The following is a 72,089-nucleotide window of genomic DNA, read 5'->3' on the forward strand; positions in this document are numbered from 1 at the left end:
TGTGCGCGTCCAGTACTGGAACAGCTGGAGGTTGTGCATGTCAGTGTTGAGGTGCATAGGCAGATCTATGTGCGCGTCCAGTACTGGAACAGCTGGAAGTTGTGCATGTCAGTGTTGAGGTGCATAGGCAGATCTATGTGCGCGTCCAGTACTGGAACAGCTGGAAGTTGTGCATGTCAGTGTTGAGGTGCATAGGCAGAGCTATGTGTGCATCCAGTACTGGAACAGCTGGAAGTTGTGCATGTCAGTGTTGAGGTGAATAGGCAGATCTATGTGCGCGTCCAGTACTGGAACAGCTGGAGGTTGTGTATGTCAGTGGTGAGGTGCATAGGCAGAGCTATGTGTGCATCCAGTACTGGAACAGCTGGAAGTTGTGCATGTCAGTGTTGAGGTGCATAGGCAGATCTATGTGCGCGTCCAGTACTGGAACAGCTGGAGGTTGTGTATGTCAGTGGTGAGGTGAATAGGCAGATCTATGTGCGAGTCCAGTACTGGAACAGCTGGAGGTTGTGTATGTCAGTGGTGAGGTGCATAGGCAGAGCTATGTGTGCGTCCAGTACTCAAACAGCTGGAGGTTGTGTGTGTCAGTGGTGAGGTGAATAGGCAGATCTATGTGTGCGTCCAGTACTGGAACAGCTGGAGGTTGTGTATGTCAGTGGTGAGGTGCATAGGCAGAGCTATGTGTGCATCCAGTACTGGAACAGCTGGAAGTTGTGCATGTCAGTGTTGAGGTGCATAGGCAGATCTATGTGCGCGTCCAGTACTGGAACAGCTGGAGGTTGTGTATGTCAGTGGTGAGGTGAATAGGCAGATCTATGTGCGAGTCCAGTACTGGAACAGCAGGAGGTTGTGCATGTCAGTGTTGAGGTGCATAGGCAGATCTATGTGCGCGTCCAGTACTGGAACAGCTGGAGGTTGTGTATGTCAGTGGTGAGGTGAATAGGCAGATCTATGTGTGCGTCCAGTACTGGAACAGCTGGAGGTTGTGTATGTCAGTGGTGAGGTGCATAGGCAGAGCTATGTGTGCATCCAGTACTGGAACAGCTGGAAGTTGTGCATGTCAGTGTTGAGGTGCATAGGCAGATCTATGTGCGCGTCCAGTACTGGAACAGCTGGAGGTTGTGTATGTCAGTGGTGAGGTGAATAGGCAGATCTATGTGCGAGTCCAGTACTGGAACAGCTGGAGGTTGTGTATGTCAGTGGTGAGGTGCATAGGCAGAGCTATGTGTGCATCCAGTACTGGAACAGCTGGAAGTTGTGCATGTCAGTGTTGAGGTGCATAGGCAGATCTATGTGTGCGTCCAGTACTGGAACAGCTGGAAGTTGTGCATGTCAGTGTTGAGGTGCATAGGCAGATCTATGTGTGCATCCAGTACTGGAACAGCTGGAAGTTGTGCATGTCAGTGTTGAGGTGCATAGGCAGAGCTATGTGTGCGTCCAGTACTGGAACAGCTGGAGGTTGTGTATGTCAGTGGTGAGGTGCATAGGCAGAGCTATGTGTGCGTCCAGTACTGGAACAGCTGGAGGTTGTGTATGTCAGTGGTGAGGTGCACTGGCAGAGCCCTGTATGACTCCCCATGCAGCAAAAGATTGGGGAATAAAATAGGCACAAACTAACACAGCATGCTTGTAAGGAAACAGAGAAAGGCCAGGAGTAAAAGCACCTGCAAAAAAAACAAAAAAGACTCTTTGCGCCATTTAGGACAAGAAGAAATCATGCACTACGAAAGAAAACAGAAGATATTATACACTTTGGGAGAAAACATAGTAGACCAGAAGAAAACAGAAAACAGAAGCTGCACTTATCAATGAAAAGAAAAGATAATATATCATACACCATGAAAAAAACTAGGTCTGGCCAAAATTGTAATTACCCTAGAGTAATGTGAGTAATTTCAGGAATTACGCATTACTCTTGTAATGCAAAATTGCTGAAATTACGCGATTTTGTTCAGATTGAGTAAGAATAATTTGGGGCAAACATCCTGCTGCGGGAGCACAGGAAGAAGAATCCAAGAGAGAGTGAGCGGCTGCTGGCTACTGCTGGGCGTGTCCTGTAGCATGTAGTGCTATTGTCACTTTGGACACAAGGGTTGGTTTTGCATTAAGATAATAGCGTTAAATGCTGTTTTAAACTCTTCAAGTAATAATGCATAATTTAGGGAGATGTTGAGCTGAGATTGAGGTCTGTAATTCAGAAGGGGCTCCAGGGCCGGACTGACCATAGCCGGCACCGGGCATTTCCCAGGTGGGACTCCAGGGTGGGGGCTGGTTTTGGGCCCCTGGGGGGGCATTTTTGTTACAGGGCCGTTTTTGCAGGATAGCTGCAATATCGGCCCCTCTAACAAAATCGTCCAAAACCGGCCCTGGCAACCAGCTCAGCCACAGCCCCAAGCCCCCAGGAGGGGCTAGCCGAGCACTTTGCCAGGCCCGGTTTTGGTTCCCAGTCCGGCCCTGAGGGGCACCATAGTCCCTTCCTGAGGGTGTAAGGTTGTATGTCCCTGGTGCCATCCTTACACCCTTCCTTCTATCATTTCACTCTTTTTTCTACCCTTCCTTCGATCTGTCCACAGCCTTGTATCATTTTTATGTCCATGTAGCCTTCCACTCTTCTTTTCCACACTCCACCCTTCCTTTCGTTCAGCCTCCTACTATGTTTCTCGTCGACTCTTCCACCCATCTTTTCATCCCCCAACTCTGCCTTTCATACTTCCACCCTTCATTTCATCCCCCAACTCTGCCTTTCATACTTCCACCATACCATTCATCTCCTGCCTTTCATCCCACTACTCAGCCTTTCATCCCACTACTCAGCCTTTCATTCCAACACTCTTCCTTCAATCCTCCCAAACTTCCTATCATTCTCCCACTCTGCAATTCATCCTACTACCCTGCCTTCATCCTAACACTCAGCCTTTTGTCCACCAACTCTTCCTTTTGTCCACCAACTCTTCCTTTCATCCTCCTGCCTTACCTTCCATCTAGAAAGGTTCAACTCTGGGCAGCCACAAAGCTACTTAACTTTGCTTCAAAAATCAAATCTACTCTTCGGACGCACGTCCAGCTCATCAGATGCACTGTTTGTGTCTCATGTGATCTTCTCCAATCCGGGTCTTTCGGTGCCTCGAGGACTTTTGTTGTTGTTTGAGGAGCCAAACCCTCGAAGGTGCGCCTGTGTCCAATCACAAATTCACCCTCTTACAAGAAAGAAAGCAGAGTGAAAGATTTTCAAACAAAAATATATCACGGTGCAGGATCTGTCACAAACTAAATTTACCACACTTAAAAGCTGCTTATTATCTTGGTTATGGCACCTCAGAAGCGATCCCAGGGCACCCTCTCCAGGACAGACACACCTTGTGACCTGTGCAGAAAAAGGTGTCATCCTTGAGACTGAGAGCTGATTGGCGGATGCTCAGCCTCTTCTGGGTATATAAAGGACTGGTCTGGGGTCAACAAAGCATCTCCCAGAAGGAAGAAACATTGACCTCTGGCGACCTGAGCACTGCTCCAGAACCCGAGGATGGACAGCAGAGGATGGACTCTGGTCGCAGTGTGCCTGGTGAGCACCTGCTGGAGCTTACCTGTACAGGTGAGACCCCTTTAGCAATGGTAAAAAGAGCTGAGTGCAGGTACAGGTGAGAGCTGCAGTAACAGTGTTCAATATATATGATTCTGTGCAGTTGTAGACTCTCAGGTGTGCATCACTGTGAGTACACCTGTGCAGGTGAGAGCCACAGTAACAGTGCTATATATGGTTCTGTGTAAGTGCTGATGTAACAGTGGTTTTTTTTGTTGATAAATATTTATTTATTTATTTTCTAAATGGTAGAGCCAGTCTCTCAGATCAGGAGAAATTATACATTTACACCATGAGTGTTCACAATACAATGGTTTCATGAAGCAAAAAATAGGGGGGTGTAAAGATAGTAACCGACCTTAGGTTGGGGAAGGCATTGCACCCCACATCTTTACAGAAAGAGATTCAACTTTGCAAGTGTTACAATACATTCTACAATTATTTTGGTTGCCTAACAAATTAAAAGAAGAAGAACTAGAGGCACAATTTGTTAATTCATTTATCCCTTTGTATTTTTTTTGTTTTGTTTTTGCCTGTTTAGTCAGGTTCCTGTTTATTGTGCGCACTGTGTTTCGTCTTTAGCAGTGGTTGAGTTGGGGTTCCAGTTGCAGGGAGCAGTGCATGAATTATAGTTCGTCTATGAGATGTGGAGTGGGGTCTACAACATACCATAAGTTGCTATATCTGTTGTTTGGTTCTGAAGTGTGGCGTACTCCTGCACGTTCCCTCGACAATTCTGTTTCAACAACTGTTAGATAAGCTTGCCAATCAGGAGGGTTAGGTAATAATGTGTGACCTGGTATATTGTCACGTGATATCTCAAGCTCAGAAACCAGAGCTTTGCGTAAATCAGTAAGCCACACTCGAATGGATGGGGCCATGGGGGACTTCCAAGACATAGCTAGCCTACGTTTGGCTAATCCTTAGGAGAGGTCCAAGAATTTGCTTAAGGTTTGGCCTTTGGATGATCATTTGGTGATACCTGGGAGAAATGTTCTAGCATCTAAAGCTATCCCTTTACCCGCTGCCTCTGTAAGTGTACCCGCTATCATCTTCCAGTATCCTATGAATCCTGGACAGTCCCATACCATGTGCATGACGGTGGCTCCTTCACTGGAGCAACTGGGACACAGATCTGTGGATGTCAGATACATCTGTGCTAGTCTGTGGGGGGGGGTGACATACCTGTGATGTAGGTAATTAAATTGAGTGTACTTTAGATTTGCATTTGTTGAGATTATTTTTGGTACTCCCAGGTATTGTTCCCATTGTTTGTCCGTCAATGTTACTGAAAGTGCTGTGTCCGAGTAGATATGGAGCAAGGTTAACAGGATTGCAGTGCCTTGTCTTATAAAAATGTATAACATTGTGATGTCCCGGCGACCAGAGCCATGGGTGAGTAATGTTTGGAGCAATTTAGATGTCTCTGGTTCCTCATATTTTCTGTCCCACGTCTTATGTAGTTGTTGTGTGAGGGATGCTTATCATAGAAAGGAACCAGGAGGTACCCCATAATCATCTACCATTTCCTCAAATGTACTAAAAACTGTGTCAGTGAGTAGGTACCCCCATGTGGTTATACCTGGTCCTTCCCAGTCCACCCTCTCTGGTCGGCACGTCATTCTCATTTGACCAGGTAGTACCCAAAGAGGTACGTCTGGGGAAAATGGTGGTAAATTCTGTCTCTTCTGCACGTAGTGAGACCAACAATTGCAAGCTATGTTCATTAAAGTATTCTGTGTTTCTCTTTGTGGCATGAGGGTCTCTGAGCCCATCAACCAGTCTGATACTGTGTGTTTGTGTAATCCTGTTGCCCAGTGCCCTAGGTCTGTCAGATTGTAGCCCGCCAACCACCGCATTGGCCATTGCAACAGGGCTGCCACAAAATCTTGGCACCTGATCCTCCTTCAGTCAAGAGTGTGTAAAGCTTTGCGGGCCCTATTTTTGCCCCATTCCTGTAATGTCAACGTTGAGGAAATATCTCGAAAAACGTTTAGTGGCAGAATGAAGGTGAGAGCAGCAAACAAATATAACAATCTGGGCAGAGGTAGAATTGTGGATATTGCTATGCGCCCCAAGGGAGAGAGCGAAAGTTTCCTCCAGAACGTTAGAGAGGACCGAGTGTTAATAAGTACTCTGCCTATGTTGCCGTCCAGCAGATCCACTGGCTCATGATATATTTGAACTCCGAGGTATTTAAAAGTGTTACAGGACCAGGGGAGTGGAGTTTGAGGTAGCTGCCTTTGTTGCTCCAGATTTAGAGGTGTCATAGGAAATAGTATTGATTTGTCCAAGTTAACCCTTGGACCTGATATCTGCCCAAACCTTTACAGCAGCTGCATCGATGAATGCAGCTGCTGTAAAGCTGCAATGATGAAGCATGCCACCTAGGGGCAACCCTGATGGGTGAAGGGTCTCTAGAAAAAAAGTTATTTTTCTAGACAAGGGATTACAACACATTCTTGCTGTATCCTATCTAATTAGCTAAGGGCAGGTTTTCTACGATATTCTCGATTTTAGTCTAATTACGTAACTGTCAGGAGGATAAACCTAGCCTTTGCCTTTACCTCTACCTCCCTCTCTACTTTGGTAACATGGCTGTAGGCGAGACAGACAATCCTTTTTTGCTCTTGCCAGTTTCATGCCTCCTCTGGTGTCGTGCTGAAAGTAGTGGTGCCCTCGTATTGTATATGGAGTGCGGCAGGGAACTGCAAGGCATACTTCATGGGGTGCTCTCGTAAGGTTTTCTTTATTTCCAGAAAGGTGGAACTACGGCCCTGCACCTCTAATGTATAGTCTGGATAAATGTGTACCGTAGTGCTGTCTACTATCCACAGAACTCAAGCCCTTGTAGCTTGGAGTATGTGGTCACTGTCACAGTACTTAAATAGGCTGGCTACCACCAGGTGGGGTGGAGTCCCTGGACGAGGAGGGCCCCCGGGTACCCTGTGAGAAGAAGGTGGATTATTTACCTCATAGGATGGTTTGAAGAAACCGTTCTTCCTTGTTAGTTTCACGCTTTGGCCCTCTGATTTCTCTGGCAAGCCCACTATGCAAACATAATTTCATCACAATTTCCCTTCTTGGTGGTTGACCCAAGCACGCGTCTTGTAATCCTAGGAGGCATTTGTGGGTATTTAGGACTGTGGGTCTTAGAGTAGCTAAGGTGGATTCAGAGTTTTTGAATCTATCTTTCACTTTTTTATGATCTTCTCGTAGGTAGCTCAGGGAGTCTATTTTGGGTTGTAGTGTTGATTTAATATCCAGAGCTGCTCTGAGCAGTTCTTCAAATCGACGGGAGTGCTCTGCCAGCACCCCTGGCATTAATTTATTTGCTTAAGTAGCCTCCGCCAAGTTTTCGGTTTCTCCCTTGTACGTTATTGTTGGGTGCTGATTTTTTTTGTGGTCTCGTCTTGCCAATTTTGGCAGAACAAGGAGGTATGAATCACTGGGGAGCAGTCTAGGCATCCACTGTGATTGTAGTCTAGTTGTTGGGTGTTCTATGGACAGTCCCGTAGATGCAGTATGAGTCTTGTTGGGCAGCTGTTTACAGTGGGGTCCCTCAATCTGGTGGGGTTAATCGGATCAGTTCTGTGCAATCCTTGTATAGTGTAGTTTTGATATGCCATCAACACACAGTTGGGCACTTCGCCAGGCGTGTGTTATCTTATCTGGTAACACGTGGGCACAGGTAGAGAGCGCTAGCGTAACATATTTTAGAGGATGGGTGCGTGAAGGTCTCGGTGTTAGTAGTGTCCCTTCTTCACATGTACAATGTGGTAGGAGAAGTCAGGTTTCTTTTGCTCTCCTATACATTTACCAGGCTCCCTGTTTTCTGTGTAGTGAGGACTGCGCCCATGTCAGCACTCTTCGGGCGCGCCTTTGTTGCCGTCGTTAGGAGGGAAGACGCTGACAGGATAGTCCCTGGTAGTCTTGGCATCTCCGGATAGATGTTCCTGATGTTACAGTGTTATATATAGTTATGTGTAGGTGTAGACTCTCAGGAGTGCATCTCTGTAAGTACACCTGTACAGGTGAGAGCTGCAGTAACTTTGTTAAATATATGGTTCTGTATTGCTGCAGACTCTAAGGTGTGTACGCTTGTGCAGATGAGAGCCACAGTAACAGTGTTAGATATGGTTCTGTGTAGGTGTAGACTGTCAGGTGTGCATCACTGTAAGTACACCAGTGCAGGCTGAGCTGCAATAACAGTGCTATATAAGTTTCTGTGTTGGCGTAGACTCTCAAGTGTGCATCACTGTAAGTACACCTGAGCAGGTGAGAGCCGCAATAACAGTGTTATATATGGTTCTCTTCAGTTGTAGCCTCTCAAGTGAGCATCACTGTAAGTACACCTGTGCAGGTGAGAGCCACAGTAACAGTGTTATATATGGTTCTCTGCAGTTGTAGACTGTCAGGTGTGCATCACTGTAAGTACACCTGTGCAGGTGAGAGCCGCAGTAACAGTGTTATATATGGTTCTGTGTAGGTGTAGACTGTCAGGTGCACATCACTGTAGGCACGACTGTGCAGGGAAGAGCTGCAGTAACAGTGCTATATATGGTTCTGTGCAGTTGTAGACTCTCAGGTGTGCAGCACTGTTAGTGCACTTGTGCAGGTGAGAGCTGCAGTAACAGTGTTATATATGGTTCTCTGCAGTTGTAGACTCTCAGATGTGCATCACTGTAAGTACACCTGTGCAGGTGAGAGCCGCAGTAACAGTGTTATATATGGTTCTCTGCAGTTGTAGACTCTCAGGTGTGCATCACTGTAAGTGCACTTGTGCAGGTGAGAGCTGCAGTAACAGTGTTATATATGGTTCTCTGCAGTTGTAGACTCTCGGGTGTGCATAGCTGTAAGTACACCTGTGCAGGTGAGAGCCGCAGTAACAGTGTTATATATGGTTCTCTGCAGTTGTAGACTCTCAGGTGTGCATCGCTGTAAGTGCACCTGTGCAGGTGAGAGCCGCGGTAACAGTGTTATATATGGTTCTCTGCAGTTGTAGACTCTCGGGTGTGCATCACTGTAAGTGCACTTGTGCAGGTGAGAGCTGCAGTAACAGTGTTATATATGGTTCTCTGCAGTTGTAGACTCTCGGGTGTGCATAGCTGTAAGTGCACCTGTGCAGGTGAGAGCTGCAGTAACAGTGTTATATATGGTTCTCTGCAGTTGTAGACTCTCAGGTGTGCATCGCTGTAAGTGCACCTGTGCAGGTGAGAGCCGCGGTAACAGTGTTATATATGGTTCTCTGCAGTTGTAGACTCTCGGGTGTGCATCGCTGTAAGTACACCTGTGCAGGTGAGAGCCGCAGTAACAGTGTTATATATGGTTCTCTGCAGTTGTAGACTCTCAGATGTGCATCACTGTAAGTACACCTGTGCAGGTGAGAGCCGCAGTAACAGTGTTATATATGGTTCTCTGCAGTTGTAGACTCTCAGGTGTGCATCACTGTAAGTGCACTTGTGCAGGTGAGAGCTGCAGTAACAGTGTTATATATGGTTCTCTGCAGTTGTAGACTCTCAGGTGTGCATCACTGTAAGTGTACCTGTGCAGGTGAGAGCTGCAGTATTAGTGTTATTTATGGTTCTCTGCAGTTGTAGACTCTCAGGTGTGCATCACTGTAAGCACACCTGTGTAGGTGAAAGCTGCAGTAATAGTGTTAGATAGACCTATGTACACATAAAGCCTCTATGATGTACCTTACCTGACTATGGTGACACCTGCAGAGCCAAGAACCACAGTAACCATAATATGTAGGTCTCCAGTGCACCTGTACAGGCGAGTATATGAGTGACAATATCTCATAGCCCGGTGTAATGTAAATGTAACACCTTTCAGGTGTGCTCCACTGTCAGTACACCTGTACAGGAGAGTATCTGATTGACAATATTACACAGCCCTGCACGTAACTAATGCAGCTCAGTTGTGCTTCGCAGAGAGCACACCTCCGCAGTAGAGTATCTCAGTGACAGTATTACACAGCACTATGCACATGTAATGCTTCTCAGGTGTGCCTCAAAGAGAGCACACCTGTACAGGAGAGTATATGAGTGACAGTATCTCATAGCCCGGTGTAAATTTAACACCTTTCAGGTGTGCTCCACTGTAAGTCCACCTGCACAGGACAGAATCTGAGTGACTATATTACACAACCCTGTGCGCAACTAATGCTTCTAAGGTGTGCTTCACAGAGAGCGCACCTGTACAGGAGAGTATGTAAGTGATAGTATTACATAACTCTATGTACATGTAATGCTTCTCAGGTGTGCTTCACAGAGAGCACACCTGTTCAGGAGAGTATATGAGTGGCATTATTACACAGCCTTGTGTACATGTAATGCCTCTTAGGTGAGCTTCTCAGAGAGCGCACCTGTACAGGAGAGTATATAAGTGATAGTATTACATACCCCTGTGTACATGTAATGCTTCTCAGGTGTGCTTCACAGAGAGCACACCTGTTCAGGAGAGTATATGAGTGGCATTATTACACAGCCTTGTGTACATGTAATGCCTCTGAGGTGTGCTTCTCAGAGAGCGCACCTGTACAGGAGAGTATATAAGTGATAGTATTACATAACTCTATGTACATGTAATGCTTCTCAGGTGTGCTTCACAGAGAGCACACCTGTTCAGGAGAGTATATGAGTGGCATTATTACACAGCTTTGTGTACATGTAATGCCTCTTAGGTGAGCTTCTCAGAGAGCGCAACTGCACATGAGCGTAAATCAGCAATAGCATTACATATGCGAGGACTTCACACCTCCTGCACCCCCAGTGCTGCTACACCATTGTTATCTGCACAATGTGTCTAGACCCCAAGAGTAATCTTAGAAGCACATCATAGGAACAGGAGAGTTTTCCATGTGCATTTGTGAGGTATCGGTCCAGCAGGCCAGGGGCACCATAAGGATCGAGCTGCGATAGAGGTCAGCTCACCTGGACAGGTGATAAGTGTCCATCAAATTTGAAGTGACTTTGAAAGTATGATTTCCACCGCGACTTAGTTTGCAAATCCTATAAGGAGTAGGACTTTGGGAGGGTGTTTGTAGTGAACCTCCCAGGACATCTTCCAGCACCAAGGTCCTCATCCTGGGCCTGCATCCCACCGAGATGTTGACGTCTCTGATTGGACCATGTAATTCCTGCATCAAACTGAGCTCATTGTAAGCAGTGGTCCTGTGTGGTAGGGTTTTTTGTGGTGTTTACATGGTGGATGGCTATTGAATAATGTGCTCAGCTTTCTGCATTTGGGATGCGGGTAAAGGCCTAAATCACATGTGTCAGAAGATGTAAAAATGTTTAGACTTTCAAACAGATTTTGGGAGTGTGCCTGCAGGATTTCTGCCACATTTTACTGTCAATCAATCTACCTTTCCAAAACTCCCCGCAGGTATGGGACTAGCACGCGAGTTGGAATTACTATTTGGGCACAGAGAAGAGTTTGCACCCACATCAGGATTAGTGCGGGCATCAGATGGTTCTACTTGAGGTACCTCAAGGTCCACTCCATAGACTCTTCTGTTACATTATAGTGAACTCTGTACATCTTCGGAGCCATCTGTGCTGCTGAAGGCCATTTGTTCTTGTGACACTTTCCCCGAAACGTTTCTTCATCAGTTGTCAGTTTCCAAATAGGTGTATGAACCACAGACTTCACCCTTGACACCTGTGCAACCCTGAGTGTGTGAAACAAGGGGCCAAACCAGGCCAGGAGCCACAGTGTTTTTCCACAGTATGGATGCTTGAAAATCGACCCGCAGCAATACTGAGTGCAAGATATGAGCTGCACAGTATCAACAAGGGAAGTCAACAAGGGGGCATTGGAACAGTAAAGCTCCACTCCCCAAGATACTCTTACCTTGATGATACTGTGCAAGGGGATGTCCTGCAGCCCACCCTGCGGGTGGAGATGTGTTGTTTCGATGCTGTGACATACAGCCCAACCTATATTTTATGTAATCTTTTAAAACACAGCTTTAGTGTTCCCTAAGGTTCTAAAATCCTCATACTTACATCAGGTGATTCAAATGCAACTTTTCTCTTTTGCAGGATGTCTATGGACTGGAGAAAAATCGTAAGTACTTTTTAAATCGGGATATGTTTGAGCTTGAGCATAGCTCCTGTACATAATGAAGCGCTATACTCCGGGCACGGTTGGCGGCTGCATCGTGCACTATCTAATGAATCCATTTAAATCTCTTTTTGTGGATTTACAAACGGATACAGAGTATGATGTGTGCCTTGTGCACGTACATAATGCTGCTATGAGTCACAAGGTGTGCGGATGAAAGGAGGAGCATTCACACCACTGTCCGCATGAGCAAAAGAGAAGTTGCCAAGATAGAAAAGTGAGAATGAGAGAAACGCCCACAGAGAAGCAAAACCCTGAGCACCATCGGCTGGTGACAGAAATGGAGCGGTTTATTGATCGACCCGCTCCATTGTGTATTTACAGCCGGTATTTGGGAAAGGATTTAGAAAGTCAGGCATTGTAAGAGCTTCCATAAGACACATGGGCCTGCACATCTTTCCTTGTTTGACACATATATCCTGGCACCTACAGGGCTCTGCGCATGTCACCCCCTCCCACACAATATCATGATTGAGAGCTGCCAGAAATGCACATTTTGTGCAAAGAAAACACAGATGCACATTTGATTCCAGTGAATATTTCATCTTTCATAATTGATTTCTGAATCGCCTCTTCCTGTGCACCAGCAGCTGATGTGAAGCTGGGAATGTGCCTTCTCTTTCAGACACCGGGGATCCAGAGGAGCCCCTGAGACCAGGCATCTTCGAGATCATCACCAAAGAGAACAAAGGTAAGAGAAAACCTCCGGCTTCTGGGCGCTAGCCTTTGTTACACAAGATTCAACTGTGACCCTGATTCGAGGCGCCTTTGAGATCAAGATAGAACCAAGAAAGGCGCAAACCTCAGGGTGTCTGGGCGCTAGACTCTGTTAAACAATAGTCAGCCGTGACCCTGTCTCAGACATTTTCGAGATCGACACCAAACAGAACCAAAGTAAGAGAAAACTTCAGGCCTCTTGGCGCTACACTCTGTTACAAGATAGTCAACAGTGAGCCTGAGCCAAGGTGTCTTCACAATCATCACCAGAGACAACCAAGGTCCTGGGCGCGGCCCTCTCTGCAGGGTCACTCCAGATCTGTGCCTTCCTCTGCCGTCCTTTTCTGAACTCGTTTTTGTTGGCTTTTAGGACTCGTTCCCTGCTGACCAGTGGTAAAGTGTTTCTGCTTCTCCCTAACACACGGTACCATTGGCCTGCCCCTAACTGGCACGTTTAATTTACTTGTAAGTCCCTAGTATCTGGTGCTGGGTGTACCCAGGGCGTGTACATTAAACTCTGCTTCGGGGCAGCAGCACTCCTTGTGGTACCCACTAAAGTAGAGCTTTAAACATGTCTCAGGCCTGACACTGCAGCCTGTAGTGCAGATTGAAGCAGCCATTTACACCTGGACTCAATCCAGAATCACTGGCTCGTATTTGACAAATGCAGAATATCTGGGGACAGATGCCACCCTTTTAAAAACATACAGAGGAGCGGAGTAACACACTGAAAAAGAAATGCATTCTGGGAAATAAAGTCCTCCCCAAACACATTTCAAATCCACATCATAGAAACATCTGGCAACAACATACAGATATGTATCATGTCATCACCAAAGAACTACTACTATTAATCAAAGCACATGATTGGCCCACACTGGTATATATTCTGAAGGATTGTGTTAATACAAACATATCAATGAAAATCAAACTACCCTTTGTGTGCTACAAATTGTGTAAATCGATCCTGCTCGTTTGTCTGGTTCAATTAGTAAATATTCAAATACTTCTATACATTGGTTCATACTTGTATGTAAGACAGATAATGACATGTAGAATCCTAGTTTAGATGTAAAGACTTAATACAAATGTGTGGACGAAGAATTACACTAAATCTAGGGTGACGTCACTGCTGGTGTTTGCTGAAAGAAGACATAAAGCGCTTAGAAGACCTTTAGCCATTGCAGTTGTTAATCTGATTTTTCTGTCTCAATATGTTCTCATTTATTATGGCAAGCCAGTAAAATGCTTTTAGTGATGCCATAATTAACTCCTGATATGACATGATGACAACACTATAGGAATGTAAGACACAGGAAACCATTCCCAGTAAACATTAAAAGCTGCAATCACTCACTGTGGATCAAGCAAGGATTTATGGGGAGCAACAAATCACCCCTGAGGGTTTCAAGGATGCCTGTGTGCTCAGGCCTTGTTAGTCCCTGGGGTCATTTATTTATTAGGTGATGATGTCATAGTTTGATGTTTTACCTGAAATCTTCCTCCACCACAATGATTCTTGCATTTTATTATGTGTTTCTTGAAATCACACTTTAGGCCTAAAATCAGCTTCCTTCTCTTCCGTGTGCTCTTGTTCCTTCCAGTTATAATGCAGACACTGACCACTGTCACTGTCTTTTACTATTGTAGGCAGCTCACAGCTGGTCCACGAGGGAGACATCGCCCTACAACCAGGCCGCAGTGCCAGGATATGTCCAAACAACAGCTGCCTCTGGGCTAAATCCAGTGACGGGACCGTCTCTGTGCCTTACACCCTTAGTCCCACTTACAGTGAGTTCACGTTTACACCAGTGCTCGAGATTGTCCTCCATAGATACCTTTCCAGGTTGATTCAACTTATGTCATCCTGCCTCTTTTTTCCGTCAGGTGCCAAAGATGTGGATGCCATCAAAGATGCAATGAGTGAGTTTGCAACAGTTACCTGCATCCGCTTTGTGACCCGCGCGTTGGAACCTGATTACATCCAGATCGTGCCTGAGGATGGGTAAGAGCATAGGTCACCTTATGGACTGACCCCACATTCAGCATCACACCTGGTACGGCTCCATCAGAGACACTCATTACCTCCAAGTCTTACCAGTGTATGGGTAAGAGACCAGGGCACACTAAGGACGGATCCTACATTCAGCATCACACGAGATAGTGCTCCATCAGATACACTCATTACCTTCAGACCCTGCCTGTGGATAGATAAGAGCACATGGCACCCCAAGCACTGATCCTACATTCAGTATCACACCAGACACAGCTTCATCAGATAGACTCATTACCTCCAGATCCTGCCTGTGGATGGGTAAGAGCATAGGACACCCTAAGGACTGACCCCACATTCAGCATCACACCAGGTACGGCTCCATCAGAGACACTTATTACCTCCAAGTCTTACCAGTGGATTGGTAAGAGAACAGGGCACACTAAGGACTGATCCTGCATTCAGCATCACACCAGGTACAGCTCCATCAGAGACACTTATTACCTCCAAGTCTTACCAGTGGATTGGTAAGAGAACAGGGCACACTAAGGACTGATCCTACATTCAGCATCACACGAGATAGTGCTCCATCAGATACACTCATTACCTTCAGACCCTGCCTGTGGATGGGTAAGAACAAGGGGCATCCTGAGGGCTGATCCTACATTAAGCATCACACCAGATAGGGCTCCATCAGAAAGACTAATTAATTCTAGGCACTTCCTGCAGATCGGTAAGAGCACAGGGAACCCTAAGGACTGATCCTACATTCAGCATTACACCGATAGGACTCCATCAGACAGACTCATTACCTTCAGATCCTGCCTGTGGATGCGTACGAGCACAGGGAACCCTAAGGACTGATCCTACATTCAGCATCACACGGGATAGGGATCCATAGGATAGACTCATTACCTCCAGACCCTGCCTGTGGATGATAAGAGCACAGGACACCTGTTAAGTTGTAGAGACCGCCATGCCATGTTTTATTTAAGTCCTTTATTGAAGTATCTAGTTGTACAGAGACCCCATCTGCAGAGAGGGCTGTTGTCAGCATCCAACCGTTTCCTTTGCCTCTCACTGACAATCTAATCTCAAGAGCTGATGCCTTGGATACCAGCTTGCGTTTCACCATTTGGTTACATAACCCTGCATACTAAAGTTTCTGTAACCTGTGATACCACATCACCTCCCTCATTTACCCAAAAGAAAAGATATTGTAAAATAATTACAATTCACCCCCCTTAACTAAACCAAAAAAAATGCAAAGTGAAAAACACTAATAAGGATATAAATTCATAACTAGAATAAAATTAAACATAGTAACATAACCAAGTATAATTAAACACAGTCACGTAACCAAGCTGGTCTCTTCCTTACTTGTTGGGGTCGACTCTTGAGCTCCTCGAACAACTCCTTGCTTGAAGAAGCTAATTCTCTTCCTAGAACAGAGCTGCATTTGGCAACCTTATTAAGATTCCAGATTTTGTTATCATCAGTCTTACCTGCATTTCTAAACACTCCCTCCGCCTCTGCCTCAAGATAGCTCCCAACTCCTTGGAGCTGGCATACATCATTACTATGATGTCATCCTGGTATCAAAACTTCCTAATTCTGAGGCCTTCTCCAAACCAGATTTCATGTCCTTATACTCCCTCTCACAACCATCACTTCAAACATATGTTCTTTACTCTTCTTTACAGAGACCCGAGAAGAACTGCTCTTTCAGCGAATTTTGGCACAAACTTGTTATAGAATTCTGCCATACCCAAGAACTTCACAAGTTCTCCCTTGCGCTTAGGCAAGGACACATTCTTAATGGTGTTCACCAATCTTTTCTTTGGCCGAGTCCCTGATCCAGTGATTAGATGTCCTAACTACTCTATCTCAGGTACATTAAACTTACATATTTTCCATTTCAATGTCAACCCTGCCTCCTATAATCTTCTAAGCACCTCATAAACCTTCCATTGTGCTCCCCTATGTTTGACCATAATAGCAAAATATCATCTTGATAAACCTTCATCCCTGCCACACCCCTCAATACCTTTTCCATTGCCCTCGAAAGACAGAAGCTGCCGATATGAGTCCAAAGGTCAACTGCAAAAACGTAAAAGTACCATAGGGAGTGGCAAACGAGGTAAAATCGTGTGAAGGGTCAGTCAGCATAATTTGATGATACGCCGAACTAAGGTCTAAAGAAGAAAAATGTTTAGCCCTATTCAACAAACAGAGTTTCACTGATATTGGGGAGTGGAAAGTGGTTAACAATCACAGCCTTGTTAAGTTAGTTCAAATTAACCTAGCATCACCATTGGTCTTGCGTGCTTTAACCACAGGTGCAAGCCATTCAGAAGCTTCTAATTTCTTAATTATCCTGCCAGCAATCAATATGTCCAACTCCTCTTTCATTCTATCCTTGACTGCCAAAGGCATACTCCTAACTTTAGCCACTTATGGAAGTGCATTGGCTCTAAGCTTAATCTCATATACATAGCTCTTCAGACACCCCAGCTCTTCTCTGAAAACATTCGAAAACTCATTCAGCAAGTTATCATATCCATCCAAAACACTGCAAACTACTGGAATGTCTTTTACAAAAACAGAAGGATTCGCATTGGGGTCCAGATACACATAGCGATCACGTTGATGAATCCAACTTATTAAGGAGTCACCTTTCACAAACACATATATCTTCCCAGGTATTATATGATCTTTGAATTCTATAGACCCCCAAAAATTCCCAGCCAACTTTATTGGTTCCCCAGCATACCCACGGGTTTAATGTCTGGCTTTGAGAGCTTCACTTTGTTTTGCAGCCTATTCCATTAAACGTAAGTGGCATCAACGTGATTTTGGCTCCGGAGTCAAACAACATTTTGACCGCTTCTATTATATTATTAGGATATTTGTAGAGCGCGCAGCTACTTGGCCGAGTGTCCCGGCGCTGGGTGAGTGTGACAGGCTGATTAAATAAAAGAAACGTCGAGCTATTGCTGGAAAAACCAAGTTCTAAGGGCTTCTCCATTGACTTGTACCACTTCAAAAGACTCTTCCAAACCGTCAGCCTTGTTTTGCAACACAACCACCTCTTCTACAAATTCAACTTCACAATTCACCTACCTTGCTTTTTTGATAGTGGATTTACAACATTTAGTAACATGGCCTTTCCTTCTGCAATTCTTACAAGTTGCTTTCCATCCCGGGCACTTTTTACTAGTAGCCATGTGGCCTAACTCACCACACCAATAGCATTTGCCTAAACATTTGTGACCTGTCTTGCCTCCTGTGTCACTTTTACCTTGAAATTATTTATTCTCATTGTCTTTCTCTGCCACCACCTTAACTGAAGCTGCTTCATTCTTGCTTGCATGCACTACAGTCTTTCTGCCACATGGCCTCTTTAGACTTTTTCAAAGAGAAACACAGTATAAACTGATCCCTTTATTGTTCCTCAAAGGAATTCCCAAAACTGCAAGTTGAAGCTAACCTGCGTAACTCTGTTATGTACTGCTCTGCGCTCTCGCTTTGGCGTTGCATCCTCTTCCCAAAATGATAGCATTCAAGCACTGTACTCAATTTAGGAAGGTAATGCAGGTCAAGCTTCTTCATGGAAATCTCATACTCATTTAAATCCGAAACCTTATCCCCCAAGTGAAAGTAAGGCTGTGCCCAGTTCCTCCCTCTCATCTTGTCAGGATGACTTATCAGGTCACACCTAAAATCCCATTGTGTGTTCAGACCTGGCTGGAATAAACAAAGCCCGGCTGTCGTCCACCCCAAACATGTGATCAAAGACAGGCTGCAGGCCCCAAATGTTTAAGGCAAGAACATTTCCACTTTCTAAAAGTGTCATTTTCAGGATTGTAAAATCCGACTTCACCATAAATTAGCATTTTAAATTAGGATTCCAGAGACACCAAACTTGACCCTGTCATATCTTCCCATTTGGAAATGATGTTTATAGAATGGATGCAATAAGGTAATCCCAATGTTATCCTATGGGAGATATAGGCCTTGCAGTAGTGAAAAACAAATGTAAGAATGTTTCACTACCAGGACACGTAAAACCTAAAAGCACATGTCCTGCTTTAAAATACATTGCACCCTGCCCTCTGGGCTGTCCAGGGCCTATCCGAGTGGTGACTTATAGGTATTAAAAGGAAGATGTGGGCCTGGTAAGAGGTTTAACTTGCCTGGTCGCTATGGCATTTTATACCTGCACACACAGGCTCTGCAATGGCAGGCATCAGACATGTTTATAGGGCTACTTAAGTGGGTGGCGCAATCATTCCTGCAGGCCCACTAGTAGCATTTCATTTACAGGCCATGAGCACATTTAGTGAACATTACTGGAGATTTATAAGTAAATTAAGTAAGCCAACTGTCGATAGGCCAATGTTACCACAACTTAGGTAAATACCACAAACACGTTAGCACTGGTTAGCAGTGGTAAAGTGCGCAGAATGCTTTGGGCAGCAAAAACTAAGTCAGTAAAAACAAGAGGTTGGAAGGCAAACAGTGTCTAACACTAAGTTACTCCTGTTGTACTTGTGACTGCTTAAGAGCAGCAAGTATGAGTAGCTGAAGCTTGCTCCAGGAGGTTGTTGAGGGTTTGAATCTCCCAGTACGATAAACGTTATTGCACATGATTAACTAAAAGTCGAGTAAAGGCTATTTGTTATTTTGATTGTGCATTGTATTTACACAAAGGAAAGCAAGTGAGTTAACATAGAGAACACCTAAAAAACAGAAGATGGCCAAAATACAACCTCAAGCAGTATCCAAGCATGCTTCTAGTACATCAGTGTAGTTGTAGCCCACTCATAGTGTTATCCTACAGGGGGATGTTATGTTGTTCTCTGCTACAACTAGGAACTCTTTTATTATGGTGGTGTCTATAATTCGCCGGTTCATTGGAAGAAAATGCTACAACATATGAACATGGCTGTGATATGTCTGGTGTTTGACTGGACAGGTTTCTCTAGGCAATGTCCATCACAACACGGGGCAGGAGTGGGTCATGTGTCCTTTTGCTGGACAGAAATGTTGAAACTAATAGGAAAGAACCACATACAGATCCATGAGGTCTCCATGCCAAGATTCCAGAGGCAGAAATAAGTCTACAAAGGATAAAGACATCCTAAAGGGACCCATCGTTTTAGGACACCACATGCAATGTATGTGCTTGTTTAGCAGCACAACACACATGTAACATGCAACACACAACTGGAAACGGACTGAGTTGGAGAACAGATCCTAGTTATGGGGGACTGAACAGATTTACCCATCGACAGCTGGTAGATCTGCCCACCCAGGCAGAAAATACTCCCAGATATGGAGTCCACTGGGACAAACACTGTCACATGAAAGGCCAGAAATTAATCAAATTGGTGAGGATGACACAGCTTTCCTTTGCATGCAAGGCTTTTTATCACAACCTAGACTGCACATTGTCACTGTCCTAGAATCCCTTCTCCCTTGCATATTACGACAGTAGGAGAGGAGACACACAGGTCAATGCCTTGTATGGGGTAAGATTGTAATATTCTTTCTATGAAGGTGCTACTGCAGTGATTTATGGGTCTCCCTTGTCCATCTTTTCCCCTAGGTGCTGGTCGTACATCGGGAAGATAGGGGGACTTCAGCAGGTATCTCTCTCCGGGGAATGTATTTGGAAAGGAGTCATCCAGCATGAGCTGAACCATGCCTTGGGCTTCTACCATGAGCATGCCCGCAGTGACCGCGACAACTATTTGACCATCATGACACAGAACATCTCGCCTGGTCAGTGACACCCTTTGGGCTCCACTTACCACTGGGAAAAAAAACTGAGTATGGCTCAGATTCCTGATGGGCTCACCTTGGCAATGATATGGATCCCGGATTTGTTCAGCTTAGGTTTTATCATAGATAGCCACCAACACACCATTTCTACCAATCTGACCCTTGGTTACAGCGATCAATATTTGTTACTGTCACAGGCAGGTGTCCTTTTCACAAAAGTTACCACTGCTGACGGCATTAACTGGAGCAATTCTTCATTTGAATCCATTTGTTGTTTGCCTACATAAAAACTCCTGGCACTGGATATATTGTGACCCATATTTAAAATGCCTATGTCCTGATGTCGATATTGAGGATCAGTGACTGCCAACTATAGAATACAATTATTCAATGCAGCAGAGATGCAAAGTGGGAAAAGGAAGGAGAAATGAAAAATTTCACTTCATGCACTTCTCTTGAGGAAGCGCAGGATTTTGGCCCAAATTCCGGTTTACTATTTTTTGTAGATAGGAATTTATGTCTACACCTGTGGGTGTTTGCATAGGAATGCCCATGCACAACCCATCGAATTCCCCCTTGATGCAAAGCAGTAGTTGCTGCTATTGGACTTGGGTAGTGGGGTGCAGGCAAGGGCAGGGAGGTGAGGGCACGAAAACCCCTTTTTTTTAAAACGCCTGCCTGTGATGGCCAGCCAGCTGGCGTCCGCCTCACCTATGTCCTCTACCTCCTGCACTGTCCTGCAGCAGGATACAGGAAGCACCCAGCTCCAAGTCTCCTGATAGCCAATCACAACACTGCAAAGCAGCATTGTGATTGGTCTGAGTGCAGTGTATCGGTGCTTACCCGGGGGTGGAGGGGGGGCATGTTCTCCATGCAGGCTGTAATACAGCCTGCATGGAAAATATGGGAAGAGTGCATGACCATTTTGGGTGGCCTGAGAGGGCCAACCAAACAGTCATTGTGCACTTAGGAGTGGGGAAATCACTCCTCCCCTGCTCCTCTGTCCACAGAGCAGACCCAACCCACCCAGAAAGCTGCTGCAGCAGAAGGAAACTTAAAAAGATATATAACATGAGTTATTATCGTTTTATGTTTCCTACTGCGAAGCAGTGGGGCGACGCTCCTCCGCCTTAACGGAGGAGCCACCACTGATACAAAGTATTGCAAAGCAGCGCATAGAGCAACTGTGCATTACTTTAAGCAACTTTGATTTACAAGCCAATTGCATTGGATTGTAAATCCCTCCTGAATACTTTGCACTGAGCTGGCATTAGATGATTTTCCCTTCAAAAGACAACAGTGAGTTATATTTAAAATTGGCCGAAACTCCAATGCATCGCTCCCGGATTTATTTAGTGTGAACCTCACTAGGGGGCAAGATGGGGCTCTTCATCAGATAGGATTTAAATTTGGAATTACACAATTTAATTTCACATGCTGGTGCGATTGAGTGATTTACCTCAAATCACATCCTTTTAGATCTTGTGTCAAAATTGAGATTTGAAATTTCCTTTCCACATTTGACAGCCTAGCCAGTAGACTTTATTTAACCCCAGATATGGCAGAAGCAGACTTGCCCCCTAGTGAGCTAGGATCTTCTCTTTTTTGGAATGTTCCCTGTCAGGCATAGTCGTCACTAACTCATCTTTATTGTCTGCTCATCTTAACAGAAGACCTCAGCAACTTTAACAAAGAGAACACCAACAACCTTGGCCTGCCATACGACTTCTCCTCAGTGATGCATTATGGGAGGTAAGTCTTCGATGCTCAGATAAGAAGAGATTTCCTGTTTAAAACTCTCATTGAAGGCTTTAGCATATAGGCAGTGACCCTAATTAAGATTTTGTCAGACAGTACTCTGTTGCAAACATTACAAGATTACTGTGTTCGCCAAGCCCTAGACGAACCACTTTATTTTGAGATGGGCGGACCCTAAGTATTTTGTCAATGTAGCCCCCGTTGGCTCTAGTGATGGAATATTTCCTCTGATAGTGTATGGAGTAGTGCCCATCTGAGGAATGACATTACAATGCCAGCCATATTTAGGGTGAACAGGATAATAGCTTAATTATTTTCCTGTCCATCACCACCAGGAAAAACCTAGCAGTGTGCAACTGGAAGAAAGTAATACCGATTCCCACAACCGGGATGAAAACCTTTAGTAATTGAAAGGAACTGCAGTGATGATGGTTCCTTTAATTCTGTAGAGATGACTGCTGAGCTGAGGCCATTTCTACATTTGGCAGATGGAGTACCATTGGGATGGCATTCCTAGTGTCCTCCTCCACCCCCTTAATCCTTCATCCATCAAACCCTAAATCACACCTAATGATTCTGATCACATTTTGATGTGATCTCTTTAATCAGCACTAAGATTGCTGGAAATGGGAAGTAGAGGGTGAAGTTTATTTCACCTTTGGTGGTGGAGTCGATACAGGGATCAGAGCTTGGTACACATTGGAATCTCTATATGTGAAGAAGAGCACCTGAATGGTGGCTTTGTTTGTTAGGGGGAAGAGTCATGAATGCCAGAATTTGGAAAAGTCATAGGTGATAAATGTGAGAAAGGCCTGTAGACTCGTGGCTGTGTCAGTGAACATGTTCCCACAGTGTGGAAGGTCCATGGACGAGGAAGAGTGGTGCCATCATGGCTGTGTCGGTGAAAATGATTGGTCAGGATTGACGTTCTCTATGTGAAAAGGAGTACTGAGTGAGGGCTTTGTTGGTGAACATGATTTGTTAGGACTGAGGCTCTGTATTTGCAGTGGCGGTATTAAATGATGGCCGTGTTGGTGAACATGATATGTTAGGACCAACGCTCTGTATGTGAATCGAGATACAGAATGATGGCTGTGTTGGTGAACATGATTGGTTAGGATTGACGCTCTGTGTGTGAAGCAGGGTAGAAAATGATGGCTGTGTTGATGAACATGATTGGTTAAGACTGATGCTCTGTATGTGAAGCGGGATACGTAATAATGGCTGTGTTGGTGAACATGAGTGGTTAGGATTGACGCTCTGTATGGGAACATGTTACCATAGAGTGGGAAGTCCATGGGTGCAGAAAGCAGGGAAATGCTGTCTGAGTGGGTAACATACTCAGTTTAGAGTAGAAGTGCCATTGTTGATGAATCGCATCTGTCGTAAGCAGAAATGTTGTGAGACTCAACAAGAGGACATTTTTAAATCAGTGCTTTTAAGGATCTGAGTTGCTGAGTGTGATTTAGGGTGCTAAGGTGAGCGTGCACTGCCACTAATGCCTTAGAGGCTCATGAAATGGAGAACTGTTAAGTTTTAGACTGAGCTAGGTAGGATCTACGGTGGCTAGTTCAGTAAAACCATTAGATACGCAATGCTTTAAGCAAACACCAAATATTTCACTCTCACCTGTTCCCGCTGTAGTCGAACCTGGGCTCGCTGTATAGTTTTTTGGGTGAATAATGAATTATAACAGCACATACATGGTGGCCTTTACCTGTGATGTTTTCGTTTACACAGGTATGCTTTCAGTAACAAATCTGGACAGCCAAGCATGGTCCCCAAGCCAGATCCTGACGTACCCATCGGACAGAGAGATGGGCTTAGCAAACTGGATGTTTCCAAAATCAACGCCCTGTACCAGTGCAGTAAGGAGTGCATGCCGGCAGATAGAGTCTGAAATTTCATAGCAGTCACAATATCCTTTGCTCCTAGGCTGTAACATTATGTTTTTTAATGATTCCTGATCAATTTCCAACACTATAATCAATCATGGGACTTTTTTTGTCTTTTTTTGTAGAGAACATCCTATGAAATTAATTATTGTGTTTAGATACTAGGGTCGTTAAATAAATGATATAAAATATCATATGCAAGTAAGTGCTGCAAAAAAGAATCCCAGAAAACTATTTTAAGGCTTTCCTAAAGGTACGCAGAGTATGTCTATTGTTAATATAAAGAGGCAGTACATTAAAACTCGTTGGGCCCATTAGCGAGAAGGAAGTCTAGTCTGCTGATAAGATAATGACCTCTAACTGCATTTATCCCCTGATTGGATCCCAGCATTTTACCTTGGTGCATTGTCAATATTCAGTTCATGAGAGTATCCCAACATTTATTCCCTTATGAGATCCCAACATTCATCTCATGGCATAGATTCAGTCGATCCTGAATTTGCTAATAAGTGGATCCCAGCCTTCGTATCTAAATAGGATCCTACTATTTATTTCTGACTATGGTTTCAATATTAGTCTACTGACAGGATCCTTGCTGATCTCCTGATAAGATACCAGGACATATTTCCTAATAGAATCCTAGCACTGCTGCCTTAGTCGGACTGACACACAATAGAATCCAAGCATTCATATACTGATAGCATCCTGGCTACATCCACTGATGAGTTCCCATCATTGACGTTTTATTGGATCCGAGCATTCATCTACTGATTGAGACCTTGCATTCTTGCCCTTCTTCTAGCTGGATATATTATGTTTTTAATGATTCCACTTCAATTTCAACTAAAATCATCCTGCATGAGACACATATTTTTGTTTTAGTTTATTTGTAGAGCCCACACTATGAAAATAAATGATTGAGTTTAGGCACCAGGCTCCCTAAATAAATATCATTAAATACTATATGCATGTAAGTCCTGCAAAAAAAGAACACACATGAATGTTTTAAGGCTTTCCTAAAGGGAAGTAGAGTATGTCTATTCTTAGTATCCAGTGGCACTACATTAAAAATCTTTGGGCAAACTAGCAAGAATCTGCAGTCTCCCTTCCACTGAATATCAGTACTTGCAATGTGAAGAAGATATAAGCCACAAGATCCTAAGGTGCAGGCGGAAAGATGTTCAGTGGTTTTACCCCAACAGTCGGGTGCTGTTTCCTGGATGTACTTAAAATCCAGGAATGCTGTGTTGACGATAATGACCTTTTGGAAAGGGCTATTGGATAGCTACCAATGAAGTCTAGCCTGCTGATAATATGATGACCTTCTGGCTAGCTTTTGGATGGGTACCAATGAATATGTCGGCTGATGAATGACAATGTTTCCCTAGTTTTAAAACAAGTCATGTCACCATGTCTTGTAAATGTTGTATCTTAGCAATTTGATTTTTGAAAGCCCACTCATAAAGGAATAGGTTTAATCCGGGATTGAATTTTAGTCAGTGAACCAGATATGATTTTGTGATATTTGTTTTGGATGTAGGGCAAAGCCTGTTGCAGTTGTCTTATGCTGTATAAACCAAAAGAACTACAGAGCTGATGTGAGCCTTACAGTTCAATTCTGTTTACCACATGACCTCCAGCCTTTTAAGATGTCTTAGTGAAGGTGCATGGGATTTCAAATAAGGTTATGGTGCTAAGTGAGGTTTTTCAGGAGTCTCTAGCATGAGCCTATGCAGAGCATCTCAGTTTTTGCTCCACTCAACGTGGGCCCACTTTTATTCATCCACATGGCCACACTATTTAGGCCTTTTTTAAGGGCAAAGAACCCTTCCTTAGGGCCCAGACGTGCAGACAGATATGCATGTTATCAGCATATTAAACAATATTTCAGGTCTCTGGCCCTAATGATCAAAAATACCATCTTGAAAAACAAGAGAGAGGGGGAGAAAGTGTGGACCGTTGGGTCTCCACATTCAGCTTTCCTCCCTGATGGCTTGAAGGTCCTGACCTGACACTTTGTGTCTGTCCTGTCAGGAAATGATCAGAACCATTCTAGCACTGCATCCAACACAGTGCCCTTCTGAGCTGGTCAAGCAGTAGATGATAGTCCAATGTATGGAATGTGGGCGATAAATCTAACAGTATCAGCCATGATAAAGATGTTTCACCATCTTCAGCTAAGGTAGGCAACTATAACTGTATTATTGCTCTGTGCCCCAATGGGATTCCAGCATTTATTCCCAGATTGGACCCCAGCATTTATCACATGACTTGATGCCAGCATGTATTTCCTGAAGGGATCCCAGTGGTTATCCCCTGATAAGATCCCAACATTTATCGCCTTATTGGATTTCAGCATTTATTCTCTGATTGAATCTGAGCACTATTCCCTTGATTGGATTCCAGAATTTATTACGTGATTGGATTCAAGCATTTATTCTCTGATTGGATCTGAGCATTATTCCCTTGATTGGTCTCCAGCATTGACCCCCTGATTGGATTCCAGCACTTATTTTCTGATTGGATCCTAGCATTCATCCCTAGTGCAATGTGAGGCTTCTATCCATAATGGTATCCCAGCATAAATTTACTTATGGATCCCAGTATTCCACTATCAGAATAGATTCGGTGCATCCTGCATCCTGGATCAGAGCATTCATGTGTAGACAGGATCCAACAATTTATTTCTGGCTACAATGTCAGTTTGGTCTCTGACAGGATCCTTACGAATCTCCTGATAAGATACTAGGACATATTTCGTAATAGGATCTCAGTATTGGTGCCTTAATTTGATTGATTTGACACACGATGGAATCCCATCTTTCATATACTCATAGCATCTTGGCTACATCCACCCATGAGACCACATCATTGACCATTTTTGAATCAGGGCATTCATCTACTGATTTTATCCAGGCATTAATACCCTTGTTGGACAGTTAACATTCTTTTCCCTTTCATGAAATCCTGGAATTCATCTCATGCAGTGATCCCAGTATCAATTTACTGATGGGATCCTACCATCTATCCACTAGTGGGATCCCATTTTTTACTTCTGATGAAATGCCATCATTTATCCTCTGACTAAATCCCACCATTCTTAACCTGATGAGATCTGAGCACTATGTCCTTCTTTGTGGAAAAATTTTCCTCTAATGTTGGTGTTTCAGATGATTTCAATGTTAGAGTTTCCTTATGACCCTGTTTGTTCCCTTTATGGAGTTCAAACTAGGGTTTCATTGGCTTTATAGCCATATACACCATGTTTGTTCCTTTGATCTAAATGTATAACTCTCTACAGACCAGCACAGAGAAAGTGGAGTGATAAAAAGATTTTGTTCCTGGTGCAAAATAATTTGTTTTTGCAGAGTTTCTTTTTTTATCTATGTCTCCGAACCCCTATCCTCCCCCTACTGCTGTTTTATCTGCACCAGGCAAGTTTGTGTTGAATCTCATTGTGCCCTGGGTAGTTTTTGGTACCTACTTTTATTCTTTTGCATGCTTTCATATCATTGCGAAGACATGCAACAGCCACATAGATCATTGTTTAGATCAAGGGGCTTCTTCTTGGTGGAGATATAAGATGCCTGCTTAAATACTAATGAATATAACAGAGAAATTCTGGATGGGAGTCATTGAAGCTCTACGTGTCAGGGTCATTGTGCAGTTTCAAGACATTTAATTTTCATATTTGGTTTCAGATTTGTGCAGCACTCTTCTCACTGACCCAACCGGCACCCTGACGTCACCCAATAACCCTTCCTCATACCCTAACAACGTTAACTGTGTCTACCTGATCCGAGTGCCTTCATCTAGTGATAAGGTAATGAAGTCAGTCCCGCTTTCCTCCTGCAAGAGTCCACTGGGTTAGTACCTGCATGATTGACAGGTGGCAGAGGCAGCTGCTGAGGCAGGTCTTTATGGTTACAGTGGTCCATCAGCTGGGAGGAGAAGAATCTGCCCTTGGAATGTTATCTCCAATGACGTTAGTACTATAACCACAGAGCTTCAGAGAAGAAACAATCAGAAGAGATTCTTGAAACCTACAGTAGTGCTGCCACTGCAGAGTAGATGGAATAAAGTTTAAAGAGTGGGTCTACAAGTGGCAACTAAATTAGACTTTAATCTAGTTCAAATTGGGCTTCAAAAAAATGCCACATGTGAGCAGTAAACAAAGGTGAGAGGGAATCCCAGAGGTGTTCCCCAAAGGATATGGACATGTAAGGGTTAATCTATTAATGAACAGTATAGCAGGACAGAATACTGGGGTGCACAGCGACAGGTATTATCCCCTGAGGGCATGGGACAAGAAAATCGAATTTTAAATATTGTGCTGCAAAAAAATCATAGCCAAAATATCAGCTACCAAAATATGGTTATGTTCAATATATGTATAGGTAAGTATAGACTTACTATACTTAATTTCACATTTATCTTGATAAGATATAGATATATGGCTTTAAGGTAGGGTGATGCGGAGAGTAGTAAATCTGTACTTAGCTCTACATAATCAGGATGTCGCGATAGCTAATATTCTGGCTACAATGTTGTTGTATGTGATATTTCTCTGCTCGATATTCTAACATACAACCCTTTCCAAGTGTGGAACTCCTTTGTGAGATTTACTCTGAAGGGCGGCAGCCTTCTTTTTTTAATTGGTCTGCTGTTGGGCATCACTCATTCAAAGGTAGGACACAGGTAATTGGCAATCCTGATGCAGTGCCCGAGAGGTATAGGGCCTTCACTATGAGCCCAGTGAGGAGCCAACTTTACCATGTGTATCGAAGCTTACACAAGCTTAGCTTCCCGGTAACTCCTTCAGGTATGTCGGTTTGGTGGAAAACTGCATCTTAGCACAGGCAATCAAGAATCCAGTGACATATTTATGAGAGGTGTGCGCCATGCTTGCACCACGCAACATGACATATGCACAACGCAATCCTCTATGACAGATATATGAAGCCACGCTCAGCCACTTTGTGGGGCTCTGAGTGGCCTCATAAATCTGGAGTAAGGCAATGCAGCGCAAATTGCTGTCATGCCTCACTCTTCCCTGATACGCATTCCCTGGATGTTGCGGTCGGTGTTCCCATGCAACTCCCATTGATTTTGACATATTCCCAGATTTACAAGGACTTTTAAACCTAGGAATGCCCCAAAATGTAACCCCTTCCCAGGGAAGGCATAAGTAGGAGAAATATTTGTATTCCTCCACGGTTTTTCCTCATTCTACGTGTGCTGTATTCCATAGCACACATTAAAAGAGGAAAAAGCCTCTCAGGATTGTTTTTGTGCAGGAAGGCACCCCTGTCTGTGTTGACACTATGCTGCCAAAATGGTGCCATCACAGGGGAAGAGGACCGGAATGCGCCATATTGGATAAATACGGTGCATTGCTTCCCTCTCCCTGTGATGCAGGGCAGTGCAGCAACATGATTTGTTGAGCCGCCCAGTGCCACCAATTTCATAAACATGCCCCCTAGCTTGTAAATTCTTCACAAGACATACCTGAGCTTCAGCAGAGGTTTGGTTACAAGTAGAGGCACAACGAGAGAAGACAGGAGGTGCAGGGACAACATAACGGTGTCATGTCTCTTTGAACACACAACTGAAGTGGAGGGAAGGTGCTGAGGGAGGCTGTAAAGGGAAACAGTCACTAAATTTAAGAGTCGAGGTGAAGAGGTGCAGGTATTGTCCAAACGTGAATGCAAAATCACCGCCTGAGTCTAATCTGCTGATAACTTTCAAAAATTGAAAATAAGGTCTTTTTAAAAGAAATGATGGATAGAAAGTTTTAGACACATCGGAGGCCGAATGTCTAATTTACTGATCTTTGTTCCCAGATTCTTCTGCTGTTTGATGCCTTCGATCTCCAATCATCTCCAAGCTGCACCTCTGACTATCTCACAATTTATGATGGCAACAATAAGACAGCCCCAGTCTTACTCAGCAGAGCATGTGGGACCAGACAGCTCCAGCCATTCACCTCTTCCGGAAATCAGATGTTGCTGGAGTTTGTGACGGACAGCTCTATCACAGCCACTGGGTTCAATGCCTTCTACAGCAGAGGTACGGTCCTTGGTGTCAGGCTGCTCTCATACAGGGAGGAGGAATGTAGAGGTCTCTTACAGCAATGGTATGGTCCTTAGTGTCGGGACACTCTCCTTCAGCAGAGGGTAGTCGCAAAGGCCTCTTGTAGCAATGGTATGGTCCTTTGTGTCGGGTGCTTTCAGTCAAGGGAGGGAGGTCACAAAGGCCTCCTATGGCAATGGAATGGCGCTTGGTGTCGGGATGCTCTCAGTCAGTGGAGGGAGGTCGCAAAGGCCTACTACAGCAATGGTACAGTCCCTAATGGTGGAGCGGTCTCTGTAATGAGAGGGAGGAAGCAAGGAGTTCTACAGCAATATGAAGGCACTTGGTGTCAGACCACTCTCAGTCAAGGGAGTGAATTTTAAGGCCTTGTTCCATACCAGCAATGGTATGGCCCTTGGTGCTGAGTCCTCTCAGATAGAGGAGGTGGGATGACAAGGCGTCCTACAGCTATGGTACGGCTTTTGGTGTCAGGCCACTCTCAGTTAAGGGAGTGGGTTGTAAAGGCCTCTTACAGCAATGGTACGGTCCTGGGTGTCAGGACGCTCTCAGAAAGGGGCGGACGGTCGCAAAGTCCTCCCTCAGCCCCAGTACGGTCCTTGGTATCAGGCCACCCTGAGACAGAGGAGGTGGGACGTCAAGACCTCCTACAGCAATGGTACGGTCCTTGGTGTCAGGCTGCTCTCAGTGAGTGGGTTGTAAAGGCTTCCTACGGGAATGGCATGGTCCTTGGTGTCGCCGAGCTCTGAGAAACAGGAGGGAAGGAGATCGCAAAGTGCTCCTACAGCCTCCTCTAGCCCTCTTGACCAAAGCTCGGCAGATCAATATGATATCATACGCGGATGAAACGCAATTGATATTCACTTTAACCAATAACCGAGCCCAAGACCAACTGAAATTCCATTAAGATGTCCTGGCCATCTACAACTGGATGGCGGATAACTATCTTCAACTTAACTCCTAAAAACGGAGGTGCTTCTGGTAGGCCGGTACACTCATAAATGGGACTACCAGTGGTGGCATGCCGCACTGGGCACTCCTCCCCAACCAAAAAGTGCAGTTAAGAATATAGGGGTCCTGATGGACAACTCCCGCTCTTTTGAAATTCACGCCAAAAAAGTGGCTGGTACATGCTTTGGCCACCTACGGGGTTTGAAACCGATCTTTGGGTTTTTTGATGCTTCCATCCGTCAGGTGATTATTCAATCGGTGGTGCTGTCATGCCTCGATTACTGCAATGGACTGTTACTTGGAGTAAACAAAACTGTCATGAAGAGACTTCAAAGGCAAAGAATGCATCTGCCTGCATTCTATTTGCACTGCCATACATCCCATCTCCTGCACCACCTACACTGGCTGCCTGTTGAACAGAGTATTCAGTTGAAAACTCTCTGCACCAACCATAAGATCTTACACGGCCTGGGCCCCCAAAAACTGCAGGAGCTCTCTACACGATATGTCTCAACGCGAGCACTGCACTCAGCAGACCTGCATTTGGCCTGCACTCCTAGGGTACACAGGAGTAGAGCGGGCGGGATCTCTTTTAGGTCCTTGGCCCCAGCCCTATGGAACTCTATTTCTCTCACAGCACTCAGCACACACGATCACTGGGCATTTAGAAAACAGATCAAAGCCTGGTTGTTTTCATCCATCTAGCGCACGATATGTATGAATTCTGCGCCCTTGTCCCCTGGTCTTTCAGAAACAGACTATGCCTGGCTTTCTTTCCATCCAACTAGCATCACTTTCCCTGGTCTCCTGCCTGCTACGCTGGGACGCCCTGATGTTGGGGTAGCCATGCACTATATAAGTACAGCTAACACAACATATCAGCAGTGGTATGGTCCTACGTGTTGGGGCACTATAAGTCAGGGGAGGGAGGTCGCAATGTCCATCTACAGCAATAGTAAGGTCTCTCCTGTCAACACGTTCTCAGAAAGGGAGTGTTTTGTAAAGGCCTCCTACAACAATGGTACGGCCCTTGGTGTTGGGCGCACTCAGACAGAGGAGGTGGGAGCGCAACGGCTCCTACAGCAATGGTAGAGTCCTCAGGGTTGGCAGCTCTCAGTCAGGGTAGGGAGGTCGCAAAGGTCTACTATGGCAATGGTACGGTCCTTGGTTTTGGGGTGCTCTCGGTCAGGAGAGGGAGATCGCAAAGACCTCCTTCATCAATAATACAGTCCTTGGTGTCAGGACATCTCAGGCCGGGGAGGGAGGGAGCAAAGGCCTCCTATAGCAAAGGGAGAGAGAGGACGCAAATGCCTCTTGTTGACACCCAGTGAGCTGAGGATCTCTTTTCATGTTGCATAAGGGTTACTGCAGAAAGTGCTTGTTTCTCAGAATCAATAGAGGTCTACCCACGGAATACAAGGAGGTGTCGTGGGCCCAATATACTGACATAATCCCCTTGAGACTGAGGAAGGGAGTGGGGGTGGTACAAGGATTAGTGGTATTTTGTTTCTGATCTCCTGGCCTGTGGAATCTTGCCCACTGATGATCAGGTTTGTCAAAGCTCACACTGTGCACAAAATATATGGACACACTAACAGTAAGTGACGTGGGAGTATACCAACAAGGATCTCTGATAGTAGGGGTCCTATAGTGACAGAACTGCTCCCTTGACATGAGCTCTATTATTCCCTATCCTGACAGAAAATGTTTACTTTCTGGCTGGGACCTCATGACATTACGCAGCTGGTTGCCAGATGTGCACTTATATCTTCAATTACTTGCCATGGACTACTATTTTAGGGACACGTGAGCTGAAGTACAAACAGCGTGCAGGGGGCCTCAGGCAGAACCCTTCTCTTGCCTCCAATTTGGCACACAGTTGTTGAAGGGCTGAAGCTGAGCTGTTCTTTGTTTTGTGCGTGAGGACATTGCAAACTTGTGTGCAGAACCCAATGCTGCAGAGTACTTAAGATGATTTTTTCTTTCGTTTGACAGTAAAATGTGGCGGCACATTCACCAGCTCTGCTGGCACCGTGTCATCCCCCAACTTCCCCAATGTTTACGGTGCCAATATGGACTGTGGTTTCTACCTCGTGGCTCCAGCTGGATACAAGGTAAGTGCCACAGCTACCCAATGTACTGACAATCAGAACGCATTAAGAACACAAGCCAGGTATGCCCTGGAATCATGAAGTTCCTCTTAGGGTTCTGCCTAAGGCGGTGGTATGGCATCATGATTTTCCAGAACAGGTAGTCAGTCATGTTTAAAAAATTTACCTAGCTTGCCATTCCACTCAGATGATCATCTGTCACTTCTGGGTGATGAAGGTGTCTAGGCACTGAACTGTGTATATATAAGAGCTCAAGAGTCCCCTGCTGGTGGGACAGTGATGGTAAATAAGGGCCAGAGCATACTTCTGCTTCCTTATGTCACACTGCCTCCTGCTGGTCGAACAGTAATGGTAAATAAGGGCCAACGCATACTTGTCCTTCCTTATGTCACACTTCGCCCTACTGGTAGGGCAGTAATGGTAAATAGGGGCCAACACATACTTCTGCTTCCTTATGTCACACTGCCTCCTGGTGGCAAGACAGTAATAGTAAATAGGAGCCAGTGCATACATCTTCCTTGTTTCACACTATCCCCTACTGGCATGATAGAGGTGGTCAGTAACGACTGTCACATAGTTTTCTTCCTCAACGCACTCTATCTCCTGCTGGCATGACAGCGGTATCATTTAAGGACTAACACATACTTCTTTTACACCCTGCAGGTCTCATTGACATTCACATCCTTTGCAATTGAATCTCATCCAGAATGCGCCTATGACTCCTTGTCTATTTTCGATGGTGCCAAGACCACCTCCCCGCTTATTGGGAAATACTGTGGATCCAGTCTAGTCCCACCAGTGACCTCCACCGGGAGCTTCCTTCTTCTCCAGTTCCACAGTGATGAGTCAACGAATATGAAGGGATTCCAGGCCACCTACACCTTCGGTAAGTTTATCTGCGGTAAAGTGACCCACTGGCTCTTCATCACTGAGGCTCAGCAGGGAGGTGTTTGCTCTTATCTGGGAAAAAGTGTCGGAAGGCCTGTGTTGCACGAAGGCATTTGCTTTAGCTCACTGTGCTTGAGGTTAGCCTGTACCCTCTGGATGCTGAGCCTGCTTAGAGATACCAAATTCTCTGTCAAGAAAACAACGTATACAAAAACCACAAAATGGCCCTATAGTCCACCCGTTAACCACAGGGATCAATGGAAGATATTTATACAAACTGTACATGGAATGAATGTAAGTGTGTGAGCCTAGTGCATTGGAAGGCCGAACCACTCACATGTCCACCAATACTCAAACAAAGTTCTAACACCTAATACCTTACATTGCATAGGACCTCCTTGACTATTGCATGTGATGTCAATTAGTGCAGGATTGCACAATTTAAATCAGAGAACAAGACTCAATAAATAGGGGAGTAGGGGCGGGGAAACTATAATATGCATGTATAAGTTGACGTTAAATAGTCAGCATTCAAGGTCAGCATGTGGAGGATTGCCCACGTCTGACCAATGAGCACCACGTGAATGAGGTTGGTGTGGTAGCAGCAGAAAAGGATTAACAAACACGTACACGTTTACTTTATAAAAAACAACCTTCTTGAATTCCTGAGAGCTCTGAAATAGTTTCCACTTACTCCTGAAGTCAGTGTGTGGGGTTCATATACACTTTCAAACAGAGCTGTGGCCACTGTTGGACCCTTTCACATCTCCAGATGATGCCCATAACAAAGCTCTCTAGTGCTAGTTAATATATAGCCTCATCTCCCACATCTAACCCTGGTAGTAGTGATATGTGTGGAAGGGCACAAGTGCCAGTTAATAAATAGCCTCTTCACCCACATCTAACCGTGGTAGTAGTGACATGTGTGGAAGGGCACTAGTGCCATTTAATAAATAGCCTCTTCACCCACATCTAACCCTGGTAGTAGTGACATGTGTTAAGGGCACTAGTGCCAATTAATAAATAGACTCATCCCACCATTGTAATATGGAATACAAATGGGACCTGGTACTGCCCTAGGGAACTCTTAGTTGCCCCTGTTAATGGAGGTGAACAACTGTACTGCCCTAGGGAACTCTTAGTTGCCCCTGTTAATGGAGGTGAACAACTGCTGATTGACTGCTGGTGCAGCCTCCACTGACAGTAAGCCATCTTCCACAGGTCTCTGCCTTTGATGCAGCAATAAACCCACTGTGCCTTATCTACGGGAAAGCGACTCAGCGTGGCACCGCAAGGAATTTGGCTGCCCCACACTGAGTCACTTTCAAAGCACAGGGATGCATCATATTTACAATAATATTTTGCATCCCTGCGTTTTTCACTACACTGGCGCACAATAGGCTGCCATGCACTAGCGCAGGCGCCCTTGCTGTCTGCGTTTTAGGGGGGAAATTTTGAGTGGAAATGGACATTTTCCTATACAAAAACAATCACAAGAGGTGTTTTTTCTCTTTCTCTGTGTGCTGAATGCAGCACGCATAGAAAGCAGAAAACGAGAAGAAAATAAAATATTTCTCCTGGTTGTGCATCCCTATGCTAAGTTTACGAAGGTTGTAAATCTGGAAATGTGATAGGAGCCATGGGTGATGCGTGGGAACACACACTGCAACACCCATGGCACGCCCCTTTCACACAAAAGGATTTGTGAACAATGGGCATATTTACAAGTACACGAAAAGCCTGTGTCTAACATTGGGAATATTGCGAAACCGGGCAGGGAAAGACAACAGTGGTCTCCATGGCTGGGGGGGGGGGGACACCCTGCATGTCAGGGACATTAGTTTTGTTTATTTTTTATTGGAAATAAATCTCTGCTTTGGGGGCTAGTTTGTGAGAAGCAAACAAGAATTCTGCTGCAACAGTTACATCTAATTAGGATGGGTGGTCTGCCATGGCATGGGTGGAGACAGTATCTCTGCAGCCTCTATGCAGTGACTGCTGGGGTCAGATCGACCCCAAAAGTGCTGCTCACCAACTCTATGACGGGACAGCTCAATTATTCATGAAAAATAGTAAAATTCATTGAAATTTAGAATGATCAAATAATATGCAAATAATCATCACAGTAAATTTGCATTGTACATACTCATTAAGTATCATGACAACCTAAGTGAATTCTGCTGTTCAGTCCATGAACAAGTCACACTTTAACAATTTATTTGTGTTTTTCAATGATTACTTGCAGTAAAAGCCTAACAGAAGAGAAGCTGATAAGCCACAGCTCCCCAGACGTTCATGACTCCGAAAATACATCTGTTCCACATGAAGAATGGGAGGATGATTTAAGCACTGCATTGGCATCTCTCTAAGTCTCGGTTTTGGTCGCACCCAGTTTCTCTTCCTTGTTGAACCTGTGTCATTTGTTCTGTTTCTTGTTGTAGCCAGAGAATGTAAGGGCCATATATATTAAGAGGCAGGTCAAAAGCAGTGGTTGTCAATTGTAAATCGAGAGTTTGCAACCTGCCTGACATCTGACCCCTAGTTTACCACTGATAAATCCAATGGTGAATTACACTAAGTGTGAAATATTGTGCTGATATGAAGTGAAATAAATACATATACTAAAGTCTTGACTATTTTTACAGATCATGTATCATAGAACCAGTATTATATGAGTACAGTGGCAGTCCTGCCAAGTATCATGAATCTGGAATTAGAACATTACTGCAAATATTGCCACATCACTGCAAGCCTCAAATAAATCACACATATGAAATGAGCAATGGCGACCACTTGTTAAGTAGTCTTTTAAAGTCTCCTGGCATCAGGGACTGTGCCCCGCCTCTTTGTTCTACTCATCCAATCAGGATTAGAAGCTGTATTTTCTCCTCAAGTATCAAAAAATGAAGGGGGTACTGGGAGCGGATGAAGGTCTAGTGCCCGTGCTCCAAAACTATACTCATATCAAGGTCAGGGATCACTGGTCCTAAGAAACGGGTGTAGGTTTTAGACAAATCAGAAGGGGGACAGTCAACAAGACTGTTTCTTGTGCCCTCGCACATCCTTAGGGATGTCATACTTTATCATCGTGCAGGTGCTCCTCTTCGTGCCAGCGCTGCGCTGCCCTACAGGTCCTCCGAAGGGTCACTTTCGCAAAGCTTTTTGGTTTGGTGGCCGTATGATGAGTGCAAGGGTGTCCGAAGTGGGGTGATAAGTGAGGTATGTTTATAGTGAGATAAAACTGACTAGGGGATGCCAGATTTACCATTATGTTGACTACCCTGTAAGGTTAAAAGGCCATAATGGTTGGTGATACTTATAAGGGTCAGTAATGGGTCCAAGACGCTAGTGGGATAAAGTGCAGGTCAACATGTTTTGCACCTCTTTGGTTTATAAGAGAACTGCTGCGCTTCTTCAGGTTTAATAAAGATTGAATAAACTACTGTACATTTTGAGCATATTATGTCTTACCCTATGCAGTTGGTACCTACTTGTTTTGTAGTAAAATTGATTGTCCATCCTACAAAAAGAATATGAGAAACATGATAGTAACTAAATAAAATTATGAAGTATTTCCTTTCTGGCAACAAACGAGGTGTATTTCAATCATGAACCAGATTTTTGGGAAAAGTGCCACACACAACAAAGTGTGCCATGCATCCTTTATCAATTCGCAATAACGTAGGTTCCCTCTGATAATATTTGCCCAATGCCTCATGTGCTCTGTACATTCATAACATGACTCATACAAAATGTGAATAATAAGACATGCGATTTTGCTTGTCTGTGTGCTTCCCCTGGCCCAAAAGCATAGCCTTGCCTAGTGGACGGGCAGCTATGTCTTATCGGTCGGGGCAGAGGACGTGCACTGTTGAGGGCTAAAAGAGGATGACAAACAAGACTTGGAAGAGAGGTATGATATCTCTTTTGTGTATTAGGAGCAGAGGAGGGTCAATTATCGATCATGATCTCCGGTATCCTGAAGGAGATTGTATGATGCGAAACTCAATGTATTGCAGCGTTCCCTCTTCAGTGAACCTACTCAGCTCCTCTGGTCGCCAGGGGCAAGGACTAGTGAGGGGCCAGTTCATTATATTGGCTGGGACGTTGCCCATGGAGTTACTTGGAGAGCGGTCACCGCTCATGTCTGGCAGCCATATTGTAATAGTGGGGAAACTGATTGTGCTAGATCTGGCTCTCATAAAGTGAAAACCAAAGTGATGGCAGTATTGTCTATTGTTGATGGGGGGGGTCCATTCCCAAGGTTGGTCAAGTTGTGTGTATAGGATGTTATAATTAGACTGTTATCACTTCATTATGACCTGTGAATGATTTAACGGTCAGATCGTATTTTTCATCAACCTTCCATTAAGATGGAACCTCTGTAGTTGAGAATTTGATCAACCTCGCATCAAGAAGGAGGTTCTGTATTTTCGAATGCAATGCAGGATAGGCGATTTTCTTAAAAAGAGGGTAGTAAAAAATATATAGAAAATATATATCGTCAAGTTGGGGATATTGAATAGTAGTGGTATACGATTCCCTTAGGTTGTGACCGCGTTAAGAGTACCTAGAGTGTGTTTGTTCATATAAACATTCTGTCACCATTCAACCCACGGTATGTCATCATTCAGGCCTGCTTATGCTTTTTTAAAGAGCGATGTTGCGTTCCACACTAGGTTGGATTTCAGGATTGTCCATCTTAGAACCTCTGATGAGTTTATTGAAATGGTTGCTCATCATTGTTGCGCTGCATCCACATTGGATGACACTTCCATGTTCCCCTATCCTGATCCTAACGGCTTCATTCATCATCTGTACATAGTATATGTTGCATGGCCAAGTGATGAGATACACGCAGTTCTTGGTGTTACTATTTGTGTGTTGTCTTTGTGTCCATGTAAAGCTGTTGACCAGACTTAATTCTTGTGAGTGTGGGGTGAAAGGACATACGTTACAAGAGCCTCATGGGTAGTGGCCAGTCACTGGGGAAAGTGCCCATAAAGTGGGTTGTCCTGGATCTTTACTGGATCGTGGTCTTGTATTTACCAGTTGGTCTTTCCAGTTCAGGGTTCTATTGAATGCGAACCATGGCCAAACCAAGTTCATGCAACCTGCATTCAAAATGTTCCATGTGTTTCATAATGATGTTCTTTATTTTGTTAGACTTTGGAGTAAAGGTGATCACGCACGTGATGACATCTTCAGTTGATCGTGTGGTATTTTCTAATTGGGCCTCATGGTTATTATTGTGGGCTCTTTTCTCTGATCACTCTTAGTGGATAATTTCTTTGCAGGTTGTGCCTCAGGGTTTTGGCTTGCAAGGTGCTGAAATTCCTCTAGATATGTAAGAATTGACCGAAAGGTAGATTCTCACTTAGAGCTCTTAGATGTTGGCTATCAAATGTAAGCAGACTATTGCAGTCGGTATTCTTCTTGTAAGTTCTTGTGCGAAGTTCTCCTTGGTTGATGGAGATCACAAGGTCCACAAATGGTATCTCTTTGTGAGAGTGGGCCCTGGTGTTCATGAGGAGGGGGTCCAGGATATTGACCCATTCGTTAAGTTTGTGACATCTGGTCTCATCACCATTACAGAACATGAGAATATCGTCAATGGATCGTTTCCAGGTGATGATATTCATCTGGTAGGGGTTGGATGGTGTGAATATATGATGACATTCAAAATGGGTCATGTATAAACAGGCCAAGCTGGAGGCTAGGGTACTGCCCATTAAAGTGCTTTGTATTTGGTGGTATAACTGATATTTGTGCTTAAAGAATTTGTTTTTCAAGGCCATCGTGGCGCATTCCATGATAAAGTCGACCGGTGCTGTGGTAGTCAGTGTTGCTGCTCTGAGGCAGGTGTCTATAACCTCAGTAGTTGCATCGTGGGGAATATTCGTGTGTAGTGCTTCAACGTCAAGGGTCATCAAGATGTTGATCTTCTCTATGTTGTCCAAGCTGGCGATCATGTTGAGGTCATCTCATGTGTCTTTTAGGAATGAGGGTATGTGTTTGATGAATCCCCTTATGTATTTTGGGTAATACATAAAAGTATGGTATCTTTGGAGATGTCTTGTTGATTGTTCCCCTTCTGATATGGTTAAGACCTACACCCTTTTCCTTGGAACAGTGACACCCCGACCTTGATTTGATTATATGTCCTCCTCAACCTTTCTTGTCAACTCAGGGAAAAACACCTTTGGAGTGATCAAGATAGACAGAGGCTTCTGAAGTCTGTGGCGATACTATAGAGTGAGACATTTTCACTAGTAAAAAGAAAAAAGCACTATTGTTCTAAAACTTAGGCCTGGAGGGCAGGGCAATTTTAAAAGTATTACCCATCATAGAGATATGGGTAGAAAGTCACCAACTGGAAGCTGGAGATTTTACTTATATGGTAGATGAATATGCAACTGTTCTAGAAGCACAGGATAAATATTTCCCTCCATTCAGGAATGCTGTTTGGAAAGAAATATATTTTTACAGTTTTCTCAACTTTGTATCAGCCGTAAGGACCCTGGCTATCACGTGCAATTATCATGATGTGCACAATGAGCTAAGGACATTTCAAGAGCCTTTTCTTTTGACTGACATTCCAGATTTGGATACAGCAGTAGGCATTGCTAGAGCCATAGAGAATTCGGATGCTTACTTTTATTATTTGTCATCTTCTAACAATTCAGTACAGTGCAGTGAAATATCAAATTGTAAGGATAGAACAAAAGTTGATAAGAGTTTTGCTGAGACCAGGTCCCAGTCGAAACACATGATTATCATTGTGGTCATTCTTGTATGAGAAAAGTATTAATGTGTTTCAGATGTGGCTGCAAAAATCATGCAACATCACTGAAACATTGCCCAGCCCTATCCCAGACGTTTATCAAATGTAATAAAAAGGGCACTTTGCTGGAGTTTGTCACATCTCATAAAAGTCTCTGGTGTCCAAGTTAGAAGAATATGGCAGTGATGGTGACAGCATTGATGTGGTGCCCAGTCTAACATGTAGAAATACATGGAAGGGTGAAACTGGAAACCTGGATAGTTAGGAGTGCATATATCGCATGAATTCTGCAGGTCATGTTAGGAGGAAACATCCGATCTGTGCCATCCATCTCAACTGAACTTGTGTTCCAGGGATGTTCAGAGTTTGTCCCTTAAGTGCAAGTTACAGTGGTGTTAATGTGTGTGGTATATCAGGTGCCCAGCATTGAACTGTTAGTGATGGCAGATTTGTGGTCACCGTTTAATACATTTGGTTTACAGATGTTGGAAAAAATTCAACCCCTTACATTGAAACCCTTCAATGTCAAGATGTTTGCCTACAGTGGCACAAAGGTTGAGGGTGAATTTGAGGCACAGCTTGAATTAGAGAAAAATACTACGTTGTCTGTAGTTTATTTACCAAAGTAGGGAAGAGGTGTGGCGCAGAGGCCAGGGCGACTGACGCCAGAACACGGGGGCTCATGGTTCGATCTCCGGTCCTGACGGCAGGTCTGCCCATATCACCATGTGGCTCTGGGCAATATCTCGCTTAATCTTCCCGATGGCCCCCAGCGCCTTGACAACTTCGGGTAATTGTTCGTGCTTCTCAAATACTGGATTAACATCCAAATTGTTGGGATGGGATGACCAGAGTAAATTGGACATCATTTTAATCCTAATCTTCCTGATTGCATTATATTCAAATCTCGTTTGTTCAATGTGAGGACTGTTTGAGTTTGTCTTACAATGATTGAGGTATACAGAAATTCCATGAAATTATGGCAGCCAAACTGGGGAAACAGACTGATTTTCAGCATCAAATCATGCTCAAAGATTCAAGGCTGTGGTCTTTAAGGTTTTCAAGATACCTCTATGTTTACGGGGGGAGTTGCAAAGAGAGTTGAATCAGTTGTGTCAACGTGACATCATAGAATCCATGAAGGGTCTGAGTAATTAGCACCTATAGTTTTAACCGCAAAGGTAACTAATCGCTGAGGGTGTTTGTTGATTTACACGATTTCAATCATAATATTTGGGTGGATTGTGAACCTCTGACTAATATATATGAGATGCTGTGTATCTTGAAAGTGGGTATGATTTTTAACACTCAAGATGAGATTGATGAGGTTGATGTTCCAAGATTTGTCTGGTGTATTGTACTTTCAAGATCACATCTTAGTATTTGGTAATAATTTGGCTGAACATGAGGACAGGTTGAACAAAGTATTGTATTTCTTGATATGGAGGACTCCAGTTACATTTTGACAATGCAAGTTTGAGACGAATGGTTTGGATTATTTGGGCACTATGTAAGTGCTCATAGTGTGAAACTCCAAATGAATATTTCGAAAGCAATTGTGGAAGTCCGTCTACAGAAAATAAGGAATAGTTAAAGTCTTACTTGCGTCTGATTAAATACTGCTCAAAATGTAATCTCCATTTTGGTCATAAAGCAGCAACCCTTAAGGATTTGCTTAAATGGGAAGTGCATATATCTGAAGTGAGAATTGCCAGTGCCCAGTAGAGACATTCTAGGCTCTCTCCTTTTAAAACCTTTCAAACCTTGGGATTCCAATATCAATCAATAAAGCACTACTTATAGAGTACGGCTAACCATCACTGGGGGTATCCAGGCTCTGAGGTCTCGTGGGTCTTTAATTGAAGATCCAGGTCTGGAGTCCCTTTCTGAATGCAGCGAGTGAAAGTGACATTTGCAGGTGGAGTGTGAGGTTGTTCCATGACTTGGCAGCCAGGTAGGAGAACGAATGGTCTCCGCTGTGACTTTGGTGGATGCAGGGAATGTGGGCGAGTGAGGCAAAGGGTAGTTGTCTGGCGGGCTTGTGGAAGTTCCGGTGGTGTTTGATGTAGGCTGATAACTGGTTGTGAAGGGCTTTTAAGGATTGAGTTAGCATCTTGAACTCACATCTCTTCTGGGCAGGGAGCCATTGGAGGCGTCTGAGGTGGCAGGTGTTTGCTGGCCCCTTTGGGGAAGTTGAGGATGAGTCTGGCTGAAATCGCTTGATGAGGAGGGGGGTGGTGCCAACACAGAGTATGTTTCTGTAGTCCAGTCGGCTGGTGACGAGAGCTTGTGTAACTGTTTTCCTGTTGTTGACGGGGATCCATCAGAAGATCGTTCGAAGCATGCAGAGGGTGCGGAAGCAGGAGAATGATACTGCTTTGACCTGGCACTTCATGGTGAGTTTGCTGTCCTGGATGATGCTAAGATTGTGGGCTTGTTCATGGTGGCAGTTGGAGAAATTCTGGACTTCCAGCTCCAAGATTCTGGTGGTGATGGGCCTGGTGATATTGAGGGCAGCAGTCCACTGGGTCTCTGTAACTTTTTTCCATCTGTAGTGAGAGGAACTGAGGGGCTTGGTGGTGGAGCCCAGGGAGCCTGTGATGGTGAAGTGGATGATGGTGTGGTTGGTCCATGTTAGCTCGGTTACATGGCTGAACATGACTGTCACTGGCTAAGAAGATAGGGCCCAGTGTGTGTTCTGCGCTGTGTGTGGGAAAGGTGACCTGCTGTGTGAGGTCGATGTTGCTCATGCTTTCAGGACGTTGGTGGAGTTTGCATCTTTAGGATCGTCGAAGTAGAAATAGAGGTTGCAGAGGATCATGTAGTGCTTGGAGAAGAGCTAGAGGTGAGACAAATTTGAAGATGGTGGCCAACCAAGGTGGGGACCTAGGGGGCTGTAGGAGAGGGTTCCTTTGATGGTAGTCTTGAAGTATGTTTGAAGTTGGACGTTGAGGTGTTCCATGATTGATGTGGTGTTGTCTTCAGTGGTGGTGCATCAGAGCGTTTCCTTGTGGATGATGGCGATGCCTCTTCCGTGCTTATATTATCATCTACACAAGCAACAGTGGCCCAGGTGCAGTATTATTACAGAAATGGAGTGACTGTAGGGAGGAGGTAATTGTCGTTGTATCTAAAGCACTGCTGGGGTCAGAGTTGACCTACTCTACCATTGAGAAAGGAGCTATGACATTGAGGTGAGCTACTAAACAGTTCAGAAAATTTGTGTGGGGTGTTTGAGTTGTGTTATGCAAAGACCACAAACCTCTTGTTGAGCACTAAAGGGGAGGTGGGGGGGGGAGCTACACCCGGAGAAACTAAGTGGCAATTTCACACATGTAATATAGCATTATCACATTGAATATGTGTCTGGAAAACGAAACTTGAAGGCAGATTATTTATCCAGGATGCTACTTGCTGATAGCACTGATGAAAAAATTGTAGAAGATATTTTTGTGTGAGAGGCAAGGCAGATACTGGGTTTGCCTGATGGTTTGATTACAGAGCGGGAATAGAGAGTTGCACTTCAACAGGACACTGTTTTGTCTCAAGTCAAGGGGTGAAGAGTGGATGGCCATATATGCGCTGTGTGAGCACAGTATTTGTCCCTTAAGTGCATGCTGTAGTGGAGTTATTGTGTGTGGAACATCTGGTGAACAGCATTGAACTGTTAGTTGTACCTTTCAGCTTGCGGAAAAGGACTGACATGTTGGCACATGAAGGGCACTTACGAATTTCGACCTCTAAACAAGGAGTCACAGAGGACATTTGGTGGCCTTGGATTGATAAAGCTGTACAAATATATCTTTGTGACTGTGAGAGTTGTATTAAGAATGCATTTTAGTAAGATATCTTGCACTAGGCAGTGTGCTGCTCCTTCCATCAGCACTGGGCAGGTGTTGTACCAGGCAATGCTCACCACTTGTACAAGACACTGGGAATATCTTACACTAGACAGTTTTCAGCTCTTCCAATTAGGCGTCTATTTTATGGGGCACTGGCAAGCTCTTGTGATGGATATTGGGAATCTACAGCAAGAGGCACAGTACATATCTGGTAATAGACATAGGGGCCCAGATTTTCTAAGCGCTTGCATCTCCATTGTGTCACACCAGATGACCCAAGCCCTCAAGTCAGATTTACTAAGCCATGCAAAGCAACATTGCATAGCTCTGTATGGTTAGTAAATCTGGATTGATACAAGGCAGCACAAGGCACTTCCTAACGTTCCTCTGTGTTGGGAAGGTGTTCGATGGTTGAAACGTGGGTGTTCCCACACATCCACCACAGTTTTTGGCACATTCTAAGACTTACAAAGACAAGTAAACCTGGGAATGAGTCAAAATGCTACGCCGCCCCATCAGAGGTGTAAAAAAGAGAAATGTCTTTATTTCTCCTCATTTTCTCTTTCTACAAGTGCTGCATTCTTCAGCACGCATAGAGGAAAATATGATGATTGTTTTTGTTCAGGAAGTTGTGCCTTCCTGTTCAAAAACAACCCTGCCTGTATGCAGACACAATGTACCATAGAGCAAGGGCGCCTGTGTTCTTCTCTTGGTCCCGTAGGGGATAGGACAAAGTTAAAATGATGATATGGTTGTGCTGTGCTGGATATGCAGCTGTGTTATCGTGTTATTTCTAGGCATTAGGAACTGTTGATGAACCAGCAGAAAAAGCAGTTCACTAACCTGTTATGTATTCACAGCAACCTTGTACAAATGTGTAAACTAACCCCAAGAAGAGTTCCTGAATAACAAACACCATGTACAGTATGTTCTCAAAAAACACTCTCACAAAAGCAAATGTGCTATAGGTGGTTATGCGAAGCAAGCAGAGTCAGCCTTAAATGCAAAACTATGGGAGAACCAAACCGGGTCCAGAAGGAAAATCACTACACCCACCTCCTTGGTCGTGAAAGCAACTCAGTGACTAATAAAATCATTAAAGCACAAGCCAAGCAAATTCAGTGCAATACTTCAATATATAATAATAAAAGAAATAGGCCAAATAAGTACAAAATAAATGTTTTGAAAAGGGGCCGAATTAACTGGAACCAGAGGTACCTAGTATTTCTTCCAAATATTGATGGTCTATTAAATCCAGAATGGATTCAGCTTTAACTTTCAATGATTCTGCAATAGGCCCATTTATAAGCTCCAAAGAACGGATATGATTCTCGTTATCAGCCGATGCTGAGAAAATATTTTCTCGTACTGCATCCGTTTTTACCAGAGTCGAAGTTTGAAATTCTAGGAGCCAAAGCATCCATCACTGAAAACGGGAGTGTCTCATAATAGAAGTCTTGAATCTACTGCAAGTTTATAGGACAGCTCTGAAAATGGGTCGTTATTCAACTCATCATATGATCCATGTTCATAGGAACAGCCAGTTGCATTGCAAGACAAACATTGAGGGCCTCGTTTATGGGGCACTACCGGCACAATTGCACCGCCAGAACATCACTTTTTTGATGTTCCAGTGGTGCAATATGCCACTGGGATAACCTTAAGCCAAGTTGAGTTGCTTTTCATGGCCTTATAAATGTTATGTTATGTTATCCGGATTTATAGAGCGCACAGCTGCCCCAGCAAAGGGGCGTCCCGGCGCTATAAAGGACAAAATACCGGACACAAGTAATACCAAAGACAAGAACATAGCAGCACTAAGAAAATATGTGCCCGTTTCACACAGAAAACTGCATGAAAGGGGCATTCCATGGGTGTTGCCGGGGATGTTCCCAGCAAGATCCATGGCTTTTTTACCCTGCCACAGATTTACAAGAAATCGTAAGTCTGAGGCAGCGCCAAAAATCTATGCCTCCCCAGAGAAGGCATAAGGGAGGCATAACTAGGAAATTATCTTTATTTCTCTTCGTTTTTTCTTTTTCTGTGCGCTGCATTCTGCAGCACACATAGAAAGAGGGAGAAGCCTCTTTTGATTGTTTTTGTGTCGGAAAGTTTCCCTTCTGCTCAAAAATAATCATACCTGCAACGCAGTAACCCTTACACCGTGATGCGAAGCTGCCTGTGTTGACGTACGGCAGCCCATTGAGTGCCGGCGGGGGGTAAAAGGACAGATATGCGCCGAATCTAAAAGATACGGTGTATTCCTTCCCTTTTCTTTTGCCGTCGGGCGGTGCAGCAGCAAGGCCTGCAGTGCTGCCCAAAAACCCCATAAATGAGGCCCTGTGTCCCTATTCAAAGGGACACCAGAGGCAATGAACCATGGGTTGCACGCAAGTAAACCAGGCAGGTCTGAAAGACAATAAACAGTCAGTTGTCAGTTTCTGGAGCAGTGAGGCTCCAAAGAATCGTATCAAGCACTCATGGCACAGCTGGACTGGTGGTAACTCAATGACCAGTGGAATTCAAAGCAGAAAATCCATTGCAAAGCATCAAAAATAGAACCAAAATGCAGCAAATCAGGAATAACATCAAGGGAATGTCTCCAAAAAGACTTGAAAATAGAGAATGTATAAGGGCCAGTATTACTCCAAAGAGTTTCTGGAAGGTAATGACCAAGCCAGTGCCAATTGCTTTTGAAAAAGTGCACTATACCAGCAGTATTGGGACAGTAAAAATGCAATGGCCCAGCTCCCCAAAATTCTGTGGGAGGTTGGTGCTTTAAACAATTGTATTTCACTGGAAGTCGTTGCAACCTATAGTTCAAAGGTATCAAGACGCAGATGTTAATGGCAAACAGTGGTGGCTCGTGACAGGTGTAAGTGATGGGGTAAATAAAGAACAGCGGGTCTTGGAACTCACTGCTAACAAGAAGAACTTAGTAGCACTGCACTCACCTCCATCAAATGAGTTGTAGAATGTCATTTCTCAAAAATAAATAAAAACAAAAGCACTTAGCAAAATTAGTTTTACATGTGCAAGGAAGACCCTGGAGATGCGGGTCCAACATCTGGTTGGTGTCTTGCTTTTCCTGTACATTAAGTTATAGTCTCCTTGTCTGCGATGTAATGCAGCTGTCTTCTCAGCCCACTCTTCTCTGCTGCCACTTTCTCTCCTGGCACATAGATGTTTGTTTCCTGTATGTATGAGAGCCTCGCCGAGGCACCTGCACTGCCTGTGTGTCCAGTGTATAATTAGTCCATCAGTGTTATGTGACCCTATTCATAATGTAATAGTCTGTTTCATAGAGATGACAAACATTTGTTTGATTTCCTCCAGTGGCTGCAGTATTTCACAGGACAGCACTTCTGGGGGATGTAGTGCAGCTCAGCTACATTTGGGAAGATAATTGTACCGACTGCTTCCAGCGTGATTTGGGGCCAGGCAATGGCGCCTCAAACATGGAGAGCATGCGTGGGTATAGCGGGCGCCTCAACAAGCAATTGATATTTTTATAGCAGTGTCTTCAGAGAAGAAAGGCACTGTTCAAACCACCAAGCCTAACTCGGAAGAAAAGGGTCAATGGAACTTAAACAGCCCTCCAGCTGCTCTCATGCCATTTTTAGCATGAGAGTAACAACATGATTGGTCAGAGCAAGCAGACACAGTGCTCCTTTTCAGACTAGGAACCTGTGTCTGTAGTTCGCCTGGCTGTTATACAGCTATATTGGTGCGGGCTAAAGTATGCATGTTAGGCTGGTTGACCCAAGACAGTCGGTCAATCCAACATGCACACTTTAGGCAAGTCATTCCTGCCGCCAATCAGGAATGGTCCATCTCCCGATGTGAGACACTGTGCGCATTTACTATTTTATTAAATTGTGTTTTAAATTATGTTTGCTACAGCTGCCACGTTTGCAGCAAGCTGGGCGAAGCTACTCTGCTCAAAAGGAGGAACCGCGGGTGATGCCACATCTTTTTGAAACTGTAAGGCTTTAAGTCAGCTTAGCTTGTTGAAATCAGCCTGCAAAGTTGGAATGGAAGGACACAAGGAGCCATCTGAAACCATGCACGCTGGAGGAAAAAGCACGTAATTACAGCAAGTTATTATCTGTGAAATAGAAAAGACATTCAGAATACCGGCTATCATCCCACAACTATCTTGGTCATTTAACATTAAATAACTTCCATTGGAAAATACAGTAATTTGGGGAAGAGTTGTAGGGGTTGGTTTTCCTTTTAGGAAAGAGGTCAAATTAGCTGCCAATGCCTTACACGGTCCGTGAATGGTAATATGTTTACAAGCAAGTGAGCGGCCAACACAAGAATCACATTCATTTCTGGTAAGGAATACCTCTCTGTCCGCTCGTTCACATCACTGGGAAAATGGAATGACCACATTGAAATGGCAATAAAATCACCTACCTCTACATTGTTGTGCTCCTGCATTGTTATGTTTTATAGATTCACATGCTTGAATCTCTCCTGTCGTCATGTCGATGACAATGTAGAGGTAGGTAATTTTGTTTCCTGCTCATTCAGCAACAGTTCCTAACACCTAGACAAAACATGGTCACACAGCTACATCTCCAGCACAGCAGAATAGTATTTTCTTATAAACAGTGTCATGTCCCCTTGGAGGCCAGAGAGACGAATTCTGCTGAGACGACCGATCTGGAATGACCGCAGTGCCCGACATGCAGCCCTGCTTAGACTAAGTTTATACTCATGATGTAGACCTCCTAAGGCCAGTCTCAGAGATCATGAATATACCCCTGTGCTCGCATAAGAAGGAGAGGCCTAGACAGGTTTATAATTAGTTATGGTTGGACTGTTTGTCCTATACAGTCTTTTAGTAATGCTAATTGCTCTGTTTAGTTGCACCTGCCTTATGATAGCAACACATTTGCATTATAATAGGCTACAATAGTTTCCTTTCTTCATGTCTTTCCTCAGTTTACTACGGTCATGTATGAGTAATTGAGTTACAAAAGGGAAGAATCTGTTTCCACGGTTCTCTTGGGGACTAGAGGGTCATGTTTATGATTGCCAAAATCATATTTTACTCCGGGAAGATTAGGATCTCAGGTTAGGCACTGTGAGCTAGCCAGGATTGGGCCAACAGGCACTGAAATAGTAGAGAGACTCAGTCCCAAAACTCTGATGTCCAAACTAACTGTTCTGCATTACCAGTAGAATTTGTGCAACATAGTGCTACCAACTTTGGTCATATACTTATTTCACAGATCTCCTCAGTAGAACTTGTGTGTGCCCTTAGTACCCTGCAGACCTCTATATGAGATGTCCGCGGTGTTAGGGATTTATCCTCCACACTACATTTAGGAAGTACATACATTTTTGTCTGTTGCTTGTTTTAGCTTGGACCTCTAAAAGAATATCCATTTGAGTGTTTCTGCTCTGTTTCCTTTGCTGTATTAGTAATGGTGGCACCACAGCCTATAGATCCAGACCTAACTTTAGTACTGAGACGGCCCTGTTAGAAATCACAAAGCATATCTAGGACACCATAGAAAAATGAGGGAAGGTCTTCTTGATTATGTTTGATTTATCGGCGACCTTTGATTCTGTCCCCAATTGAGATGTGTTGCCCATCTCCAATCTATTGGGATTGGTGGCTCGTCCCTGAAGTGGCTTACTTCCTTCTTGGATGAAAGACGTCAAGAAGTTTGGATGCCGTCTTTTTCCTCCAGTTTGTGAGCGTTCAGTTGGAGTGCCTCAAGTCTTAGCTCACAGCCCAACCTTATTCAATGTGTATCTTACACCCTTAGCTGTGCTAGCTGAGACCTTGTGGGCCAAGCTAATATCATATACTGAGGACACTCAGCTTCATATCACCCATGGAAAAAGAGAAGGGTTTTCTGGAGTTGCCATTAAATAATGCCTCTCAAATTTCTTTTACTGTTTATCCACCAACAAATTAAAATCCTGACAAGACAAAGATTGTGTTTTTTTCCCTACATCTCCACACTTATGGGGGACCTTCTGGCTGAAGGATGTCCCCCACAATGCAGAGTAAAGAATCTAGGATTCAAATTGGACAGTGCCTTTTTCTTCCTATCACAAAGCTAGGCAATGGTTGGTTCTTGTTTTGGCCTGCTACGCACTTTGAAAACATACTTTCCTTTACTGTCTGTCGAAGCTAAGAAAATGGGTTCCAAACCTTGATAACTTCCAGATTGGATTATGGAAATGCACTATGCTTGGATCGTCCAAAATATCTTTGTAACAGACCTCAAGTGGTTTAGAATTCGGCGGGCCGAATTCTCCTCAATCTTCCCCTGAGAACATATATGTCCTCGCATTTGAAGCCACTACACTTTCTCCCTATTAGACAAGCATTTGCAATGCAATAGGTCTCGCATTTACATGAGTTTATGCTGTTGGCATTGTAAATGACAATGCTTTTTTTTTTTTTTTTTTTTAAACGAAAATAATAGGCATTGTAATTTACAATGCCAATAGCTTAAACTTGCGTGAATGCGAGACCTATTACATTACAAATGCTTGTTGATAACTGTGTTTCACACAAAGTAAGCTCTGTCACAAATCCTGTTGCAGCCACAACATTTAGGAATCTTGCAGAGACTATAAAAACTATTTTTGACCATTTTTTGTAGTTTTTCTATAAATTAGAACACTTTGTCCTTTATATCATTTATTAATTCACTCCTTTTCACATTGCTTGCTCTGATATACCTTGCAGTATCTTGTGAACGCTTTTGCTTTTGCATGATGATTACTTGATTAAATGGGCATGCTTTAAGACTATCACGTGTTAGGATTACTTTAAAAAGTGTGCCACTAAAACTCAATATCAAAATTAATAATATTATTCTTCTTGCTGGCACCTGTCTCCTGGTCAGTTCTGAGTTAGTAGCTGATGTAGATACTGGAGTCACTAACATAGCTGAGGAACTGCAGAGACATCTCTTGCATCTTCACAAACAATCATTAGAACATCTTTATAAAAAAGAAAGCTTTTTTAGACTGTGTTTTTGTGAGGCTCAGCCATATCTACAGGAGGGGAGTAAATAGTTTGGCAGGCCCTGTCATTTCAACTGGGCTAAGGAAGATGAACAACACTAAGCTGCCCATCTAGGAAGCGCCAGAGGTGTGGCACTGGTTTGAGGTCTGCTGATACCAAATTTAAAGAAGAGCATCTCTGTTAAAGGGATGCAGGAGTGCAATGACATGGAAGTCCACTTGGGGTGAATCCCAGAGTCTGGCTTCCTTCCTCCAGGATCCACCCTATGTAGAGTATGTCAAGTCTTTAAAGCAAGCTGATGTGCTGATTGCGGTTGACCCCTGTCAAACCCACGTAACAGGATTCATCTTAAAGGGATGCCCGAGTGTGATGTTGTGACTCCCCATTAGAGAGCAAGCCCTGCGAAACAGACCCAGTCCAGCTTGACTTACTACTAACAGAGGATACGTCAAATATGGAGTTGCATTTGGAATGACTGGCTTGCGGCTGAAATACACATCCTTTGCAACCCACACCACTTCTCTCCAGCTTGCCATGATCTTCTGTGAGAATGTTTTCTGTTCTGTGTGACTGGCTACCAAATTCCAAGCTGCTCTGCTGGTAGCATCACGACCTCGGTCCATCTTCCTCCAATACTGGTACATATTAAGAGTACCACATAAACCCATCTGGTACTTCCCGGAGCCATACCACCTGGGAAAAAACCTGAAGCGCTCTGAATGGACTTGCTGAAAAGCTGACCATGAACCACAGTTACCCCTAGAATCAGATACCATAGTATAAGAGCGTCCTTGATACAGCGCACCAATTATCTTTCTTCTTAGGACAGGAAAGGGGATTGGAGTTTTAAGTGGTTTGGTTCACCAAACACGTATTTCATTAGCTTTTGCTGTATGGGAACTTTAGAGTGTTGTAATAAAACACATGGCGACCATGATTCTCTTTCTCACTAATGCATATAATTTGCCTACGAATTTTGATCTCTGATTCATTTGTAATACAAATATGCTAAACTTTTTAGTGCACTGTAATGTAATTGGAAAGTTAGAGTTATGAACTAAAATATGGACTGTAACCACTGAAACATGAATAGATTTTTTCCACTGATTACAAGTTTCAGTATCGTTTTAATTTATGGACTATTCTAAACCTAAAGTGAATTGTAATTGAAATTATTTGAAGAATTAAAACTATGTATATTTATCACTTCCAATAGTGAGACTGATGCATTGTTTTCTATGATATAAAGCTAACACAGCGAATCACAAAAAAACAGTGTTTGCGACCGCAATATAGACATGTGTTATGCATGTCATAGGTTCGCATCGCAAAATAGAAATTTGCAAAAATCTGTGAATTATCACTGCGAATTCGCAAACTGCGACACGCAACCTCAACCTGCGATATTTGCAAATAGAGAAATCGCAAAATGCGAATTCGTAAGTCAATGTATGAAAAAATAGCAAATTGTGAATTTGTGAGAATCGCAATTTTGCACATTGATTTTACCACCAATTCAAAGCAGGTGGTAACCAGGTGCAACCTATTTAAATAAGCCCACAATGCAACAGGGACTTCCACAATGGCAGCGCTGTATGTGATAGCCAGGAGGCTGCGAATTCGGACTGCAGCACAGAGAAGGAGGCAACAGGAAGGATCTTCAGAGTGCGCATCACTCTGTTCCAGCAGACTGACGAGGAGACCCATGAGAAGGATAGGCTGGACTCAGCCACGATTATGGACCTGATAGAGGAGCTGAAACCCCTGCTGGAACACCCAACACTCAGGACCCAAACAATTCCAACCCATGTGCAGGTCCTGTGCTCACTGCACTTACTGGCATCAGGGAGTTTTCAAGGGGTGAAAGCAGCAGCAGGTGGGGTCTCCCAGAGATGCCTGTCGCTCTTCTACCTGGATGCAGTGGTACAGAGGCTACATCGTCACATACAATTCCCCAGCACACAACAGGCATTACAGCAAACAAAACAGGACTTCTACCAGATTGCACAATTCCCCCATGGAATTGGCTGCATCAATGGAACCCATCTAGCCCTCTCACCCCATCAAACAATGAATATGTATTCCGGAGCCGAAAATCTTATCATTCACTAAACATACAGGTCATCTGAAATGACAAATATATCATCAATGAGATTGTAGCGAGATACCCAGGCAGTACTCACGACTGATTTATCTTTAGACATAGTGGGATATACAGACGTCTCTCTGCTGGGGAGTTTGTTGAGGGCAACCTGCTAGGTAAATGCATGTCAAACATTCTAACATACAGTAAATGTCTGGGGTGGGAGGACAGTAACTTAAGTCTTGTTTTCCATCCTGTAGGTGACAGTGCATATGCAGTGCGGGACTTCCTCCTTACACCATACCGCAATCCAGCCAATGCAAGGGAGGGGAGATTTAATTGCGCACACAAATGTACGTGCTGTGTAATTGATCGGACATTTGGGATACTGAATAGCCGGTTCCGCTGCCTGCATAAAAGCGGAGGAGCACTACAATACAGCCCAGAGACCTGCTGCAAGATTGTGGCTACCTGTGCAGAGCTCCAACACATAGCTACGAAAAAAGACATTCCAGTAGAACTAGCTGATACAGATACTTCTGAGGATGAGGGCCCAGGTCCGCCTTGCAGACCAGCAGTTAGAGTTGGGGCCGCTGCTGGACGACAGAGACGTGATGAGATCATACAGAACTATTTCTAGGTGAGAAATGATGACACAATGCAAAAGATGTTTTGGTGCATGACTGTGTTTAATCAATCCTTTAGCAGCAGGGTAATTTTAGTCACACAGCCTGCCAAACACCTCATGAGTGTCACTAGATGTTGCACATGTTATGGCCACAGTGCAGGTATGTAGGTGAGTCACAAGTCCAGATGTAATGGGTTGCTTTTCCCATGGGTTGCTATCCTCAGTGATGACAGTTCATTTCTTCCTGGAACGTCCTGCTGGCATACGCTCAGGGTGCTGACTGCCCTCCCTTGACTCCTCAGATGTTGTGCCTTGTCTCCCACTGCGCCGTCTGGTTTCGGGAACTGGTGGGGTTATGCTGCTCGTGCTTGACAGCTCCTCGCTATCCCCTGAGCCCCGGAGTCCTGTGCCACCGGTGGTGGCTGTCTGCAGCTGGTCCACGGCGGTCGTGACCTGCACCAGGCCTTTGGCCACATCCAAGCTGCATTGCATCTCTACTTGCATGCTCTCTGAGCAACGTGAAAGCAGGATCATGGCAGTACACAGGCGGTTCACCGCCTTGCTGTAGGTGTCCAAACAGCTGTAGAGTCGTTGTCTCCCCCTGCGTCTGGCTGCCTGCTCTTGCTTCATTGTGGTACACAGTTCTCTGATTGCACCTGTCATGTCCCTGATGCCCTCCCTCATGTCACTTAGGTTGTGGTTTACTGAGACCAGCTTCCGGTGAATTGACCGCAACGATCTTATTTGCAGGCGCTGTATCTTCACCATGCTGCCTTCCAGTCCAACAAACACCGGGTGTTCATCATCTGCAGCAGCGCTGGTGCTCGCCCTTGGCCTGCGTCTCACAGATCTTTCCGCCCTATGGTGCAGAGTGGGCTGTTCCTGGACCTGTGCTGCACACTGGCCTGGCTCTGCCTGGGCATCATCCTCCGCTACGGACTGTGTTTCTGCCTCTAAAAGTGGCAATGGTGGCACAATGTTGCGCTTTCTTGGTGGGACTGGTGTGGTGAGTGTTATATCATCGGTGTCCTCCTGCCCTGCCTGCTCCTCCATATGTGCGGCCTCCTCAGCTCCTGCATTGTCATCCTGTGTTTCAGGTGGTGCAGTAAATGAAAATGCAAATTTTCATTTTGTGTTATGCTCTGCATTTCTCACTGAATAAAGTTTTCTCAGTTTGCGTTAGCTAACTGCTGTCTAGTGTTGTGGCCTTTTCTGAATTACTCATATAGCTTCTACATTGCTGTGTCTCACTCCCCCACTGTACGATGCATCTGACTACATCTCCCATGATGCATTGCTGTGTGTGCTGGAAAAAGTATACTGGAGTAGCATATGTACTCTGTAGTTGGTGCATTCCTGAGTGTGTGAATCGTATGGTGATGTGTTACGCAGGATTCGGTATGCATCTTACCTTGTCTGGTGTTTGCGGGGTTGGAGCTGTCAATGTCAGCCACGCCACTGACGCTCTCGGGCTGAAGGGTGGACTCCACCAACTCCTCCAGGGGTGTAGACTCTGTTGCAGTTGGTATTCTCCCACCAGTCTTCTTAGCTTCTGTCAGCCTGGTTGCCACCTTGTCCTTGGACCTGGAGCGCATATCGTACCATCACTTGCGCAGGTCCTCCACGGAGCGCTGGGTCAAACCAATGGCATTTAGCTGTGCCTGGATGTCCAGCCATATTTTCCTCTTTCTGGTCTCTGGGACACGGAAATAATAATTCATGGCTGTGCACCATCTCCAGTATCAGCACCTCCTGCTCCCTCTCGCTGAACTTCTGCTTTCTCTTTCTCCCAGCCTCCTCCTTGTCCTTCTCTTTATCGTGGGGATCCATTGGGAATGTTTGAAAATGCAGTTCTCAGTCCTCTGCCTCTCCTCCCAGCCTCTGACTCAGCCTTAGGCAATCAGGTGCAGCATGGACAGTCACACTTCCAGCTTGTGCTGTCATCAGGCTGCACCTGAATTGCAGATGCTCCATTTTTGCAATTGTTTATTTGCGAATTCGCAATTAAGGAATCGCTATTTGCGGGGTCGCAGTGAAATTCTGCAAATTTTTGGGAATCGCTAAATATTAGCGATTTTTTATTTACATTGAGTTTTGCAATTCTAAAAATGCGATTCTCTAAAAATCGCTTTTTGAGAATCGCAAAAACTAAATTTCATACATATGCGCCTAAGCCTTTCTGGTGTACTTTCGTGTAATTGGAATGTAAGAGTTTTGAACTGTGTAACTACATGTATAGCTAGAAATCGTATGTGTTTGCATGTTTTTAATAGCTTGGGCCAACCAGACAAGCATTTCAATGCAATCAGTCTCGCCTTTGGGACTTTATATGTAATTAGCTATGCATCACATTAGCCTGGGAGCTGAAACATCTACTGTTCTTTAACATGGAGGGAAAGTAAGCACCAAACTGCGTGATACGCCAGGTATGGTAACACATGGAGAGAAATATTACTGTTAATATAAAATCAGGGCCTTCGTTGGTCATATCACTGAAAATACAAGATTCGAAAAAATATTATTGTCTATGGGTGCTCGTGGAAGACAATTTCTATGGACTGGAATCTAGAGAATGCTAAGGCAATTCTGGTATTTTATTGACCTCTGCTGGTCGTTTTCCATCAAGACAGTTAAAAAGAGGCAGTTGAACAGAAAAAGAAGTCCCTAAGCGGAAGCAGACAAGTGCTAGGGCTGATCTCCAGAGCCCACAAAGTACATATACATATAAATATATAATAAGTATATACCAAAGTATATACAGGTGGTCTCGAATGCTCGACCTAAAAAAGGATCCCTCCTAAATCTCTGGCTCTTGCTCACAAAGCCCTGCATGATACTGGAGCTGTTTATCTGAGAGAGAGGATGTGTTCCTATGTCCCCTCCAGAGACCTACAGTCCTCCTGCGATCGATTGGTAAAAATTCCAAAACTCTGATGGGCTAGAATCGGGGGCATGTCCTTTTCATATCTAGGACTGGCCGCCTGGAATAAACTTCTCCTGGAGCTACATTCAATAACTGAGCTATCCATCTCGAAGAAACAATTCAAAACATGACTCTTTCAACAAGCTTAACTGGATGATCTATGTTTTGTAGGCAGCCTGAAACCAGCACCGGGCACTCCTTGGAGTATCTGTGCACTTTATAAATTGCATATCGTCATCATTTCAGGTACCACAATAAGTGGCATAGGTATGCCTAGTCTTTGGTACCATTCTCATTATGTCACTGGAACTAAGCTGTACCTGCCTAATGAGCCCACAACTAGGGCAAAAAAATTACTCGGTTGCTTATGTTCTGGTTCAGGGGGGACCTGGCTTGACACTTTGGGCTTTACTGTTCTCATGAGGAGTAGTGTCAAGACTAATTTGCATATGGCTGAGTCTAAATGGAGGTGGCACGGTGAGCAAAAGAACAATGGGTTGGTGTGCTACCCCGAGTGCTTGCCATTGGATAGACCTATTGCAGCAGCCCCCATCAATTTCTTTTGTGTGCCAAGTACTTCCCTTAAGTGGTATGAGTATGCCCAGACCTGGGTCCAATGTTCACTGTGTCACTGGCACCAAGCTGTACCCAGCTAATGAGCTGCCAACTAGGGCAAAACCGGTCCTGGGTTGCTTGTGTCCCGGTTCATGGAGGACTTGGCCTTCCAGTTCAGGCTGGACGGTGCCCATGAGGAGCAGGGACAAGACTGAGTTGTATATTGCTGGGTTCAAACTGAGGTGGCATTGTCATCAAAAGAACGATGGATTCGAGTGCTACACTGAGTGGCCTTGGCAGTAGATGGACTTATTGCAAGCAGCCTCCCATCACCTTTTGTGTGTTTCATGTACCACCCTAATATGGCATGGGTATGCCCAGACGTGAGTCCCATGCTCACTGTGCCACTGTAACCAAGCCAGATTCTGCTGATGAGCCCATAGCAAGGGTGAAACCTGTCCTGGATTGCTTGTCTTCTTAGTCAGGGAGAACGTAGCTTGATAATTTGGGTTGCGCTGTTCCCATGAGGAGCAGCGTCAAGACTGATTTGCATATGGCTGGGTCCAAACTGGAATGGCTTGGTGAGCAAAAAAACAATTGATTTAGACCCAGATTTCTGTACTAGGGGGAATGTATGACATTGTTCTGCATTCTGTCCATCAAATGTTCTTTTTGCCTTTGTAATGTGGCCCAAGCCTCCTGTTAAAAGGAGGCACCCCCCTTCCTGTCCTCACCCCCTTTTTGGCGGGAGGGCAAGTGGGAAAACTTAGTAAGAATCGGAGATGTGCTGCCCTCTGCCGACACCACCCTTCAGGTGCTTGAGGCAAGGTGAAGTACACTTTTCAGTTCCCATCATCTAGAACAGCAGTTCCCAAACTATGTGCTGAGGCACCCAGTGCGCTGTCAAAACAAGCCTAGGGTGCCGCAAACACATTGACCACCATGCCTGGGATTTAGAAGGTCAAGTTCTTATTGCATTCGCTACAATGGATCTCATTTGTTGGCGAGGCCGGTGCCACGTAAATCATTCATCATTCCTCAGGATATCTGTAAGCTTTTTGCGGTCTGAGCAAGAGTTTTGTGTTCGCAGGCTCCCTGATTTTCCGGCCGTCTTGCAAAACCCAAAAAAATCTGAACCACATACAGTAACATTTAAAATAACACATTTTATGCATCAGTGACATGGAGTGTTGCAATGAACAATGGTGAAAAAGCTGTAATTTTTCAGAACGTTTTTAGGTTAGTAGCAAATTCATGCATGATTTTTAAGTTATCAGGTAGGCATTTTATTAATAGATTATTGCATATACCTAATGATGCAGGCTGTTGTTTTTATTCATGCTGTACAAATAATTGCATACACTGCCATCTAGTAAGCAACTTCCTTCACGAACAATCAGTGTAATCCCCCTTATTCTACGGTGAAAGACTCGTATTGAATACAAAGTATAAAACACATTCGGTGCCTGAAAAATGCTCTAACGGCTTCACGCAGTGACACCACAGACCACCTATTCAGTAGAGACTAGCATCGGACACCTTTATTGTGCTGTATCTTTTATAAGTAATATATTGGAAGTCTGGGACTGTTTATTTCCAGACTCCCACTAGTGTGCTGTTGTCTAGTTCCTTATCAGAAGGACACACTAGGCCTGCCCAGCCTAGCACACACTGTACCAAACACTAACTAACCACAGACCACACTGAGGAGAACTGTAAAGTAAAGGGAAAGGCCCGAATTTAAAGCAGTCATTCTAAGTCTGTGCAAAACTAAATTAGAAGAAAGCATGAAAGGGTTGTGAGTAAACTTCTGAAACATGAATTTATGAGTTCTAAGCATTACCATCGCTTGCAGCCTTACACCTTTTACAAGGCTAACACTGCCTCAGAAAATGATATTAGCCCTTAAAAACGTTTTAACAAACACACTAAACTAGATCATTCACACTTAGTCTAGGCGGAGTTCGTGGAGTTCTGCCACGCGGAACTATGCAAAGTGCAAAAAAAACTGCCGGGCTAAGCAGAGCTCTGCAAGCAGTGGAGTGTGTTAGATAATTGCCGTTTATGGTGATTTTCAATGCCAGGTGCTTGTCCGCACTGTGCAATCATCGTGAACGGCACCTTGCACATTGCAAGCGGGCACTGCTTCATTTCTGCCGCTCGAGTAGATTTTTACTCGACAGGCAGCTTCTTCAATGCAAGTGGATGGTTTCTCAACGCGAGCAATCGTGAGCATACGTGACCAATCGTAATGAGAAATCTCACCGCCCGAGTTGAGAAATCTTGCCGGGATGTTGATTTTCCACACTCGCCAATTTGATGTTGACGAACGCAAGCGAAAAATTCTGCAAACTCCTCGAGCGGAGTGGAGTTCACCGCCCAGACTTAATTCACACCCTTGTACAGGCAGTAATTAAGCAGGGGCACAATGAAAGGTTGCACGTAGCAAACACTTTGAACGTCACCATGAGATGTTGGCAGCCCTGACAAAGAAACCTCAAAGGCCAGTAGTATTTACACATGCCTATTGTATCTCAGCATAAGTGAGGTATCTGGCACGAGACATGCATGCACTGCATTGTGCGAGCACAGGCTTAGCAGCAGCTTTTGGTGATAGAGCAAACAATACACTTGCTAGAGCAAAGCCAACGAGGAACATGGGCAAATACACTTAAATTAAAAGAATATAAACACACAAACATAATAATGTATGCATATACATATATTTACTTAAAAATATTGTATCAACTATTATCTTTATTTATTTGTTAAACTTAAAAATTATATAAAAATTATATATTTATATATATATATATATATATATATATATATATATATATATATATATATATATATATATATATATATCAATAATTTAAACAACTTTCTATAATAAATTAAAACATTAAACTATTAATAAAGTGTAAACTAACATTTCCCAATACAATAAGTGCAACAGTAGGGAAAGGGTTGGATAATGGAATAATTAAATGTACTATTCCAACTCCAATGAGTGCAACAGTAGGGAAAGGGTTGGATAGCATAGGGTTAAAAACTATTATTCCCATTTCAGTGAAAGCAACAGTAGGGAAAGTGTCGGGTAGTGGAGGGGAAAGAATTACTATTCCCACTCCAGTAAGTGCAACAGTAAGGAAAGTGTTGGATAGTGGAGAGGTAATATTTACTATTCCCACTCCAAAGAGTGCAACAATAGGGAAAGTGTGGGCTAGCGGAGGGGTTAAAATTACTATTCCCACTCCAGTGAGTGTAAAGTAGGATATGTGTTGGATAGTAGAGGAATTAAATGTACTATTACAACTCCAGTGAGTGCAACAGTAGGGATAATGTTGGATAGTGGAGAGGTAAAAATTACTATTCCCACTCCAGTAAGTACAACATTAGGGAAAGTGTTGGATAGCGATGGGTACCAAATACTATTCCCAATACAAATGGTGCAACAGTAGGGAAAGTGTTGGATAGTGGAGGGATACAAATTACTATTCTAACTCCAGTGAGTGCAAAAGTAGGGTAAGTGTTGGATAGCAGCAGGATTACATTTACTATTCCAGCTCCTGTGAGTGCAACAGTTGGGAAAATGTTGAGTAGCGAAGGGGTAAAAATCACTATTCCCACTCCAAAGAGTGAAATAGTAGGGAAAGTGTTGGATAGTGGTGAGGCAAAAATTACTATTCCCACTCCAGTGAGTGCAATGGTAGGGAAAGTACTGGAGAGCAGAGGGATAAAAATTACTACTCCCACTCCAAAGAATTCAAGAGTAGAGAAAGTGTTGGCTAGTGGAGGGGTAAAAATAACTATTCTCACTCCACTGAATACAACAGTAGGATAAGTGTTGGATAGCGGAGGGGTAAACATTGTTATTCTCTCTCCAGTGAGTACGCAGTAGAGAAAGTGTTGGATAGCGGAGGGGTAAAAATTACTATTTCTACTCCAGTGAATCCAACAGTAGGGAAAATACTGGATAGCAAAGAGGTAAAAATTATTATTCCTCCTCCAGTGAGTGCAACACTATGTAAAGTGTTGGATAGCAGGGAAACAAAAACTACTAATAACAAACAGTTGTAACAAAAAATATTACAACATTTAACGAATCATAAAAATAAAAAACAATATTTAAAAAATATAAATTAAAATCTATTAAACATATACAAACAACACCTATTCTAATATTAACTACATACAACAAAAATCAATAAATAATATATAAAATAATTAAAAAATACATTTGTAAACAGTAATTATTTAAAAGTAGAAAATATAAACTAACTAAAAAATGATTTCAAACATAAATATATTTATTTTATTTCATACACCAATAACAAAACACTTCAACATTTTTAATTACATTTATTTCCATACTTAACATAATTAATAATAAATAAAAAAAAACATCTTATTAATACAAATATATATATATATTAATTGAGTACGCAATCTTTAACAATCTAATATCCACAACACTCTCCTAAATCAAATTATGAAATAACAAAAAATAATTATATATTATTTTTTAAAGAGAAACTATTACTATTAACAACTAATAAATAAATACAAAATGTTATTTAATACCCACCCTTTACCCATTTAAAAGTAAAAACAAAACATAAAAAGATGAACATTTACCCTAAATAAATATCAAATAATTAACATTAATTAAACACAAACCTCCCACCCTTTACTCCTACAAAACACCACAACACACACCAAACATTAATTACACAATCACCCTAATTAATTGCCAATTAATTAATTACAATTAATTAACAAGTAATTATTAATTCATCAATTAAAAATAATTTGCTTCCCACCCTTTACACATATAAAAACTACCACACTCAAATATCATTAATTACACAATTACCAAAATTATTTACAAACTAATTAATTAAAATTAGCAACCAATTATTAATTTATAAATTAATAATACATTTCTTCCCACCATTTACACCTATAAATGTCACAACACAAACCTAAAATTCATTGCACAATTACCATAATTACTTACCAATTGAATAATTAAAATTAATAAACAACCAATTAATGATTAATTAATAATACATTAATTTACACAGTTAACACTATAACATCTCAATTATTAATAAATACAAATTAATCAATTAATTAAATATAATTAAATTACTACCCACCCTATTCCCCTATAAACCCACAACCCGCTGTAGAACTAAGAATGCAATTATATTTTTGCAAATGGTATTCAACACTTTGGTATTTCAAAAATGATATTTCTGTTATGGAGGGCGGATGGCCACCGCCGGTTGGGCGGTGGCAATCCGCCCGCGATAATTATGACCCCCATAGTTCTCCTCCAAGTAGGTCCTGAGTTTCGTATCATGAGCCGGGAATAGCACCATACTGACGTGACGTAGTTTTGAGACCAGTCATCACCTGTCAGGGTAATTTATTACTGAGATTTATGGTAGAGAAGTCGTCAGGCGCTAATGGGCATGCCAGTATGGCAGCTCTCAGCACGCTGTGCACCTGGTGCATTATGAAAAGGTTCATAATTGAGGCCAAAGCAAAGCGGGTATCTGTGGAGTGCGTTAGGACATGACATGACTCACAGGGAAGATGTCCCTGAACATGTGGAAACCATATCAAGGTCCATTTGATTAGGGTTTCGCAGGTGGTGGAGAGCCAATGGTTGTCTAATAGTGTTAAATCTAGAGAATGAAGTAGAGAACTACCTAAAATATGCTGACGTTTCCTCCATGTCCAGCACATGGTGGGTAACTTTGGATATCCTTTGTGTCGAAAGGAATTCCCTTGGTGAGGATAGAGGCAAGGGGAGTTGTTGTGGCCAAGTCTATCCCAGGTTTGAAATATAGAAGCCTAGCATCTGCATGATACCAGTGATGACATATTGACATTGACATATTGACATTGACATATTGACATTGGCCTGCCACATAATATAGGTGTAGGTGAGGTACACCAAAACTGTCTCTCTCATTTGGAAATACTAGTATGTCCCAGCTGATGCATGGATGTTTACCGGCCCAAACGAGTTTGAGGAGTAGTCAACGCATCGTAGCAAAGAACGAGCTGGTGAGTGGTATAGGAATATTTAGGAAGAAGTGAAGGAATAGGGGGAGGACTACCATTTAGCTATGGCAATCTTTCAGCCATTGAGAGCGGTAAAAGGAATCAGAGGTCTACCTGTGTTGATAGTGTGTCAACAACGGGCCGTAGTTTAGCCACACTACTTGCTCCCTATCTTGGTGTACGAAAATGCTTATATATTTAATCAACCCCTTGCACCAGGTCAGTGGGAATTCGCACCTAGTGAGTTTTGTGGCAGGAGTGAAAGGAATAGTTCGCATTTGGACCAGTTAAGTTGGATCCCCCATGTGTACATAGGTCTACTGTATAGTACATGCCTCTTGGGGGACAGAGGAGTCGGGCCAGTGTACATCCGAAATGCTGCCTTCTCTGTATATACGAGCCCTAACATATTTACCTTGAAGAGGACCTCAAATTTAGGCAGTTCTCAGTATTCAGTCAGCAGTGTGGCTCGGGTAAGTGGGTGTGGATCCCCATAGCATTGTGAAGCCCATAAATCCAGGTCTGTCAGGTCTTTTTTGATGTGTCTAAACTCGTTATGCAAGTCTCTCAGCATGCCTAAGTGCATGGATATGCATATGCCCCGAATGTACACCTTAAAGCCACCCAGATGGTGGTATGTGAGTCCACTGAACCCTCATTAATGCAGTAATAATCTAATACTGCTGTATGCTGTTTGGAACGGAAAAGCACATCTTGTAACGCTAGTGTGGGGAAATGCAAATATTTCTCCTGGCCACCAGCATATGGTAAGAATGTGACATGGAGAAGAGAGTTGTCTGTAAAATGTATGGGGTAGATGTTGGAGTGTAACCAGCTGAGGGCATAGGGTCACGGATGAAAGGCAATATTCAATGGATGACCAAGCCTTATATTGGACAGAGTAATGGATAAATCCCAATGTGGACACACTCTTCAGGTGCAAGGCATCTGTTAATGTATGTGTGTCACAGATGTCTCTCAAGATTTTATGAGATCTTGACTTCCCAGCCAAGGCAGAGGCTGGCGGTTTCAAGGCAGGGGTCTATACTTAGTTTAAAGTCTCCGCCTACAGTGATGTGGTTGAAATCAATGCACCCAGTCTGAGAGTGCAGATCCTGAAAAGACTCTGGGCAGTCCACTTGCAGGGCTGTCATGAGTCCCCTATAAAGCCCACTGTAGTTTTGCCTTATGTTGGCCCAAGCACATATATAATAGGCTGCTATGCATTGCACATTTTAAGCAGTAACACGCTTGTTTTTATGCCAGGTTGTTATTTTTTAAATATGATGCATATGTATTGTTATCTGTTCTTCTGCTGGGGTTTAGTCTGTACATCATGCAAGGCCAAACGACATTCTGCCCTGTTTTTCTCTGTGTTCAGACACTAACACCTTGACACAATAGATAAATCCAACTGCTGTTTTTTAACAGAACAAGTCTTATCATATAAGTCAACACTTGCATTTCTAAAAACAGAGCCCAACGAAGCTTGCAGAGAAGAAGTCCTGAGATGAACAAGCTACTAGTCTGAGATGTAGACCAACTGATTATGACTCTCAGGAATGGGGTCCGGTACTAATCCAAGAGATCTTTAGTATAATATATTTTTTCCATAGCAAGGGTAGGCTTGGGCTGATTTGTCATTCACTATGGCAGGGCTTTTCATTGTATGTAGTTTATTAGTTGTGCTAATCACATTATTGACTTTCAGAAGGTCTCCAAATGACAGCACAGTTTTTGCATGAGAGAGCATGTTAGGTTCAATAAATATTGAAAGCTTTCCACGTGTCTCTTTCCCTTTATTGGGGACATGTGTAAGTGAGAAACGAAAACTGGTGACTTGTTGCAGTGACTCCTTAGAGAGTTCAGAGTGTTGTGTTCTGGGATGCTAAGTTAGCTGTGTCTCTGAAAGTTAAGGAGAGGAGGTAAAGCACTATGTGTTAGTCTGGATTTGGTGTTATAGGCACTGATGTGGTAAGTTGACTGGGTCCCTACATGCTGATGTCCTGTGATCCCCGGCACAGTTCTGTTCCTGAGCAGAATCCCTGCAATATGGAGGCATCATTATGTGTTCTGGTACTTATTTATGGGTCTCCTGAATAGTGCTTATGCGTGTTTACAATACCCTTACACCTCTTAAGGTGTAACGGTATTGAAGTCTTTCATTCTTTGGTTGACTTTCCAGCTGTTGATGCCAATACAAATACATTTCAGATATACATTGCTCTGGCAGTGCCAAGTCTATATAGACCTTATGCGCTTAAGGAGATACCTCTGTCTCATTGGGAACACCATACTTAGTTCCTTGGTGCCCTCCCACACGTAGCTACACCTATCTGCATGAGTCCCTCAGTACTGATGGGGTTACTTGGCCAGCTTTAGCTAGAGACACATCATACCCATATATGACTAGTCAAAATCTTGGGCAAACACTACCCTTATGCCATGCTCCAGTTCCTTTATACAGACGCTTAACTCAATTTGCTTCATGCACCTTGTTGGCTCAGCTGACAATGGTTGGCCTGCCGGGGCAAGCCCATTTGTCTAAAGTGCCTGCAACAAGTCCTGCAATTGTTCATTCATTTATCGGCAAAAGACCCACTAATTGTGAGGAAATTCCATTTTGGATCACCCAAGAGGTAGACCAACTTATGGGACCACAAGACAAGCACAGCATGCTGACTATGTGCTTACCCAACAGGATGGTTTCCACTATTGGAGACTGTTAAACCTGGGGGACAGCTTTGGCCACTGTCTATACTATCTGTCATGGCACTCCCTCAATGTCCGTTTTAACAGATGTTTTTAAAACAGATACAGAATGAACAAAGGACAGTTGCTGGCCAGGACTTGAGGATGGAACTAACAGGATATTTTCCCATTGTGTCCTCAATAATTCTGTCTAATGTTAAAGGTGAAGTGGCATCTCTGGCTATACGCCAGAGGGTCACAGTGGAAGCACACATTGACTGTGAATGTGAGCTGCCTACAGGTATTGCTGATGTATATACATCCTCAGGACGCAATAATTTGGGAATCAGACCAACTAAACCTCCTTTTGGCAAGCCTAGTCCAGACAAGGAAGCCAAGCAGACCCAAGAGTTTGTTGAAAATACATGGGATTAAGCTAAACAGCCGCAGAAAGGTAAACCTCATGGGGGTTTACCACCCCTGAAGACCTCTGAGAGGTGGTGCGATTTTTGTGATCACTCTAAACTCAAGATACCAGGTCGCAGGTTCCTGATACACATTCTCGTCATTCTTTTCAGGAATTTTCTGACAAGCAGTACGAACGAGGAGAGTGATCAGATAGCAGACAAGAAGAGAACGTGCAGCTGAAGAAGGACACACAACGCTCATCTGACGCGTAGATAAAGGAGGAAATACCTCCTCAATATAAAGCCCCTTTTCAGAAAAAGAATGTAGCAGCTCTTACAGCGAAATATGCCACAGACAATGAGAGTCCTCCTCCTGAACAGGAAATGGGCGGTGACTATCCTTGACCACGCAGCAGAAGTCACCATACTGTGCCAGAATCTCCAGGAGTTTCTGTAAGTGAAAACAACTGACATTCTTATTACAGTTGCGACCCCAGACCGATGCTTAGTCCCTACAGACAGATTATATGATCTAGACATCAAATTGAGGGTAACTTACAGCACACCATTAAAGCAATGTTCTGTGAAAATGGAGACCTTTCTCATGACATCATTTTGGTGGCGGTCAAATGGCCCCCACAGTTTGCACAGGCATCCCTACAAGGCGAGGATGTAATACTTACTACTTTTTCAGCACTTCTCCCTGATCAAGTTCAGCAGACTTATGCTGCTGAGTGTAGTAATGATGACACGCTGCTAGCTGTAATCCAAGTAGGTTTATTCAGGTAAGTAGACAGGTCATCATTAACAAGTATATAAGTCCTGTAAGGCAGCCTGTAGGTCATATCAACAGCCCCACCAGGAGAAGCCTGCTAGTTGCTCAGCCCCCTCTCACCAACTGTCATCACTCATCCAGTCACACAGGCATTCCACACATAGCCCACACACCAACATTCCACTCAGAACACTCACACAGGCTGAGCAGCTAGGGAACAGGATAACATAGGAGAGAAACCACAGACCCCTGCTTTATATGACAACATTGTCAGCCGGGTTAAGTACTCACTTTATCATGTTATATCAATAAGGTCTATCCCGCAAGTTCAACCACAATACCCTATCAAAGGGAATGCTAAAGCACCTGTTAGAAAAACACTCTCCAAATTGGAGAATCAGGGAGTAATCGAACCCCATGTCTCTCAAATGAATAATCCCCTTTTTCCTGTTCTAAAACTGGATCATTCATATTGTATAATCTTATTAAAAAGTCATACACTCACTTTTGAAATACAGAACATACAAAGTATGGCACTTATTAACAATATAGTCCGTAAAAATACAAAACAATCTTGGATATTTCCAATGGTTTTTCCAGTTACAATCTAACGCTGGAAAGCTGAGATTGGACAGCCTTATCCATGCTTAGATTTTAAAGGATATTCAGAAGGCTCCCTACGGCCTATAAGAATTGCCATGGGCTTTTACTTGGATGCATAGTGTCATTTGTACATGACACTGACCCAGTTGCTGTGTTCTATGTAGATGATATCTACATTACTGTCGATGACTTGAACCCACATTTAGCCAGAGTAGATTGCATTATATGTAGATTTTTCTGTACTTGGCTATACGTTAAACTCTAAGAAATCTCATCTAACTTGTCAGAGTGTCCTTTTCTAGGATATGAACTTACACATGAAGGGAAGAGTCTTACATCTCATTTCTTTTAGAGAAGTCTGCACAACTGCAACCTCCTAATTGGTTAAAGAAATTACAATCCTTGTCAGGATTTCTTATTTTGTCAGAACATTCATTCCTGATTATGCAAAACACGTAAAAATTACTTTGTGGGTTGATCCATCCTGATTTTTCCGCTTAACTTTGGACATCAGAACAAATTGACACAGTCAGATCATTACTATTAGACTAACTTGCCACACATCATTTACATACATGTATAAATACTACAAACTCGTTATCTGGGTGCTACCGGGTGCAATTGAATTTACATATATCCATTTTAATGAAGATGCAACCGTACCACTGGCATATATATTCCAGTGTGGAAATAAGTTTTGGTTTCACTGAAAAAATACTGACTGCATTGCAGATGGCTATAATAAAAGAACGTCCGCTTGCACAAGGGAAATGCATTATCGTTGTTACTCCTGTGCCAGCCTAAGAGGTTGTCACAAAAGCTAGCCTCCCAAAACACTAAAGCCATGCATCCTAGATGGATACAGGCGGCTACATCCTTAACAGCTGTTGATGTAGACTTTGTCTTTGATCCATCTTTACAGACTTAAGAACTTTTCCAGTATGAGCACGTTTATCCAATGCTTACTTCTATCTTACGGCTAGAACAGTATAAGTATATTGTTTACACTAATGGTTCAGCCCAACTTGCTATAGGTTTTGAACAGCAATACTCAGCGGCATTCGCCGCTGTTGTTGGATTGACGTTGCATGGAAACTTCCAAACACAAAAAACTCACACCAAGTCCTTGGGGAACCAAGATCACAGACTAGCTTTAGTGATACCTCAATCAATCAATCAATCAAGCATTTATATAGCGCACTACTCACCCAGAGGGTCTCAAGGCGCTGGGGGAGGGGGGGTCAGCTACTGCTCGAACAGCCAGGTCTTGAGTTGCCTCCTGAAGGCGAGGTGGTCCTGGGTCAGGCGGAGGTGGGTCGGGAGGGAGTTCCATGTCTTGGCGGCGAGGTAGGAGAAGGACCGTCCCCCTGTGGTGGCTCTTCGGATGCGGGGGGCGGCGGCGAGGGCGTGGCCGGTCGATCGAAGCTGGCGTTTGGGAGCGTAGAATTTGAGGCGGCTGTTGAGGTATCCTGGGCCTTGGTTGTATAGGGCTTTGTGTGCGTGGGTGAGGAGTCGGAAGGTGATTCTCTTGTTGACCGGGAGCCAGTGCAGGTCTCTCAGGTGTCCAGAGATGTGGCTGCGACGGGGGATGTCCAGGATGAGTCGTGCTGAGGCGTTCTGGATCCGCTGGAGTCTCTTCTGGAGCTTGGCGGTGGTTCCGGCGTAGAGGGAGTTGCCGTAGTCCAGACGGCTGGTGACGAGGGCCTGGGTGACCGTCTTCCTGGTCTCGGTGGGGATCCACCGGAAGATCTTATGTAGCATGCGCAGGGTGTTGAAGCACGACGAGGAGACGGCGTTGACTTGTCTGGTCATGGAGAGGGAGGAGTCCAGGATGAAGCCCAGGTTGCGTGTGTGGTCTGTTGGTATGGGTGCGCTGCCTAGGGCGGGGGGCAACCAGGAGTCGTCCCAGTCGGAGGGTGAGGATCCCAGGATGAGGACGTCCGTCTTGTCCGAGTTCAGTTTCAGGCGGCTGTTCTTCATCCATTCGGCTACCTCTTTCATCCCTTCGTGAAGGTTGGCTCTGGCGGTGGCGGGGTCGTTGGTGAGGGAGAGAATCAGTTGGGTGTTGTCGGCGTAGGAGATGATGTTGAGGTTGTGCTGGCGTGCGATGTCTGCGAGGGGGCTCATGTAGACGTTGAAGAGGGTTGGACTGAGCGAGGAGCCTTGGGGAACGCCGCAGATGACTTTGGTGGCTTCAGATCTGAACGGGGGGAGGCGGACTCTCTGTGTCCTTCCGGCGAGGAAGGAGGTGATCCACTCCATTACCTTTTCCTGGATTCCGACGTTGCTGAGTCGCTGCACTAGAGTACGGTGGCAGACAGTGTCGAAGGCCGCGGAGAGGTCTAGGAGGATGAGGGCTGCTGTTTCTCCGTTGTCAAGCAGTGCTCGGATGTCATCGGTGGCTGCGATCAGGGCGGTCTCGGTGCTGTGGTTGGCCCGGATGCCAGACTGCGAGAGGTCGAGGGAACCGTTCGTCTCGAGGAAGGCGGCCAGCTGCTTGTTGACGGTCTTCTCGATGACTTTTGCAGGGAACAGGAGCAGCGAGAAGGGGCGGTAGTTCTTGAGGTAGGTGGGGTCGGCAGATGGCTTCTTTAGTAGAGCGGTGAGTTCGGCGTGCTTCCAGCTCTCCGGGAAGGTAGCGGTGTCGAAGGAGGTGTTGATGATGTCCCGCAGGTGGGGTGCGATGACAGTGTCGGCCTTGTTGAAGACGTGGTGAGGGCAGGGGTCGGTAGGAGATCCGGAGTGGATGGAGTTCATCGTGCGGACGGTGTCTTCGGTGCTGATCGGGGTCGAGGCGCGGAGGGTGGTGGTGGGGGGCGGTGGTTCGGTCGTGGCGTGCGTCGGTTGGGTGCTGAAGCTGTTGTGTATGTCCGCGATCTTGTTGTGGAAGTAGGAGGCGAGGGAGTTGTTTCCGGCGTTGGGGTTGGAGAGCTCTTTAACGATGTTGAAGAGTTCCTTGCTGTTGTGTGCGTTGTTGTCCAGTCGTTCCTTGAATTCGGTTTTCTTGGTGGCGTGGATGAGTTGGTGGTGTTTACGGGTGGCGAGCTTGAGGGCAGTCATGTTGTCTGGTTTTGGGTCTCTGCGCCATGTTCTCTCGAGGGCTCGGCAGTTCTTCTTGGAGCTCTTGAGTTCGTCGGTGAACCATGGGGCTTTCTTGCTACCGGGTCTGCTAGGCGGGGTCTTCAGAGGGGCGAGGTCGTCTGCGCAGTTGCTGATCCACTTCGCGAGGTTGGTGGGCGCCTGGCTTGGGTTCGTTGCGCTGGTGGGAGGGTTCATGTTCAGGGAGGTCGCGAGCTGGTCGGCTGTGATCTTGTTCCAGCTTCTGCGTGCAACCTGTTGCTGGTGGTGGATCGTGGTCCTTCTGAAGCTGAAGTGGACGCAGCTGTGGTCCGTCCAGTGGAGTCCTGTGGCGTGGCTGAAGGCGATGTCCTTGCTGGATGAGAAGACGGGGTCGAGTGTGTGTCCGGCGTAGTGGGTGGGGGTGGTGACCAGCTGCTTGAGTCCCAGGTTTGCGAGGTTGTCCAGCAGGGTGGTGGTGTTGCGGTCGTTGTGTTCTCCAGGTGGAAGTTGAGGTCCCCGAGGAGGATGTAGTCAGCGGAGAGGAGGGCGTGCGGGCTGATGAAGTCGGCGATGTCTTCGCTGAATTGTGTGCGTGGTCCCGGGGGTCTGTAGATGAGGGTGCCTCTGAGTGTGGTCTTGGGGTTGATGTGAACCTGGAAGTGCAGGTGCTCAGCAGGTGCGAGGGTGTCGTCGGTGTTGGTCGTGATGCGGATGGTGTTCCTGTGGATGATGGCGATGCCTTCTCCGGTCT

The 72,089-nt window shown here is 44.2% G+C and overlaps 1 protein-coding gene across 1 annotated transcript; it reads left to right on the forward strand.

Moving 5' to 3' along the window:
• The first annotated feature begins 3,508 nt into the window (after positions 1-3,508).
• Positions 3,509-37,456, forward strand: LOC146859677 (embryonic protein UVS.2-like). The gene is made up of 13 exons (XM_085643433.1): positions 3,509-3,592; positions 11,632-11,656; positions 12,339-12,404; positions 14,081-14,221; positions 14,318-14,435; positions 20,035-20,210; positions 21,881-21,962; positions 23,709-23,836; positions 27,565-27,686; positions 29,707-29,932; positions 32,900-33,018; positions 33,679-33,901; positions 36,149-37,456. Exons 1-13 carry the CDS (start codon positions 3,524-3,526, stop codon positions 36,157-36,159), a joined length of 1,506 nt encoding a protein of 501 aa, XP_085499559.1. The 5' UTR covers positions 3,509-3,523; the 3' UTR covers positions 36,160-37,456.
• The last annotated feature ends 34,633 nt before the right edge of the window (positions 37,457-72,089 follow it).

This window comes from Triturus cristatus, chromosome 3_1 (assembly GCF_964204655.1).
Source record: "Triturus cristatus chromosome 3_1, aTriCri1.1, whole genome shotgun sequence".
Classification (NCBI taxonomy): Eukaryota; Metazoa; Chordata; class Amphibia; order Caudata; family Salamandridae; genus Triturus; species Triturus cristatus.

Coding starts and splice junctions, on each gene's coding strand:
- LOC146859677 (XM_085643433.1), top strand. CDS start 3,524: ATGGACAGCAGAGGATGGACTCTGGTCGCAGTGTGCCTGGTGAGCACC. Junction 3,593..11,631: donor GCTGGAGCTTACCTGTACAG/GTGAGACCCCTT, acceptor TCTCTTTTGCAG/GATGTCTATGGACTGGAGAA. Junction 29,933..32,899: donor CAATGCCTTCTACAGCAGAG/GTACGGTCCTTG, acceptor TTCGTTTGACAG/TAAAATGTGGCGGCACATTC.